Raw genomic sequence first — 72,089 nt, forward strand, 5'->3', positions numbered from 1 at the left:
GAAGGCCCACTGGCCGCAGATCCCTGACTCATCATGGGACTCCTGCACAGCAAAGACAAAACCCTCCTGAGGCTGAACCCTAAAAATCTAAGTCCAGGCATCCTCCTTGCGGTAGGGAAGGCACTCCTGCCACTGAGGCCTTATTCTAGCCCAAGCCTCCTCCTTACAGAAAGGAAAAGAACGTCCTCCTGTCGGGAGGTCACAGGGCCACCAGGCCAGCGCTGTGGCTGTTTAAACACTCAGGTAAAAACTCTCCACGAACCTTGACGTCAGGACTACTCTAGCGGGTTCCGCCCCCCTCCCCGCCCCACCCCCGCAACTTGAATCTGCACAGGCGCGGAGATGCGCTTATTGCCTTCTGGGATTGGTAGTTTTTCTGTGAGGCCTGCTCTCCAGAAAGGAGCGGAAGGGAGGGGGTCAAGGACTACAAGTCCCAGCGTTCCACGAGTTCCGTGGGAGGGAGGGCTGTGTGAGCTCCAGCTTTTAAGTAGTAGTTTGGCGGTGAGCTAACGGGGAGTCCCGGCTTGAGTCACTGGCTTGCGTGGCGTGGTGATTCCGGAAAGGGAGGAGGCTCGCTCACCAGTAGAGGAGCCTCAGGTCTCACACCCCTCCGGGACATAGCCCGTGTGTCTCATGGTGGTGGCTGCGAGGCATCTCCTGGCGAAGAAACCTGCTCTCATCTCCATGTCTTTGGACTTCTTTCTGCAGCCTCTGGATGGCGGTCCCCGGGTGCCCGTGGGGCCGGGGCAGACGGTGATAGGCCGCGGGCCTCTGCTGGGAGTAAGTGTGGGTGGTGCCCCCGGGCTCGGGCAGCCGGAGTTTGCGCGGCTGAGGCTCTATCTCCCGTCCTAGGGAACTCCACGGCTTGGCTCCGCCTGTCAAGATTTTAGTTTGAGGGCAGTACGTTTTCAGTCAGCGTTAGTCAACGCACAGACATTTCTTTTTGGTATCTGTAAAAAGTACTGAATGTGTTAACATTATCATCCTCTCCAGCTGACAAACTAGGGTCAAATCCAGGTTGAGCTAACTAAGTTTGGTTATAAGATGTAAAATGTAAACAGACCCAGATAAACAAACAAAAACCCTATTAGCTTTTAAGGGCCAGTAGTTTAGTTACTCTAAGGGTTAACGTATTGCGTGTTGACCTCAAAACTTACAATATTTACAGTACTGTGTGGCCCATTACAGAAAAGGTTGGCTAACCCAGTGAACTCCCCTAGGCTAATTTCTTATCCCCTGGCCTCGTCTGCAGGGCTGGTGGACTTTACCATAATAGTAGTAGTCCTTTCAGTAATATCAGTAATTAACCCTTAAGTAGTCTGGGTAATGAGCCAGTCATTGGTCTAAAGAGATGGTCTGTTAACCCTTTCAAAACTTTAAAGTCAGGTGCTTTTTATTAGCCTCGTTCAGATGAGAAAGTTGAGCTATAAACTGGTCATTAAAAGATGATACGAATACAAATGGCCACTAAGCTATATATTCTTTCTCCTCTTTGGGAAGATTAGGAACCAGAACTTTTGCAGATTACACTATGAAATTGTATTCGGTAGTATCCGCCATTTGGCATTGCCACAAGACATACCATTTACAAAGGCCGCTCTAGAGACCCTGGAAATCGAGTAAGAATATCACAAGGGGCTGGAGAGAAGGGTAGCAGTTAAGAACCTGTGGCTTCTTGCAGAGGACTGAGTTCAGTTCCCAGCACCTATATTGGGCCGTTCACAACCACCTGTAATTCTGCCTCTCCTGGCACTCCACACACATGCATACCCTGACCTATATAATAAAAAATAAAATCTTAAAAATCACACACCAAAAAACCCTCAGTGTTCTAAGTAAGTTTATGATCTTTTTGGTTGGCTATGTTTATATCTATTCCCCTAATTATATCTGTAACCATCCCCCACCCTACCCCACCCCCACCCCCCGCCCAGATCTCCTCTAGTGTCCACTCTGCGCACACCGTTTGCTTACAATAGCACTGTAGGCATACAGAGATGAAGGAGGCATACAGGGTCCCCGACCTGGAGGTGTTTTGTCTTGGGTTAGTGGAGCAGACCCGGGTCAGCTCATCCCAGGGTATAAGGAGTGTAGTCAGCTGGCTAGTTTCCAGCGTCCGTGTGGAACCGTTAGTCGTAGCTTTAAGGCTGTTTTGGAAATAGGAAAAGTGGTGCTTGAGGTTGCCCTTTGTATGCTGGCTCCAGGGGCGTGTGTGAGAGAAGAAACAGGTGTGCATGGCACAGCATGGACGAAGCAGAAGTTCACACGCTGCCTACCTCTTCCCCAGGGTGCTTGTGCACATCTTTACGGAATACTGTGTAGTTTGCCTTAGTTTGTTGGAGGGCACACAGGTTGGGGAGAGTTTCCTAGGAACGTGCTTCTTTTGAATGAGGCTAAACCCGCAGCATGTGCTTCTTCCTTTGGTAGTCAGATGTGGAGACTCTCCTGCTGTAGCTTGCTTCAGAGGGGCAAGAAATCCTGCCGCCAGTACAGACTACTATGGATTTGGTGAGGACAGGGGTGGATTTGGGCCTCTGTTTTATAAAAACAGGGTTGTAGATCCTGCCATGGTTTCTTAGCCCTGCTAATAAGAGATGAGCCTACCTGATGGCTGGTTTTTAGCAATAGCAAAGGCTAGAGACTCAGCAGCCAGTTTTATCTGGTCAGAAGTTAGACTTTCCTCTTTGAGCATCTTTTTTGGGTTCCTTTTCTTCTGGAAAGATGGACTGCCGTCATCTCCCACCCGAGTGCTATTTTCTGTATTCTCACTGACCTGCTTTCCTGTTTCCTTCCTCCCCTTTCCCGTTACCACATGCCTTTCCTGCTCCCACACAGACTGTCAGATTGCTGTTTCTGTCTTTCTGGAGCATGTTAGCTGCAGTGTTTTGTTTTTTTTTTTTTTTTTTTTAAAGCATTTCTTTTTATTTATTTATTATGTATACAGTGTTCTGTCCATATGTATGCCTGCAGGCCAGAAGAGGGCACTGGATCTCATTACAGATGGTTGTGAGCCACCATGTGGATGCTGGGAATTGAACTCAGGACCTCTGGAAGAGCAGCCAATGCTCTTAACCTCTGAGCCATCTCTCCAGCCCCTAGCTGAAGTGTTTTGTAATCTCTGTTTCCTGGTTGTATTTTAGACACTGATATGGTTTGCTCTAGGTGTTGCTCTCTTTGGCTTCTTGGAGAATGTGTTGGTGTGTTAGAATTTAGGTTATTTCAAATGTATTTGTTTTTAAAGACAGGGTCTCTCTCACTACATAGCCCAAGCTGCTCTTGAACTTGCAATTTTCCTGCCTCACTCCCAAGAGCTGGGGTTATGGGCATGTAGCCCTGTACCCAGCAAAAACACTTTTTTTTTTTTTTTTTGTCAAGAGATGTTAGTAATGAAATAAACCGAGTACCCACTAGAGGTCACACTATACTTTTGTATTATTCAAAATATCCCTTTCTTCCTAGTGTTAAGTCTGTTAAAAAAAGATAGATTGGGATTGGATAGTATAAAAAGGAAAGAAAACTAAGGTGGACTATTAGAGGAACCTTCTTTGTATATTGTGGTTTTATCACGACATTCCTCTGACAGAGAATCCATTTGTGGTGAAGTAACAATGAGATCTCGATACTCAAAATAAAAATAGGAACTTCGTACTCTGAGCCGCAGAGTAATTTGTATTTCTGTTATTGCTTCTGAATGGTTTTATTTAGGTATAGTCATATGTAAATGTTTTCTATATCATTTGTTTTTATTAGTAAGAGTAAGGATTTTGAACACTGTGTAGTCTGTGAGTGACTACCTAAGTTATCTCAATCCTCTGGGCTTTCAGTATCCGGATTTGTAAAGTGCATAATAGCTGCAGTAGCATTATGGTAAGTCCCAGTATGTAGCTCAGCATGGAGCTTAAGTAAATGATAAGGTGAGTCGTTAGTCACTGCTGCTGATTCTGCCCACTCAGGGACACGTCACAAAACAATGACAGAGTCTCTAAACTTTGATGTTTTTTTAAGTTAGGATACTTACTTCTTTGAAATAGCCATATTTTAAACGAGGCTTTGAAGATATTTTTCCTAGAAATTATTATGTTTTAAATTAACTGGTTTTTTTGAACTAATTACTTTTTGTGATCCTCACGTTGTTTTGGCCCTGTACGTTTAAAGTCATTAAGTGTGGAAGCACTACAGGATTTTGAAAAATGAATACTGATTGATGACAGTTTCAATGTTTTTGCAGCCTTAATGGGTTTTAATTTTAGCTATATATTGCTATAGCCTGCTTTGAGAGATACTGTTGGTCCTGCTGTATACAATGCTAGGCTTCATGTATTTGATAGTAAGTAAACTAATCATTAGACTGGTCATATGGTCATAATGTCATATAGTTGTTGCTTAAGATTTTTTTTTTATCATGTATCAGTCAGGGATAAAAAAGTTATTCTCAACTACTACATTTACAGTGAGGTGGGAAGGATGATCATTTCAGCATTTAAAACAGCAGCAGTTTTGAACTTTGGTGTGGGTTAATAGTTGTGAGTGTAAATTGACCATTGCTGACTCAAAGCAAGAAGTAATTATATTGAAGACATAGATGTTGATCTTTTCTTCACCATAAGTGTTTGACTTGGGCTGTTTCCCTCCTGCCTCCTTCTTCTTTTTTAAAAACTACCACACGCGGCCCCAGAACAGGGATGGGGTTGTTGGATGTGCGTCTGTCTAACCTTGTGGTCACACCCTTCTCATTTACCACTTAACATTTAGGACAGGCTGAATTTTTATATTTGAAATGTTCCCTAACCAGCACATCCTGAATATTTTCTTACTTGGTAGATTTTACTGGAAAAAATCCTCTCTAGGTTTTATTGTGGGAATTGGGATGTTTGGGGATATGTAGCTCCCAGGTAGTCATTTACTCTTTCATGACTTTGGAAAGTCCCCTCTTCTCTTCATTGTTTCGTTATCTGTTAAATGAGGGCAGTTGTTTGACATGTAGTTATTGAGTTAATAATATATTTAATGTCTAGCTACTAATTTCATAGCTGTTGCTAAGGGTTTTGTTTATCTTTTAAGGAGGTAGCTAAATTTGACATGTTTCCCCCTTGTAGATAACAGACAAAAGAGTATCCAGAAGACATGCCATTCTAGAGGTGGTGGGTAGTCAGCTTCGAATCAAACCAGTGAGTATATTGATTCATTTTAACCCTTTGCCTCTTGCCCTTCTACCATCTGATTAGAGATGCCTGTTTATTCTAAGGTTTGGAAATAGGGAATTTATATCAGAACCTATTTGTCTCATACTTGCAAGGTAAATTTCTAAATAGTAAACTGTATTTCTCATAGTACAGAGCTGAATTTGAATGGTTAGTTTTAATGGAAAATGATTGCCTGTGTGTAAACTGTAATTTTGTTCATTACTAGATTAGCCAAGTAATTCCCAAAAATACCTGTAACATGGGTAAGGAAGAACACTTCCTCTGTAAGAACCTGAGCTCTCATCCCTAGTGCACATGTGAAAAGCTATGTGTGGTAGTTTGAAAGAAAAAGGCTCCTAAAGGAGTGGCATTAGGAGATGTGCCCTTGTTAGAGGAAGTGTGTCACTGTAGAGGCAGGCTTTGAGCTCTCACATATGCTCAAGATACTATCCAGTGTCTCAGTCTACTTCCTGTTGCCTGCATATCAACATGTAGCAACTTTTTCTCAAGCACCATATCTGCCTGCACACTGCCATGCTCCCTGCCATGATGATAATGGAACCTGTAAGCCAACCCCAATTAAATGCTTTCCTTTATAAGGGTTCACTGCAAGATCACTTGTCATAGATGAGGACACTAAAATAAAAGATGAAGCAAACGGTCAGCCGATAGATAGTGGAGGAAACTCCAAGCTTTCACTTCCTCTCAGACAGAGAAGCTAGAGATATCTGAATGGCATGTCTCTTCACAGCAGTAGAAACCCTAACTAAGATATCATGTGTGTGTGTGTAACCATAGTGGTAAAGGGAGCTGAGAGTTTACCTGCAGCTTGCTGGCCAGCTGGCCTAGCTAAAAAATGGTGAGTTCTAGGTTCAGTGAGAGACTCTGTCTCAAGAGAATAGAGAAGAAAGTGACAGGACACCTGAGATCCTCCTCCTGCCTCCAAGGGACACGTGCAGAGTTCCTCACCCCCAAACCAAAGAATGCCTGTAACTATGTAATGTGTGGTTTTATGGGAACAAATGAGGTAGTAAGTAAATTCACTTCAGTGTTAGAGGATTTTTATCAACACTTTTCTGTGGTTCTTTGTATAGAAGTGAATATTTGTAAATTGTAGAATGTATTCTGTTTCATTGTTTTATAGGTAATTTTCACTTAAAGCATTTTCTGTAGGCTGGACTTTTAATCCTCTGCTCCATAGCCTGAGCATCAGTGTTTTGCAGGGGTGATCCTGAGACTATGTAACTATTCTCTTTCAGTTGCAAACTCCTTCTATAGGAGAATGGGTTGTGTGTATGAGGATTCACTTTGGAGTATTTTATTTGTGGTAAAATAAATATTATGGAACTAAATCCGCTGATTTATGACATTTAAGCCAATTTATATTTTTACGTCCATCCTTGCTTGTGCTCTACTTCTGAGCTGTATATACCCTCGCCCTGTGGTTTCTGTATTACTGTCTGTTGTATAAGTCATTACTTGAACTGATGTTTCAATGATAGCCTTTTAAATTAAGTACTTGGGAAACTTTTAAGTAGAACTGAATTTACTCCACCTCAACCCTGAATAAATAACATTTTAAAGCTTTGTATGCTGTTCTCATGTTGTGCTGAGTGCCTTGACAATGTGTCAGTGTCATAGTCAGCACCCCTGGAGCTCAGCAGTAGTGCATCTCTGGATCTTCACTTTCTTATTTTCCTTAGTTGAGATCATTTATATTTTTGGTTGTGAGCCTAGCCTTTAATGGCTGAGCCATCTCTCCAGCCCTAGGTGAGATCACTTAAGCTCACTGACTATGGGGAGTTGGACTACTTTGTGTCTTTGGTATTTACTGTAATGCCTAGACTGCATCAGGTTCTTAGTACAGTTGAATGTATGAGTCAGTACTGTGATGAGAAGTATAATATGGAATTTCTGGAAGTGGGTATATTGCGGGTTTTTGTAAAAGTACTTGTTTTTTAATGCCCAATTTCTAATACCCTTCTAATGAACTACCATGGCTCAAAATAAAAAAGTTTGTTGTTACTGAAGCATCTTTAGGGAAGGAGCCAGGGTTATTTTGATTCCTGTTTCTGCAGAATGTTGTTTAGACTTACTTCATTCAGAAAAGGAAGGGTGGATGATGACATATCTGGCCCCAAGTGAAAGCTATGTGACAACACTCAACATTCTGCAAGGTTTCGATCTGTTATCCTGTAATCCAGGGACATGACAGGAGGAATGCACACTATACTTTAGTTTTGGATTGCTAGATCCTTTGAGTTGTCTTGATGATTAGATTTCTTTTTTTTTAATTAACTCTTAGACTTTTCTAGATTGTATTGTTAATATTCAAATCCTACTGATAGTATCATGTGCAGAGAAATAAACCAATATGATTTTTACAACATATGTATGTTATGGGATATTTGAATGCACTGTGACACTCTGAGACTGTTAATAAGGTTAAACCTTGAATCAAGGGGCAGAGTCCACAACTAGCTGACTGCAATTAGCCATAGAGATTTTTGAGGGCCCAGATAGAGAGGCACAGGAAGAGACAGGGAAAAGCTTGAAGAGATTCATGGCCCTTTTGATTTGGGAAGGTGGAGAGAGAGGGTCAGCTAGAGGTTTTGTGGCTGCTTTCTTGATCTATCAGGTTTGTACCCCAGTATCTGATTCCTGACTTTTTATTAATAATAGAAGAATTTAGGTAAATGCTTCACCTAAATTTCCCCCTTTTTGTCTAAATAAAAAGGGAAGGTTTTAACTTTAACATAGTAAAACTATATACCTATAAAAACAATTATCAGGTAAGAATTACATTTACAATTTCCAATCTATTCATATTTGGCAAGTTTGGAAAAATTACTCTATTATCTATCCAATCTTGATGAGTCCAAAGTTTTATACCTAAACCACTTTCTATCATAACTTGTATTATCATCCTAAAAATACCTTTTTAGACCTTGAAACATTTTCTTAGATAAACAACTTAAACTTTTATGTCTCTCAACCTTATAAATTTTACATCTCTTTTATAAGTTTCTTTTCTGATATGTAATTATAGAATCAGCCTTTTCAGAACTCAAAGCGGTTGCTCATTGAAATCCTGAATATGTATCTATGGTATGGTATACATACTTTAATTTTCCAAACTCTGCAAAATGAACCGCATCCATTTGCCAAATTTCATTTCTTTGAGTACCTTTTGGGTTTGGTAATGGAGTTTGGTTATACAAAGAACAACCAGGACATTTTTTTATAATTTCCTTGGCTTGTTGCCAAGTAGAAAAATATTTCTTCAAACCTTTGCTATTAACATGGTTTTTCTTATGAAATTCTGAGACTTCTAGCACATTTCCTACCAGTAGCTAATCAATTTAATCATTACTTGTGCTGGAGGGCCTGGTAGACCTGTATAGGAGATGATATGTATTATATACAAGGAATCATTTCTATTTCCAATTACTTGTTGTAGTTTGCAAATAACAGAGTTAATTGTGAATCATCTGGAATAAATTCAGTGGTTTCAATATGTAAAACAACTCTTTTTACACATTGAGTCAGTAGCTATGTTAAGAGGTTCTGGAAAAGTCTAATAATACCATAAGAATATTATATAATTCTGATGTTTGAACAGAATCATAAGGGCATTGAGCCACGTTACTTATTTTTCCTGACTTATAACCTGCCTTTCCTGATTTATTTGCATTAGTATTAAATGTAAGGGCTTCAGAAAGTGGTGTTCCTCATACAATGTTAGGAAGAATCCAATTAGTTCTCTTTACAAACTGAAGTCTTTTGCTTTTGGGATATTTGTTGCTAATCTTTCCCCCCAAATTACTTCAAACTCTTTGCCAATGTTCATTTTTTGCCCATAATGAGGAAATTTGAGCATTAGTAAAAAGGTACCACGATTCTATCTGGTATAATCCTGTTAATTGATGGAGTTTCAATTTTCCTCTCAGAATCAATTCTGAAACCCTTTCTACATAGGTCTTTAATTTTTTACTCTGTTTGTATACTAAAAATATCCATTTTAATATATCATCTTCTCTCTGCATAAGAATTCCTGTGGGAGAATGCATAGAAGGTAAAATAACCAGAATACTATCAAGCTCTGGATCCAAACAATCCACATGTGCATCCTGTAGTTTCTTTTCTACCAAAGCCAATTCTCTCTCATCCTTAGTTGATAGTTTTCTTGAACTGTTTGGGTCCTTATCACCTTGTAAGGTTTAAAATAAGTTACTTAGTTCTTGAGTTATTTATACAATTGTGGGCTGTAGCCAGTTAATATCTTCCAGCAGTTTTTGAAAATCATTAAAAGTTCGTAATTGTTTTCTCCTGATTTTTACTTTCTGTGGTTGAATTTTCTGTAAACCTATCTTATATCCTAGGTAATTAATAGAATCCCCTCGTTGTATTTCTTCAGAAGTAATTTGTAATCCCCAACAAGGCAAAATTCTCTTTACTTCATCAAACACTTTACCTAAAGTATATGTATCTGAATCAGCCAGTAAGATATCATCCATATAATGTTAAATTATAGGTTGAGGAAATTGTTTATTAATTCTAAAGTCTGTTGTACAAAATATTGATACAAGGTGGGGCTGTTTAACATCTCCTGTGGAAGAATTTTTCACTGATATCTTTTAACAGGCTGAGAATTATTATAAGTAGGCAGTGTGAAGGCAAATTTTTCTCTATCCTGTTCTTGTAAAGATATAGTAAAAAAAAAAAAAAAAAGCAGTCATTGAAATCAGTCACTATAATAGACCTAATTTAGGTAATAAAGAAGACAAGGGAATTCCAGATTATAAAGAACCCATTGGCTGGATCACCTTGTTAATAGCTATCAAATCTGTTACCATTCTCCATTTTCTAGATTTCTTTTTAATGACACACACACACACACACACACACACACACACACACATATATATATATATGTCATTATATATATGAGAATTTCAAGGACTGGCCAATTCTTCAATATGTGGAACATTTAGCTGCATCTGTACCAGCTGTTCTTGTACCTATAATTTTTCTGATGTCAAAGGCCATCTTGCCACCCAGACAGGGTTGTCAGTTAACCATTTTAAAGGTAGGGCTGTTGGTACCTTTGAAAGATCAATAGCTGTTGTGTCCTGATTATATACAACCTGAATGGTCAGTGACTGTTCTTGATAATACCTTTCAATATTTTCCTCAGAAGCATTCTTTATTTTATAGTTTGTTTCTGAGATTGGAGGAATGTTAATCTGGAAAATATATTTTTACTCTTTTCTTGGTATGGCTTTTGGAAATTTGTTATTGTATTTAACAACTTACAGTGTCAAGGTTCTAGAAAAGGCATGATTTATATAGTTAGCAACTTTTTTTTTTTTTTTTTTGGTTTTTTGAGACAGGGTTTCTTTGTGTAGCTTTGCGCCTCTCCTGGGACTCACTTGGTAGTCCAGGCTGGCCTTGAACTCACAGAGATCCGCCTGGCTCTGCCTCCCGAGTGCTGGGATTAAAGGCGTGCGCCACCACCGCCCGGCCAAGATTTATTTATTTATTATGTACACAGTATTCTGCCTGCATATATGGCTGCAGGCCACAAGAGGGCACCAGATCTCATTACGGATGGTTATAAGCCACCATGTGGTTGCTGGGTATTGAACTCAGGACCTTTGGAAGAGCAGTCAGTACTCTTAACCGCTGAGCCATCTCTCCAGCCCATATAGTTAGCAACTTTTGAACGGGAATTAGAATCAGAGATCTTTTAACTATTTGGAGTAATTTTTCTCTATTTTATTATTTATGATTCATAATTTTTTAACTATTGAGTATTTTTCTTAAAAAATTTTTTTTGTGTGTGTTAAAACTGCTGATTTACCTTAAGGAGTTTTAGTGATTAAGTTGAATGAAATTTTAGATTAGGAACAACCTTAGATTCCTATATATGTAAGTTTGATTTAGGACAGAGATGGTATTGTGTATGGGGCAGGAGATGCCTGTGGCTCTTAGATCTTTTCCACTCCTCTTCTGCATAAAGCCATGAGGGTGGGGGGTTGATAAGGACATCCATTTAGGGCTGAGTGTCCAACGTCTCCCACTTTTCCATATTGTCCAGCTGTGGATCTCTTTGTTAATGACTGTCTATTTCAAAGAAGCTTCTCCAATGAGGGTTGAGTGATGCTCCACTCTATGGCTATAGCAATGTCATTAGGAGTCATTTTATCGTTATGTTTCTTTAGCACAATGATACTCAACCTTCCTATTGCTGCGACTCTTTAATACAGTTTCTCATGTTGTGGTGACTCCCAGTCATAAAATTATTTTGTTGCTACTTTATAACTGTAATTTTGCTACTGTTATGAATCATAATGTAAATATCTGATTTGCAGGATATCTGTTAGGCAACCCCCAAAGGGGTCACAATCCACAAGTTGAAAACCACTGTTTTAGCAGAATAATAGTAGTAGGTGTTCACTTAGGCCCATGATCTATTTAATCTTAGGTTCTTGTCTACTTTAGCAGTGTCAGGTATGGGCTTCATCTCATGGAGTGGGCTGGGCCTTAAGTCCAATTTTAAAAAGTGGTTGGTTACTCCTATGACATCTGTGCCACTGTCCATTCACTTTATTCTTCTAAGGCAGTTCTCTCTCTACACAGCTTCTATTTTGCTCTCTTACTCAGCTCCTTTCTTGCCTGATTTCTCTCTACATTTTTCTGCTGTTCCCTCTAAGTGCTATCTTAATTCCTTCATCTTGTTCCACTCCATCTAGGTTCTCATCCATCTAGTTCTTTCCCTTCTTAGCTCCTTTCCCATCTTCTTTCTCATCTAGTTCTTCCTCATTTTGTTCTTCCCTACCTGGCTCTTCCTCATCTTCCATCTCATTCTTCTAGTTCTCTCTTCTAGGCTTCCAACCTAGTTCTCCTCAAGTCTCTGAGGTTTACAGTTATACCTGTGCAATAACAATGTTCTGGCTAAGGCAAGGTCACCAGACTTGAATTCCCTCAGGATCAAAAGAAGGGGCATTAAGATCCACACAAAAGAGCAGTAGCTGTCAGCCATCAGCTGCAACCCAAAAGGGAAGTGACTAATGGGGAAATTAATCAACTAAGGGCTAAATTCGGTTAATATCTAAGCAAAGGGGATTTTAGGTGCTCAAACTATGTTCTTAGAAGTAGTTAGTTAAAATGTTAAGGATCTATAAGTCACTAAGTCATGGGTGAAAATAAAACTGCCGCCTTTTTTCCTTTGGTTCCTTACTGTCCAAGCTGTCTCGGCTGCCGATGTTTTCTGGCAGGGTGGGGAAAATGTAGCTAGGTAACCTGTGTCACAGCTTGATATACCTGTAAGTAGAAACCCTTTAGTTCTAAGTTAATTGTTAAAGGTAGATCTAAAACTAGAGATAAGACTTTGGAAAGGGGAAGGTTAAATAAGCTTAATTAGCACATCTGCCAGGCCTTCTCAAACAGATAGTCTGGATGCTTACATCTGTTCTTAGAAAGTCTGGGGAGTATCTCAGATAAGATACTTTCATCCAGAGAAGGTCCTGGCTGGATGTTGCTAATGACGAAAGTTACAGAAGGGTCTGAAACTGGGGGTCTGGCTGCGTTGCTGCTTTAGCACGTTGGGAGATGTGTCCAAATACTTTAATTGTGCCCAGTGGATGCTCAAACACACTGTTCTAGGAATGGAAAAGCTACAATAGCACATGAGAAATTCATAGCAGGAAACAGCTGATATTCAAAAGCCAATATCACCAAGTCTTCTTAAGCCCTGGCTTTATCCCCTGGAAGGCCCTTGGCTTCTTCCAGGTATTAGCTTTTGCCATAGTCAGCTGAATTCCTACTTCATATTTCTGTGACTTCCAGCAAGGGTCCAGTATTGATGGTGTAGCAGAAGCCAGAGGCCTTGAACCAGACCAATGACTCATTACAATGAACATTTGCAAGTAAAGCTGTTTGGGTGAAAAGGTATACTACGTGACACATTGCAGCTTCCAGTGCCACTACGACTAATGAATATGTGATGGGGAGGGGAAAGACAGAATGGTACATGTCCAGTGGAACTGGAGACGTGACAGCTGTGATGGGAGTGAGTGAGAGAAGGCTGTGCCCAGAGGAGCAGGTTGTGCCCAGAGGGGTTGGTGAGATGTTTTTTATTTTATTTTGGTGGGAAGGTTACAAGGGCAGAGGGCAGATATGAAATAACTGGGAAATAAGTGGGATTGGGGTGCATGATGTGAAATTCCCAAAGAATCAATAAAAAATTTTGTTAGAAACTTTGATTGTATATAATTTCATATATATGTTAACAGTAAATAATATGTATTTAGGCTTAACTTAAGGATTGATCAGTATATGTCCTTGGAGTATCATGTTTATCCTGGAGTCCACTGTCTAAATAGCTTAAGAAAAAGATTACCAAGGACCATTAATTCACTTTTTTTGTGGGTAGATTTAATAACTGCCTGAGGATATGATGTTTTAAACCAAGCTTTCTTAATTCCTTGGGATATTTATTGCATAAATAATGATAGTCTCCATCTCAGACAGTCATATGTATATGTACAACTACACACACACACACACACACACACACACACACACACTCACACACACACACACACATAAATGGCTGGTCAATAAAAAATGCTGAGTGATTAAGTTGGTATGCTAGGGAACTGGTTGATTTCTCCAGGAAAAAGTAATTTAGCATAATGTAATAGAGGAAGAGGTCACAGGGAGAGTTGTTCAGAATCTATTGATTTGTTTGCATTACTGTAGATTGCATTATCATGTAGTAAGGCTTCTTTATTTCAAAAACCTAATAGTAAAATAAAAAATTGGCTATTTGACTTACAGAAATAGCCAATTTTACCTTGATTACATTTAAGGTTTTTTTTTTTTTATTACATTTTGTGTTTGGGGAGGCATGTGTATAGAGAGCAGAGGACAACTTGCTGAAGTTGGTTCTCTCCTTTCTCCATTGGGTCCTGGGGATCAAGTTATATCTTTAAATGTGGTGGCAGGCACCCTTACCTGCTAAGACTGCTGACCAGCTCATATTTGCAAATTTTGAAGTGCCTTTCAGTAGGTATTTTAAAAATTCCTTTTGAGGAAACTAATTATCTCTGCTAATATGGAGGCAGTCAGTGGAAAAATATAATCTAAAATAATTAATGCACCAATAGTTTTGTCTTTGATATATGTTAATTATTTGTGATTTCAATCTAAATGATATTCATGGAAGGAGTTATTTAAAAGTCAAATTATTCTTCAAGACAGCTAGAAAGAAGGCAGTAATGCATGAGATATTTGATCACCATATCCTGCCTTGTGGTTTTTCACTTTTAAATTGTGTCAGAAATTATTAGGAGAAAATAAATAATAGCAAAGAAGTGCTTTTGCCAGAGGACGAGTGCATTTTGGAAAAACAGTGGAGACCCTTCTCAGACTGAGAATTATTTTTCATCTTTCTTATCCATTGAGTAGCTTATTTAACTCACCAATTGATGATTTTGCTTGTTATCTTGGATTCCTTCAGGAACGGAAGGTAGAACTCTTTTTCACGTATGAATGATTATGTTACTAGGTGCCAGGCTTACTAAACTTTCAAGTGTAATTTTATACTTAATTGTTTTGATACCAAGATTCTGGATCATGTCATATTAGTTGTAGTTCTCAACCCTGCTGTACCACTGTATTCTTTTATTGATTAGATCCATACCAATCCGTGTTTCCATCAGTCCGCAGAGGAGAGCCAGCTCTTGCCAATGAAGACACACGTATGGTGCTGGTTGAATCCTGGGGATAGCTTTTCCTTGTTACTCAACAAGTACTCTTTCCGTGTTTTCTCTCCACAAGCTGAGGTGGAAATGGAGTGTACTTTAAGGTAAGCTTGCCTGGTGAACTTAGAGTGAGTAATGGCATTTGTATCTGAGGCCCCACCCCCACAAATGCTTCAATGAAAATCGTTCTAGGTTTGAGTCATATTTGGCTGCAGTAGCCACATAATTTGTGTTTCTGGAAATCATTTGGCTTTGGAAATGGATGCTTCATGGTATTCTCTAATGTGTGCTATCCTTTACCTTTCTATTCCTAATGTTTCCACCAAACAAAACTAACTACATGTTTCCTTGAATTTTTACCTTTATTAAAAATTTTCAGGTATTCTGACTTATATCACTGCCTTACCTTATAATAATATCATAAAGTACAGAGTAGGAGGACTGAAGAAATGAGGTAGTAGGATGAATGCACAGAATCTGGTATGAAGGTAAAATTTACAAACTAGTTTCTGAGCCAGTTGCCAGGCAATGGCTGGGCTTTTTTCTGGCTCTCAATGACAGAGTTCAGACACTAGACCTGTAGAACTGATTGGATTAGTTATATAGAACTAATATTGACATATACATTAGACATTTCTTGATATCATTGAGGTTCTCATGCACTTTAGAACTACCTCAATTTTGCTTTGTCTACCACATCAAAATTCAAGATTGTTGTTGTCAGTCCTGTGTTCATCTGCTCACACTGAAAAGCCGGTTCATGATAGAGAAGAGTGCACTCAAGAGCCGTCACCCTAAAAAGTGGAAGGAGCTTTCTTCTCCCTAGAAGACCATCCTGGGGACCTAAGTACAGGGAAGGGCTTATATATAGAGAGAGAGGAGGTGCATGGGCAGTGATGGGAAGACCATTTGCTGGACAAGGTCTTAAGGCAGCATCTTCGCCATTAGCCATGGGCTTTTTCTTTGTCTTTTTCTTCCTTCCTTCCTTCCTTCCTTCCTTCCTTCCTTCCTTCCTTCCTTCCTTCCTTCCTTCCTTCCTTCCTTCCTTCCTTCCTTCCTTCCTTCTTTCTCTCTCTCTCTATCTATCTATCTATCTATCTATCTATCTATCTATCTATCTATCTATCTATCTGGAAACTAGCAATTCCTATGCCTAATAATAAGCATATTACTTTTCTGTAGGTTACCCACCCGGCAGTTCACATGCTCTGTGTTAAGTGATGGTGATGTTCCAGACACAAGATAAGGAGGGATGTATGTTTTCTGGTGTTATCTGAGGGTTGTCAGATGGTCTGGGTTTTTTTTTTTTTTTTTTTTTTTTTTTTTTTTTCCGAGACAGGGTTTCTCTGTGTAGCTTTGCACCTTTCCTGGAACTCACTTGGTAGCCCAGGCTGGCCTCAAACTCACAGAGATCCGCCTGGCTCTGCCTCCCGAGTGCTGGGATTAAAGGCGTGCGCCACCACCGCCCGGCTGGTCTGGGTTTTACAGAAAGGTTCTTTAGCAGGTAGTCATCTGGGTGTTTGTATAGGATGTAGAACAGTGGACAAAGGGAAAGGAAGTCAAAGCAGCTGCCAAACACAACTCCTGAGAGTAGCCACTGTTAAGTATGGCAATAAGCTTCATGTATTTGAACACTGAAATCTTCGTAACAATGAGTATGAGGGATTCACACTACTAATATCTCTGTTGCAGTTCAAGGAAGACAGAGAAGGTTTGAGACTTGCCTAGGGTTACATAACAGGTCCAGGTTCTAGACTCCAGCAAGCTATTTCCAGAATGATGCTCTTACAGACTACCCACTACTCTACCAGAATACCTGCCTTAGCACTCACTGCAAAAATACCTGGAGGATGGTGAAGTCAATCTGGAATAGTCATAGAATGGAAAGAAAGAGGACGGGAGGTGGAAGGAGAGAGATATCCTCATTAAAACTCTGTAGTATGATATTGAAGGAAAAATTAAAAGTATATAAAGTGTATACTATTTCTATCAAATGATGGATGCATTTATATAATGAAGTCATAAAGACATCATACTCAAGCTTTTAGGGATAGAATGGAGGGGAGAGGAACAATTTTGAGGTTGTGTACAGAGAGGGCTTTGATTGTTTTTAATTGGAGCAAATTTGACAAAGTACTCTCGTTGGGGTAGTATACATAGTATTCATATTTGTAGGTAGAGAGACAGGGTATGCTGCCTTATTGCTACACATTTAACTCCTGTAGAGTTTAAAGAAGACTAGAAAGGATCCTCTCTGTGTAGTACTTTGTTGCAGTTGTTAGAAGTCTTTTACCCTGGTAATTTTTTTTCTTCCAACTGATAGAATATTTAAGTTTTGAGACCAAATAACAAAATAGCAGCTAAAAAAAAAAAGAAAACAAAACCCCTGGTTAGTTCTCATTTTGCATTTATTTACATACTTTTTACAGCCTGTTAAGATTTTATAGTATCATTCACAGCCTACTTTTTAGGAGCATATGGCTATACATCACCTATAAGTTTTCATTTTTGACTCTTGTTTTTACTTATGTCTGAAATTATTCTACTAGAAATATCAAAGCTTACACTTCTTTTGAGAAGCCATAGAGAAATCCAAATGAGAAAAAAATATACTTGGTTTTGTATTTAAATAATTAAATAATTCACACTTCACATGGGAGCAGGGTTAATTTTGCATTCCTGATGCATCCCCAGTGTTGGGGTGCAGAGTGTATGTTGGCTCCTTGGATATCAGATTGAGTGATACTGTGATAGGAGCAGGATTTTGTTTTCATAGCTAAACTTCATTGTTGATAAGGAAGTAACAATTTTATTCCCTGGGGAGATTTTCTTAAAGATAGTCTTAAGGAAAGTACAGTAAATTTTTGTCAAGCTAACTTATTTTTTCTAAACTATTAAAGTTCTTAACACTCAGATTCCATGTAAATAGCTGCTAGTTTCAAGCACTAATTCGGAACAAAGCAATAAAATGTTGATGAAAATCTCATTATGATGTGGCAACAAATAACTTTGAAATTGGTTTGTAATTACAGAAAGAGTATGGATTTGGATGGGAGAGGAGCTTGGAAGATCTTGGGAAGTGGTTGGGGGAGGAGAACCATAATCAGACTATATTGTATGAAAAAAATCTATTTTTAATAAAAGAAAAATGAAAGGAAAAAATTTCATTTGTAATTATTTTCAAATCAGCTCATTTTTATTAGTAGCATATTTTATATTAAAGATATAAAAATAAGTTACATATTTGACATAGCTTAGAATATATTTTGAATTCTTAAGGAAACTTAAGGAAAACAATCTTAAATATAAGAATGCTACTGGAGAACTCAACATTTCCCAATCTCAAAAACAACTGTGAAGCACAGTCATCAAGACAGTATGGTCCTGGCATAAAGACAGACACAGCTCAGGGAGTTGAGGGTTCAGAAATTAGCCCTTACATTTACAGTCTTTACTTCTGACAGGGCCACCAATTAAACAGGGTGAAGTCAGTTGTCCAGACAGTACTGGAACAGTTGATAGCCACATGAAAAAAATGAAGCTAGACTTTTACTGTATATCATATAACAATCAAAATGGATCAGAGACCTAAAAATAAAGAGAGAGAGCATAGGTATGAATCTTTACCAGCTTGCTTCAGGTATGGCTTCACAAGTCTAACATCAAAGCAACAGCGGAGACAGGAGCATTAGGTAAACTGGGTTTCCTCCCATTTGAAAATATGTGTGCTTACAAGAGCACAGTCAAGAAACAAAAAGGACGAATGACAGAACTTTGTGAATCATGCACCTGTAACATATTTACATCTAGAATATATAAGCAGTTATAACTCAAAAATACAAGGCCAACCCAGTTTTAACATGTGCCACTGATTAGAATAAATATTTCCTAATAATAACATGAAAAGATAGCATCATTAGTCATTGGGAAATTTAAGTCAAATCTATAATGAGAAAGTTTTAACAATTAAAAAAAAATGCTCACTAAGCTACGAGGCAGCTATAACCAAAGACATTAGTAAATGTTGATGTTAGCATATGGAGAAACCAGAACTCTCATATATGATGTGGTGTTGTGAAACAGTACATTCTCCTTGGAATGTCCACACTCCAGTAAGTTTTTAGGCGGTGGTGGTGCTCACACCTTTAATCCCAGCACTTGGGAGGCAGAGGCAGGTGGATCTCTGTGAGCTTGAGGCCAACCTAGTCTATAGAGCGAGTTCCAGGAAAGGCGCAAAACTACACAGAGAAACTGTCTTGAAAAACCAAATATATATATAAACAGCTGTGTGTCCTGGCACTCCCCTTCCTAGGTTTATGCCCCCAAATTGAAAACATGTGTTCACACAAAAACTTACACATGGAATCCCGCAGTAACATCATTCATAATAGTCAAAGTTGAGAAACAAGTCAAATGTCCATCAGCTTTTGAGTAGTAAGCAAATATGGAATAGTCTTGGAATATAGTTCCTGCCATTTATTATGATTCCTGCCATTGAAATCCAAGTCTGCCTTTGAAAGGGATCATTCTTTATTTTATAGCTACTACAAGAACATTTCAGAACTACAAATCAGACTCTTCAGCTACACATTCTGAAATCTCTTATCTTCAGTTTTAAAGGTGTATTTATTTTCATTTTATGTGTATGAGTGTTTGCCTGGATGTATGTGTGTAAGTGCATCATATATGTGCCTCTGGCCACAGAGGCCAAAAGAGGGCACTGGACCTGGAGTAACAGATGGTTGTGAGCCATCATGTGGGTGGCCCCAGCCCATGATTTTTTTTTTTTTTGTTCTCTGTATTTAATTTTATATATATATAATTTTACAATACCATTTAGTTCTACATATCAGCCATGGGTTCCCCTATTCTCCCCCCCCACCCCCTCCCCTTACCCCCAGCCTACCCCCCATTCCCACCTCCTCCAGGACAAGTCCACCCCCGAGGACTGTGATCAACCCGATAGACTCAGTCCAGGCAGGTCCAGTCCCTTCCTCCCAGACTGAGCCAAGTGTCCCTGCATAAGCTCCAGGTTTCAAACAGCCAACTCATGCAATGAGCACAGGACTTGGTCCCACTGCCTAGTTGCCTCCCAAACTGATCAAACCAGCCCATGATTTTTAAGACTAATATATGCTGTGATAATATATGTGGCTGGAGATAAAACATTTTACTGTAGTATAAACTGTTTTTAGTTTAAGTTTGACTGAAGGAGCTCAATACCCCAGTAAGAAGTCCTCAGTAGCATAGAACTGAGCAGCCTCAAGGTTGCCACCACATGATAGAAAACAGAGTTCTGTTTTATTCTACAGGAACAGTCAAATACTTGATGAAGATGATGTGTTGAGTGAGATGCAGAAGTCCCCTGTGATTAAGCTGCCTGATGAGACAGCTGGTGCTTCACGGCTGCAAGGAAGCCCTGAACTAACCGAGGGTGCTGCCGTCGAGGCTCCGGTGAGAAACCTCAGAGGCGCCTTCCTAATGAGGTCTGTGCTTCCCAAATAGACCACTGACATCATGCGTGTTATAACGCCTGTGGCACTGACCTACATCTGTAGAGAGTGTCACACTAGGCTGACACAAACCAATAGATAATGAATTTCTTGTCAAGAATTGAACTAACTGGGTCTACAGTTGTGGGTAGCTCTGCTAATGGTAATTTTCCTCAAAGTAAATCATTTTACAACTTCACTAAGGTTGCACATCACCATTAGGAATTAGTTTATGGATGTTCTTTTAGTCCTCTTCAGGTGCACGTGGAGATGGCAATGGGCACCAGCCACACCCTGCCCAGAGGAAAAGAATCCTCCCAGCTTGGATGTTAGCAGGAAATTTAAGTGATCAAAACCTTTCAGCACCTGTTACGGGTGGAGGTAGGTTTTTGTCTTTGCTGATGTTTTCAAGGAAATGTTAAAGACAATTTAAAGGTTTTTCTGAGCAAATAGGTATCGAGTGGTGGTCGCACACAGTATGGGTTAGCCTGGGACTTTAAATTCTATTCTGTCTATTTATTTATTTTGAGACATGGTCTTAAACTTGTTATGCCACTTATGTCTCCTAAGTGCTGAGGTTACAGTTGTGGCTGCTATGCCCGTTAACCTAAGATTTACTTTTAGATGTGCATGGAATATAATTCAGAACATAAGCTGTTACTTTATGGCTCTTGTCAAACAGCATTCTATCCATTGATATCTTGTTGAGCATGTGATATTCCTCTTTTATTGTTAGATGCACTGTTTATATATATTCTCAGGTGAGCATGTTGGTGTCATATCTGAGATGAAAGGACACCACAACCAAAATATTTAAAAATAATTAAATAAAGTAACCAGGCACACAGTGTGTGTGCTACAAGATTCAAACACACATGACTCTTGTCCTGGCCCAGCTTATGTCATGAGCTTATGTCACCTCAGTGATTTATGTCTTTCTGGACATATGTCTATGCTGGACATCTGCTGTTTCTTATTCATCTATTTATTTATTATTTATTTATTTATTTATTTATTTTTCTCCCATATAGTACATCCCTATTGAAGTTTCTCTTCCCTCCTCTCCTCCCAGACCCTCCCTCTGACTTTCCTTCTCCCCCAGGTCCAGTCCTGTTTCCTTTCAGAAAAGGGCAGGGCTCCCAGAGATATCAACCAAACATGGTATATCAAGCTGCTATAAGATTAGGCACTTTTCCTCATCTTAAGGCTGGATAGATAATGTAGTAGGAGGAAAAGGGTCTCAACATTAGGCAAAAGAGTCAGACACAGTTTCCACTCCACTGTAGGAGTCTGACGAGAAGACCAAGCTATACAGTCATAACATATATGCAGAGGGCCTAGGTCAGACTCATGCAGGCTCCCTGATTGTCATTTCAGTCTCTGTGAGCCCATATGAGCCAAGGTTAGTTGATTCTGTGGGTGTTCTTGTGATGTCCTTGATCCCTCTGGCTTCTACATTCCTTCCTCCCTCTTTTCCTCAGGGTTCCCTGAGTTCCACCTAATGTTTGGCTGTATGCCCCTGCATCTGCTCCCATCAGTTGCCGGATGAAGCCTCTCTGATGACAGTTATGCTAGGTTCCAGTCTAGGAGTATAGCAGAATATCACTGGGAATCATTTCATTGACTTTTTTTCTTTTTCTTTCTTTCTTTTTTTTTTTTTTTTTTTTTTTTTGCTGGTCACGTTTGGTCCTATCCTAGTTCTTTTCTGTCTGATTTTTCTCAAAGTTTTTGTTTTTTTGAGACAGGGTTTCTTTGTGTAGCTTTGCACCTTTCCTGGAACTCACTTGGTAGCCCAGGCTGGCCTCGAACTCACAGAGATCCGCCTGCCTCTGCCTCCTGAGTACTGGGATTAAAGGCGTGTGCCACCACCGCCCGGCCTCAAAGTTTTTGTTTTAACAAATGTTAAAAGTTAAGTGCCTTTTCTGTACATCAGTAGGATTTGATGTCAAATGCCTTTCCCATACATTATTAGGATTTGATATCAAATACCTTTCCTATACATCAGTAGGATTTGATATCAAATGCCTATCCTGTACTTAATAGAATTTTGAATATCAAATCAGCCTTGCATTCTTGATAAACCCTTTGACTCCTGGGCTCTTTTGATTGTCTTTTGATTCTGGGAAATGAACTTAGGGCCTCATTTGCTGAACAAATTCTACCTCAGCAGATTTTCTCCTTTTTTATGTCACTTTTATTTGGTAAGGATTTTTAAATGATTGTTTTAAGTGGTGTTGAGCAATAATCTTATTTTAGTGTGAATTTTTTGGGGGGGGGGTTTTAATGTAATTGCTGGCCTGGTAAAATGCATTGAAAAGTGTTACTCTTTTCTGTTTCCTGAGAGAGTTTATCCTTGTGCTGCCCAATAGAGTATTGTAGCCTAGGTGGCCTAAGTGACATTTACTTTCTCACAGTTCTGGAGGCCAGAAATCCAAGATCAAGGTGTCAGCATTGTGGCTTGCTGTTAGCTGGCTTCTCTATGTATCACCTCTCTCTCTCTCTCTCTCTCTCTCTCTCTCTCTCTCTCTCTCTCTCTCTCTCTCTCTCTCTCTCGCACACACACACACACACACACACACACACACACGAATGGTTTTGAGATTTACACACATTCCATTTGTAGCCAATTTGCCAGTGTCACTATTCCTGTGCTTTGGAGACATTTTAAGTAAAATTATGGTTGCTTGAATATAAGGACTACAACATGATTGACAGTAAGTGAGACAAGGGAAAATGGTGGGATAAAAGGTGACTGCTGTCTATTACTCCTATTTTGGTGCGATGGATAGTTCTATTGATAACATAGACAGTTGTTGAATGCTTGCACAGCCTCAGGGATGGACCTGATTGGGACGGTGAGGATAAATGAGGAAAATATAAACACATGGACACACAGAAACACAGAAAATCTGGGATTGAGTAGACTGGGCTCTCTGATGGAAAAACTGCTGCACCCTAGAAGTTCAGCATGCCATGTGTGTGTGTGTGCGTGTGTGTGTGTGTGTGTGTGTGTGTATGTATGTATGTATATGCGTAGTTGAATATATATGTGTGTGTGTGTGTATATATATGTGTGTGTGTGTGTGTGTATATATGTGTGTGTGTATATATGTGTGTGTGTGTGTGTGTGTAGTTGAATATATATGTGTGTGTGTGTATATATATGTGTGTGTGTATATATATATGTGTGTGTGTGTGCATGTATGTATGTATGTATGTATGTAGTTGGACAGGACAAGGAGGCAGGTTTATTGCATACAGCTCAACAGGAGGCAGGTTCATTACATATACCTAAACAAGGAGGCAGACTTAATTAATCTCAGTAAGAACAGTCTCTGTAGGAGTGGTCTTCAGGCTATAAATATTCAGGGGAGAAAGCTGTGGTGGATGTTTTTTTCAAACATGGTCAACATCCACACTGAGACTCTCGTGGAAGGCCTTGCCACTTCCATGGGGCCAAGACATTGCAGTTCTCAGCATGTTGTGCCTGTGTCAACAACACATATTTGTTCACTCAGGGCTTCCTCTGCTCCCTACAGCCAGTGTTCCATTGGTATTTATTCCGTGAAACTGCTTTAGGTCCTTTGGGTGTCCTTCAGAATAAGGCTAAGAGACTGATGCCCATAGGCCAGATCTGGCCACTGCCCATTTTGGAGTAAACCTGTATTGGAGTACAGCCATGCTCATCTGTCCATATCTAATGGCTACTCTTTGTTATGAAGGCAGAGTTGAGTAGCTGTAGTAGACACCCTATAGCCCTCTACAGAGCTTTATAGTCTGTCTTTTTCTTAAAAAAAGGTTACTAATCTGCCTTAGAACGACAGTGACTACAAAGTGTATACATACTTACATCCTAGACAAATTCTGGTTATATTCCTAATTTACTTAGTCAAAAATATTGAGCACTAGTTTTATAAGAGGCACATTTTAAGGTCCTGAAGGCCTTCCCCGAAGGGGGAAATGGTAAGCAAGACACATAGAGTCTTTGCCCTCAAGAAGCTTTCCCTGCAGTATAGAGGACACAATTAGCCATGAGCTTTTTCCTCTTACGGTGTAAAGGCTGTTTCATCTTTTCTGATTAGATGATTATGAATTTGTTGACAAGATGGGATTCTGACTATGGTTCACCAACTATAATATATGGATAATATGTAGATAATATATGGATAATATATAGCATATAGTATACATTGTTACTGAGATTTCTTTATTTACAAAGTCTATAGAGGACATTCTCCTTCCTAGGTTTTTGGAGTTTTTACATATATCTGAAATCTGGGTTACTCTGTCAGCTTTTCTCAGAAAAAATTGTTGCTTTAATTTAAAAAATTGTAACTAATGTGTCAGGTTCCCTCTTATTTCATTTACTTCTAGTGACTCTGTGATTTCCACTTTGCAGATGCAAACAAAGCTCTGAGTTGCAGTAAAACAGTTCAAGTGGACCCATTGCGTCCGAGCTCGGTGCGCTCTGGGTTGGCGTTCTTGGCCACTGTGCTGCCTAATGCTGTTTGATTGCAATAAGTGTTTCCCAGTGGACATTACTGTAAATGTCATTTGGATTTGCAGGTCTCCAGCTCTGTCATTCTGAGCCATAATCCCTTAAGACAGGGTCTCTCACTGAATCTGGAGCTCGCTGGGTTTGGCTTCTCTGGCTGGCATCAACCCCAAGTGATCTTTGTCTTTGTCTCCCTGCTCCCTCCAACAAAGTACTGGGGTTACAGGCCCACCAAGCTCTACCCCCACTTTTTTTTCTTTTCTTTTTCTTGTGTTGGTGCTGAATATGCACACTTAGATCCTTCAGCTTGCACAGCAAATTATCTTCCCCACTGAGCCATCTCACAGCCTGTGAGTCACTTGCTAGTTTATCCTTTTTAGTCATATAGAGTATTGACCTTTGAAGATACAGGAAGTAATTTTCTTCTTGTTCTTTGTTTGTGTGTGCTTGTGTGTATGTTAGATAAGGATGTCATCCAGAGGAGTGGAAAAGAAGGAACCTGCAAAGATAAAACTCCAGTAAACAGAACATGGCATGGAAGAAAGCGATTAATTTCACTAGGAAATTCAGAAAGTCTGTCAGCAGAACAGGATCCTGGGAAAAAATGCAAAAGTTCTGATCAAGAAGGACCGGTTGTTTCATCCAAGGTGATTAAAAATATGTTGTTTATTTTCTTTGTCTGATATTTGAGACAGGAATTACATCCTTTTAGCCCTTTGGATAAGATCAAGTGATAGAAATGAATCATGTGCTAAATTTATCAAAAAACTGAGCTACCCCCTTTTTTGTGTTTATATAGATAAAAACTAGCTTGCGCTCTCTCTCTCTCTCTCTCTCTCTCTCTCTCTCTCTCTCTCTCTCTCTGTGTGTGTGTGTGTGTGTGTGTGTGTGTGTGTGTGTGTGTGTGTGCGCTTATGTATTTTTCTTTTTTTAAGAGGGTGCAGATCCCCTGGAACTAGAGTTACAGACAGTTGTGAGCTGCCATGTGGGTGCCGGTCTGGAAGAGCTTTATTGAAACTAATTTTGAATCTAGAGGGAGAGTTTGCATTGTGGACTAATATTTCAGAGTAGAGAAAGGTGGAGACCTCTTGGCTCTGGTCTTAGTTTGGCCTTTGCTCTGGTCGCCTGGTTGCTGTTGTGTGTGGACTTCATGTCACCACTGAGTGAGAATGGCGAGGAGAACAAATGATGTATCATTCTTCACAGAGCCACAGGATCACCCTGCTGTGCCTTCGAGTGATTGCAGACCTTTCATTCCTCTTCAGTTTGTCCCAGTCCTCTAGAATGGTTTGGCCCAGTTCACATTCCTTGATGTTGGATATTTAAAAAGAAACAAGGCCTGTTTATTACATGAAGTTTTTATTTTATTTTATATATATATATATATATATATATATATATTTTATTTTACAATAGCATTCAGTTCTACATATCAGCCATGGGTTCCCCTATTCTCCCTCCTCCCACGCCCTCCCCTTACCCCCAGCCCACCCTCCATTCCCACCTCCTCCAAGACAAATCCTCCCCTGAGGACTGTGATCAACTTGGTAGATTCAGTCCAGGGAGGTCCAGTCCCTTCCTCCCAGACTAAGCCAATTTTTTTTTTTTTTAAACTTGGAAGTTGTAGCACATTTCATTAACATAAGTCAGACTTAAAAAAATCAATAATTTTATTTATTCTTTGGGAACTTTGTATAATGTGTTCCCTCAGCTCCTCCCATAATCACCCTCTCCATTCTTCTACTCCTACCTACTTACCTGAGTTTTCTTCTCCGCCAAGTCCCATCAAGTCCAGTTATGTTGCACAACTAGTCTTAGGAGTGAGGCCTGCCTGGATATGTGGCTGATCTACCGGGGAGGGGGGGGGCACATCCTTGAAGGAAACTGGCCCCTCTCCCAGCCGTTATCAGATGCCAAGAGCTCCCCAGTTAGCGGGGAGATTATGCTCACCTTCTCCCTCTAGCCAGATTCTGTGTAGCCTGAGCTTGCACAGGATTTGTGCATACTGAGGCATTGTAACGGGAAACAATAGAGGTGGCCCCAGAACAGGAAGTCCAGGCATTTTTCTTCTTTTGACAGTGGTAGCTTAAGGTGACAGTTTCAGGGCTGGGAGGCCACTGGCCGAGCTCTGCGGGTCTCTTAGTCTCAGGAGGCCAGGCTGGTCCTGTCCTGGTAGAATACACACCTTCACGTCCACCTCTTCCCCTAGGGAGAGACCAGACTCCCTTAGCACCTGTCCCAGCGAGAGAAGTGGATCCAGTCTCTAAGACTCAGTGTCTTTGCTTACTAATGGCATCAAGTAATAAATCAAAACGAGATGAATTCTGGCTCATATATATTTGCCTTTAAATATTATTAAAACGCAGTTTGTCTTATATAAGCTTTTAGCCCTCATATATTTTGAACAGTGAGCATATAAATTCACTTTGCCTATTTTACAGGAAATTATTTAGTTCCAAAGAGAACCTAGTATATGTATTTTAATATACTTTATCCTGACTAAGTTTCATAATTATAAGAAAGACTTTAAGAACTATCTTCTTAGCTGATAGGAGAGAAGCAGTAAGGAGATCCCAGTTAGTCAAGGTGTTTGGAGGTTTTGATGCCATCGAGGGAGTGTAATAGATACAGGAGGGCCTGCAAGCTCCACTTGGCTAATTGTTCTTCCTGTGAGGGTCCTGAGGGAGCATTACCTCCCTCTGTTGAGTAGAAAGGAGGCCCAAACCCTCACAGTCTCTCTGCTGGGCTCTAGTGAAGTTGAGCTGGAGAACATGGCTGACGCTGAAGACCCAAGCCAGACTGGCCAGGCTCCTCCTCCATGTCTGCCCAGTTTCTGTCTCTGTCTTATCTTATCCCTAGAGAGCAGCCAGTCACTGGGATAGTACAGTGAAGAACGGGGAGACAAGCTCACCATGAGAGAAAACAAAAGCTTGGCTTGTCCGTCTAGTCTGATGTGTGGAGATGCCTTACAAGACCTCAGAGCAATTGTCCAGGACTCTAGAGCAAACATTTTCTCAAGAAAGACTGGAAAAGGAAGTGGAGAGAAGGGGCAGAAATCCCTTCTTGCCCCTTTCCTGAGCTCTGACTCATTTAGTCTATGGCCTGTGTAGTGCCTTGTGTACTCCTGTGATTTGAACATGCCCTCAAGGAGAACTACTGGTGCACCATCCTTCAGCACCTGGAGGGAACTGAAGCCCAAGGCCACACTGCTAGGAAGTGCTGACGGCCGAAGTAGATGCTTTTGTGTACAGTGGGTTTTCCTATTGTGCACATTAGACCGTGAGCGAGTTTGTGACGAGCACTCTTCTCTTCATGAAGTTAATTGTTCTTTTATAGTCCAGGATTTTGTCAGTCCTCACTGGTCTTCTGCAGTCCTTACAGGATGTATGTCTGTCCAGCTTATGGCCAAAGTGAGGGCTCTTGAATTAATCAGTGTAAAGATCTCTGCTGGGTTTTGGATGTTTTGTCTCCTCTAAAAGCCTCTACTGAAGCTCACTCTCCCTGTGCAGTAGCGTTAGTGGTGCTTGCTCAGTACTGGCGCTTGCTCAGTACTGGCGCTTGCTCAGTACTGGCGCTTGCTCAGTACTGGCTCCATACTCAGGAGCAGACTCCAGCTGCTAGGAAAGTCCACAGGAGCCAGTGGACTCTTTTTGCTCTTCTGTCACAAGAGGACACAAGTGCACATCCTGCTGTGCCTCTGTCATGTCAGAACACGTTTGTCCTCTCTTCCTTCTGCCCCATGAAGACAGAGTAGGAAATCCCACATCAGATGCCAGCAACTTACCATGGCCTCCCCAGAACTCAGAACTGAGAAAATACATTTTGTCATTGATAAATGACCTAGGCTGTGATATTTTGTTGCAGTAGCACAGAGATTAAGACAATAGTATTTCTTTTACGTAATTTAATTAGAATTGTCACAGGCAGCTCAAGGAAGCACAGCCAAAAAAAACTTTTGCAAAATCCTATCATAAAATTATTAGTTCTCTCTTGCTGTAATCAAAGTAAGCCCAACAGTTAATCACTTAGCACAACATGACTTACTATTTATTACAAATTGTATGAGTTGGCTGGGCTGAGTTGGACGCCTCTTTATGATACATTTTTGGTATTGGTGGTGGGTTCAGGCCAAACGACTTTGCTCTCATGAATGATGCCTCTACAAGGATTGGTAGGATATCTGGAAGCTGACTGGCCTCCCTCCCTCCATTTGTCATTAGGTAGTTGAGACTAAATCCCTTTACCCAACAGCCGGATTCTAAGACGGTAAAATTAAAAGCTGCCAGATCTTTAAGGCCCAGATCTTTCAGTGACTAGAACTGGTCATTTCTACTGCACTTTTTGGTCATGGAAAGTTACAAGGTCCCAGGTAGATGACAGGCCAAGTACTAAAGCACGGAGAACAAATACATCTTGAGAATCCCTTATCCAAAAGTGAAAAACAAAATAAAATACTGCAAAATCTGAAACTTTTTGCATACTGGTAAGATTCTCAACTCACTTGGGACTTTGGATAGTTTCAGATATTGATGCTCAACCATAAATCTTTACAAATACTCTAGACTCCAAAAAACTCAGAAACCCTAAGCATTTTGAATAAGGAGCAGTCAGTCAACTGATGTCCTTGGAAATTTGGATACAAGGTAGACATTCATTTAAAATTGAAGCAGCAGTGGGGGCCTGCGCAGGAGGAGGCACTGGAAATGTATTGAGCACCGAGGTCCTTTAGCTCTCTAGAGAGAGATTGGATGCGACAAAGGAAGATCTCTGAGATAAGCGAGGGAAATGGTGGTCATATTGACACGACTAAGAAGTGCAGAGACTTTAGCCACGTCAGGGTGGTGAACCATCGGACTGGAAAAGCATCTAGGATGCAAAACTTGAGTGCTGAGTGTCTAAACATGGATCTGGGGAAGGAGGGGAATAAAAGGCAGGTTCCAAGTTTCCATCTGGCCGGGCGGTGGTGGCGCACGCCTTTAATTCCAGCACTCGGGAGGCAGAGTCAGGCGGATCTCTGTGAGTTCGAGGCCAGCCTGGGCTACCAAGTGAGTTCCAGGAAAGGCGCAAAGCTACACAGAGAAACCCTGTCTCGAAAAACCAAAAAAAAAAAAAGATTGTAAAAAAAAAAAAAAAGTTTCCATCTGGGAAGGACAGATAGATAAGGTATTGGGAGAAATTATGGTAGAGAACATACAGGTGGAATTTCAGTTGTTGTGTTTTCAGTTTCAGGGGATAGACTTCCTAGGAAGCAGTATTTAGCTAGTGCTTGAACTGTCAGTCAGAGGTTGAGTATGAGGCTGGGATTTTTCCATTGTCCTCCAGGAATGTTAATGGAATTGATATAGGACTTTTAGGCAACTTATCAGCACAGGCATTCCTGCCAAGAGCATCTTGGAAACAACAAACCACCCTGCTGGATTTATGTTAGAGGGTAGTTCTTTATCCTATCCCTTACAATACATTAAAACTTCAGATGGCTGAGGGGCAGGGAAGTGCTTACTAGACAAGTTGATAAGCTATTTTAATAGTCTCAAGAGTTCATTCTGCTTTTCCTCAAAGGACCACTAGCCCCATGATCTCCAGTCTCAAACACATCTTTTTTTTACTTTGTAGGTCATCTTTCTGTTATCAGGACTCTCTAGTCTCCCATGCTTAATCCTTCACATGTCCACCAAATCTTAATAAACAGCGGGAGATGCTTAGTAAAACTGAAGCTCTCATTCTTCTACTTGCCATAGGTGGTTCACCTTCCATTTTTCCTGTTCCCTTACCCCCCCCCCAGACCTCCCCACCCCAGGCCGCTCATGAGCTTTGGAATTGGCACAGTTCAAATTTATGTATCAGCAAACTTAAAAATTACTGCGTGTAATGGATTTTGGGATCATTTATAAATAATTGAAACCAAGAATGTTAAATTCTTGGATGCCAAGGCTACTATATATTAATATTGCATGGAGTTCCATAAAGAACATTATGATTTCCAACTTTTGTGTCTCTTATTTGATTTTTTTTGGGGGGGTTGCTGTCTCAGGTCTCTCTACATAACCCTGGCTGTCCTGTAGCTTACTGTGTAGACCAGGCTGGCCTCGAATTAAAAAAGATCCGCCTGCCTTTGCCTCCCAAGTGCTGGGATTAAAGGGGTGTGCTACCATGCCCAGCTGTCTCTCTTATTTGAAATCCCCTAATTTACATATTGATACTTATGATTTTAGTGTTCCTTTCTCTCTAAATTAGCATGTTATACATGTTCCTGTGGGGAACTAAAGTTCAGTTTTTAGTGAAATAGATTCTTCTTTATGTTCCTTAGAACTACAGAGTTGAACTATGATGCTATACATTTCATTCTCTTTGGTTTTTCATTTTTAAATAGCAGAATAATACATGCTTTTTGCCCAAATAGAATATCCAGAAGCATGTTTATTAAAAATGAAAACTTCATTTGCCTCATCCTTCAGTCCCATTGTTACACTGACTTTTGTAGCATTATAAAAATCTTCATCTGGATTTTTACAGGCAAATACATACACATGCATATATAAAGATGTTATATTTATTTCCAACATGGTTTTGCTGTGTAACTCAACTTGGCTCATAACTTGATCCTTCTGCTACAACCTCCCAAGTACTGTGATGACAGGAATGTGCTACTGCACTTGGCTATGAGAATTGTTTTTAATTTAAAGTTTTTGAGAGTTTCATACTTGAGTAAGTATTACATCATTTCCACCCCTTCCCTCACTACCACTTAAATTTTTGACCCCTTCCTCTTTAATTACCATTGATAAATACATAGGCACACACACAACCTACTGAATCCACCCAGTGTTGCTTATGTGCACATGTGTTTAAGGCTTCCCCTTTAGACTGGATGACCTATCAGAGGACTCATCCCTGGAGAAAATGGAATCTCCGTCTCACAGCAGCAATTGATTGCCTGTAGCTCTTTATCTGGAAGTGGGGGGGGGGGAGGTGTTAAATTTCTTTCATTCTATGTTGGCGTGTCAAATGGTGTTCTCATTATACAGGTCTCATTTAGATCATATTGTTGAGGTTTGGTGGGTACAGCCTCCCTGTCATGTCTAGAAGACGTTGTCTCACAGCAGGTGTTGTGGTCCTCTGGCTCTCAAAAGCTTTCCACTCCCTCCTCCATGACTTCCCCTGAGGCTTCCGTATAGGAGTTGGTTTGGGCACCCCTCTGTCACTTGTTCTCTGCATTTTGACTGATGGTGGATCTCTGAAATAGTCATCATCTGCTACAAAATCTTTGATGGGGGGTGGTGAGAGAGATTACTTAAAACATTAAATGCCATCATAGAATAATACTGTTCTTTAGTTTAAAATATCCTTAGAGGGCCAGGAAGATGCCTCAGTGGGTAAGAACACTTACTCTGGAAGCATGAGAACCTAAGTTCACATCTCCAGTCTCCACTTGAAAAGCCAGGCACAGCTTCATGTGCCTATGACCCCAGTAGTGGAGGGAAGAGACAGGCAGATCTGGAGAGTTCTCTGCCCGGCCAGCCTAGCCTAAAAGTCAGACTTCGGGTTCAGGAGCTCCTGTTTTGAGCCACTAGTGTGAAGACTAAGAGAAAAAGGCATCTGACACCTTGCTCTGGCCTCTGCATATGCATATGTGGGCATGCATGCACCACCCCCAACAAATACAGAAACAAACAAACAAAACACTCCTTTTAAAAGAAGTCCTTAGCCATGCCACTGTTAGGTCAACAGCTCTCCAATATTTTATAGAAAAGATGTATTTTATTTTTTTTTTTAATCACTTTCCAATGTAGCTCTTTGTTCTGAAAGAAACTAAGAAGTTGAGTGGGATTGTTTCCATTCAAACTTCTGCTGTGGCTGGATGCTGGAACAACAGTACTGTCAGGATCCTGTGTTTGGAAGTGTGAATCACCCCTTTCCTGTGGTGCTTGTTGAAAGGCTGAGAATAGTCTGCCCTTTCCCCTCCAGGCTTTGTACACAGATACCTGAAAGGTCAGGAACTCTTAAGGCCTTGGGAAGTGTGGTGCCTCTGAGGAATCACAGCCTTCCTTCCTAAGCATGGAAAATGCCTTGTAGAGTCTAAAAATGCCACAGGAATAATAATAATCTAACAAATTTTGGGCTCTTTGTTTCACTACCAGACTTACTGACTTACCCACCACTGAACAGGGATGAAGGAAATGGGGGAGCTGTCAAGTGGGCGGTAGGTCAGGACTTCCCAGTTCCTGCCCCTGATTCCAGCTGTTGGCCTGTGCCAATTGGTCTTGATGGAAGGGGATGGGGTGTGGCAGAGAAGGTTGGAAGTAGAGTGTATGGTGTAGAGGGATGCTGCCTAGATGCCACCACCCAAGTGTAAGTCACAGGAGATAGCCAGACACCTGCTTTTCCTAGGTTATCTGCTGGTGTGCAGAGCCATGATAGACCCACATTGTGTGGAGAACGTGTTTAGCCAGGGTGAATACTGTTTCAGAGTTACAGTTTCTTTTAAAAATATCGAAACATTTAAATAATTAGTCCAAAAGAAGACATGTGAATAATATGTTAAGAAATTTGAACTATCAGCTATCTACTCGTACTAAAACCAGCTTTCGCCAGATGGTAGCTGACAGGCCCTGAGCCCTTAGAAATGGAGGTGAACATCGATGTGTGTCTGGTGTGTGCTCCTCATATCTGTGACTTGGTTAACAAGAACACTTGTGTTTAAATGAGCAATGTTTCTGCTCCACAGAATGGAGGTTTTTGAGATGAGGCTTACTTTTTGTGCTGGTGGCCAGTACAAATTAAAAAGGCATACTGGGGTGATTAGAATGTCTCCTTGGTGCCGTGTTCCTGCGCCTTGGCGCAGGGACTGTGTTGTGGATCTCCCATTTAAGGTGGGCCTCTCCACAGTTCTCTGCGCTCTGACCAGTTGTAGTTTTCCGTGAAAAGAAGCCCCTTTGATGAGAAGTGAGAGCGGCAGTAGTCTACGGGTACAGAAGATCAGTATCAGACGGCAGTTGTGTATTTTATCCATTTAACAAGATGGCAAGGCCAGCTCTCTAGGGCTTCATTGGCTAACCTGACACTTAATCAGAACTCTCAAAGGGGAGTTGCTTGCTTTCTCCGATTGGTGATAGCATACCCCCATGCAGATTTATGTGGAGACGTGAGCCAGTCGGTCATTCTGCCATATGAAAACTACCTTTATCTGGAGAGAGCTAAGTAAGTATTGCAGTCATTTTTAAGAAATTACAAGGACAGTGTTGTTGGACAGTGACATTTAAGAGCTTTTTGAGTTAGATTATGTAACAGTGAAATAGAGTATCATTATAGCTACAAATTGATATTGTGAAGTCTACAAATTGTTAAAAGTTTCTAAACTAAAAACAAAAAATGGTGTCTTTAGTAGCTTCAAAATAAGAAGTTTGAAGTTTTAAGCTTTTCGTATCATGAAACTTGTATTTTTGTCCTCTTAAACTTTAATTTGTATATATTTTTTTAAAGTTTGCTTTTTTAAAATGATGCCTTTTCTGGATTTCTTTTACAGGAAGTTCCAGAATCATTGTCTTCAATCACATTAGGTGATCCAGATCCAGATACTGTGAAGATGAGTGAACCGAACAACGCAGTTCCAATAGAGGAGCTTGACGAGGTCTCTAGACATAAAACCGTCAGCCAAGCAACAATAGATGAAGAGGGGGAGACAGGGAGTCATTCAGGCGTCCAAAGGAAGTCACCTCCTGAGACATCACAAGGATTCTATCCTGAGTCCAGCTCTGCTCCCTCCAGTCCTGATGCTTCGCACACAGTGGCTGATTCAGTTCTAGGCTGTTCAGAAGGAAGCAAGGTCCGGAGGGCGTCCTGCATGTATGGGGCTAACTGCTACAGGTAAGATGGACCCACAGGTGGCGTTTCAGCCCAGTGCTTCACTACATGCTGCTGCCTTGCAGTCCTGTGCTGTTGTGTTAAGAGCCTAGTAAACCATTGCCCTAAGGTTAGGTGCTTTACCGCGTTTCTACTGGGTTGCACTTTCCCACCGTGCATTCTGGTAAATCCTGCCAGAAGCTTTTAAGATGCAATGGGGAGTTAAATGTTTTATGTGTAGACATGCTGACTAATGCAAGTACCTGGATACTGGGGACTCCAGACTTAAAAACTGAATCACACAGACTTAAATACCTGCTTATTTAATGTCTTAATTTTAAAAAGATACTTTCAGAAATTTATTATACCTGTCTACTAAGATAATTTTAGATTGTGTTTAGGCATTGTATGATATATATATTCACATTTTTCTATAAAATAGAAAATTTTCTACTTTGAAAATTAGAAAATGAAATTTTTATGAATTCACATTTCATGCATTTAAGTTATAATCTTAGTTTTAGACATGGTTTTGTAACAGCCTGTGTTAATTGGTCTGTTTCCACTGTTAGCCATTCCACTTGTCAAGCTGTATCTGTGAAGTGCGTCCTCATGCCATGTGCACAGAGTACGTACACCACATATTCTGTTCATTTCACACTCTCGTTATTGCTCTCTAAAATACATTGTTATTTTTGCATTAGAGTAGCTATATTTTTCAGTTTCACCAGTCCTGAGTTTTAAATTTATATATAATATTGTCTGTGGAATGTCCTTAAGTCTAGAACACAATGTAAAAGTCTACAGCAAAACAAAAACCATCTATTACTTTGGATTTGGAAAGACCCTGTTGTGTCTGCATTAGTTGGTGAGGGCAGCCATAACAAAACACCACAGACTGGCTTGCTTTGGTAACAAAATTCCCCTTCTCTCAATTCTGGACATTAGAAATGCAGCCATAACAAAACACCACAGACTGGCTTCTCTTCTTGCCCTGAAGGTGGTTGTTTTCTCGGTGTCTTTTCTCCGTATGTCACTTCCCTGGTGTCCCTTCCTCACTGAGGACACCAATAATTTTGTGTCAGGGCCCCAGCATTATGACCTCACTTAACCTTAATTATCTCTCTCCTAGGTATATTGGAGATTAGTGCTGTAAAACATAGGAGTTTTGAGGGGACATAATTCAATGAATAGCAGTATTCAATGCTGTCATTTCCTTTTGTTAAAAGGAGTAAATGTGGGCTGGAGAGATGGCTCAGAGGTTAAGAGCACTGCTTGCTCTTCCAAAGGTCCTGAGTTCAATTCCCAGCAACCACATGGTGGCTCACAACCATCTGTAATGAGATCTGGTGCCCTCTTCTGGCCTGAAGGGATATGTGCAGATTGAACACTGTATACATAATAAATAAGTAAATAAATCTTTAAAAAAAGGAGTAAATGTTTTATCAAATAATAATTCATTCACTTATACTTTATAATAACATGTTAGTTTTAATCACTCTTAGCTTTAGGCAGTAACTAACTTTATTAATTTTGAAATAAAGGATGTCTGACCAATGTTTAAATCAAAAAAAATTGTATTTGTAACAAAGAGAAAGAAGTAATTTTATTGAAATGTTTATATTTATAAAGAAAGGGGAAGAATAGCCTGTTGAGTTTGAGATAAACCCACATATCTACACACATACATGTCTATAAAATCATTACAAAAGTCTAGCTTTTCTTCAGCCTCTTGAACCTCTCCCCTCTCCCTTCTCTCAAATGGATAATGTCCCAAGTCTCTATAGTTTCTAAGTTTGCATTCCTCTTTGTTTTGTATTTTAATTTTTAAAAATTAATGTACAAAGTAATGGGTTTTATTATAATATTTTCACATATTTGTTATTACAATTTATTTAATTTATTCTCCTCTGATGTCCTCTATGTTCTTTTTTTGTTTTTGTTTTTTTGAGACAGGGGCTCCCTATATATAGTATAGTTCTGGCTGTCTTGGAACTTGCTATGTAGACCAGGCTGGCCTTGAACTCATAGAGATCCTCCTACCTGTCCTGACTTCCCTCAGTGATGTAGTGTAACCTAACAGTTATGAGTGGAAACAAACCTTTTTCCCCCAAGTTGCTTTTGGTTATGGTGTTTTATCACAGCAATAGAAATCTAATGAAGACAATGGGAAGAGGCACTTGCCACCAAACCTGATGACCTGAGTTGGATCCCTAAAACATGTAGTCCAAGGAGAGAATGAACTCCCACAAGTTGTTCTCTGACCTCCACATGTGTGCCATGGCTTAAACACACACACACACACACACACACACACACACACACACACACACACAAATAAATGCAAAGATTATTTTTTAAAAAGCTATTAAAGTATGTTATTTGTAATATGTGAAAAGGTATATTACAGTTACTTTAAATAAATAAACGTACTTTTCTGATTTTTCACTTTAAATTTCTGCCAGGGTAAAGCCACCACACAAAGAGATGGCTATCAAACTCTAATAATAATTTAAGAGTAGAAAAGAAGCCTGAACCAAAGAGCTTGAAAATTGCTTTTAGAAGACATGATAGTGTACTTTGTGTAGTCAAATGAGTTTAAAGATTAGAAAGGAAACATGGGTCTATCTAGAATATTGGTAATGTTCTTATCTTAGCATAGGATATAGAAATTTACAAAGGCTATGGATGCTTATATTGTTGTATTCCTACATAAACCATATAATGTTTACAAATTGTTTTTGTACACAGGACTTGTCATGTCACACTAGAAATTGATTGTCCCCTGGGAGTCTTTGGATGATTAGATATCACTGCTCTAGAGGCAGTGGGACATGGGAGAATAACGCCAATAAATGAGGTGGATTATAATCTCATGCAATAGCCAACTTTATTCAGAGTCGCAGACAGTTTATAGTCTGAGGGTTAAGAAAGGTTACATGAGTAAAGTTCTCATGAGTTCAAGCTGTACAGGATTACAAGGACAGGCCACACGTGGGAACATGTTTTCCCACACAGGCATATAAAGGACAGTTTAAACATTTAATTGAAATAAGAGCAGCAAGCAATAATGAGTGATCTGAAGTGCACTTACTCCTATCTGCTATACCTGGGGGGAGCAAGGAAATACATTCCAAGAACAATCTGTGTTTTGACGAAACTGAAGTCACAAGACTCTTGTCTTGTTTCCTTGGAGTTCTCTCACAAGCACCCAGAATTCTCTTCACACAGCTTTATTCCTGGACTGTTTTCCAACAACTCTGTCAGGTTGGTCAACAACACGGCATGGGGATGTTCTCAGTGTTTCTATCATCAACACAGGTGTTTGGTTCCCTTCTGGAATAATCGGGTCTTCTTGGTCTCACTCTGTAGCCACTATAAACCCATAACTTCCTGTTATTGTTTTTCTTCTGATGGGATGTTTATCACTCACAGGAAGAATCCTCTCCATTTTCAACATTTCAGCCACCCTGGTGATAGTGATTATGGAGATGTACAAGTCACAGATGAAGGTGTAACTGGTGACAGGCCCGAGTGTCCCTATGGGGCATCTTGTTACAGGTAAGGGAACTGAGCCATGTGGCTGCACTCGTCCCTAAGTGCTTCTGCGCCATGTGAAATCGGGTGACTGGAGCAGCTCTCCATCTTAGCATAGTTTTCATTAAATTTATGGGGAACACAGATTTTCTTTCAGATAATTCTAAATTGTTATCAGTCTTCCAAGTACCTGAAGTTTTTCTGTATTTCTGTCTAAAATATAATCAGCTTAATTTATAAGACATCCCAATACATACTCTATGAAGACTCTGAGATGTGATATGTAAGTCTATTGGGGATGTTATCTCTATTTCTGTCTGATTCCTCAGCTCCCGCTAATCCACCCCTCTTGTCAATGCCCGGAACTCAGTGGCAGCTGAAGAACATGAGAGCCTCCCCTCTGCATGTCCACACTGTCACCCTCCCCTCTGTCAGGCAGAGTAGACCTCTCCATACCACAATCTTTACCAGAATGTCTCCCCAACCAAGCAGCAAGCATATTACATTGACAGAAAGGATTCTTGGTATTTTGAAACCTTGTTTAATGTGTGAATAGACTTGAATTTAACCAGATTACAGAAGAAAGTAATCCCAAACCTAAAGAGCTTTAATGCAGACAGCCATTTTGTTTTTTTAGGAAACTGAGTACATATTACTGACTGAATCTACTGGCCACTGTAAGTTGTTGCACATGGCCTGTTTTTATTGAACATACCAAGGGTACTTAAGTTTCTAGTCTGCAAATGCTCCAAGCTAGTTTCTCTGTTGATTTGATCATGTGTTGTGGTGTTACTCAGATTTTCTACATTCTCACTGATTTTATTCTGTTTTTGTTACTGAGTTCAGTACTCAATAACTTCAGAATTTTTAAAGCTCTTAACTTGTATGTTTGTCTTTTTTCTTTAACCCTGCTAGCATTTTCTGTCTTAAAAAACTTTTTCTCACTGGAAAAGTTATAAAATGGGTAAGTGAGAGCTGTCTGCCTCTTCCACATTGGTGGTTTAGGTACTTTTCACAGCTGCTGTGACTGGGTTATTTTCCCAACTTCTTTTTCTGCATGTTCACTTTTGGTGTGTAGAAAGCTGCTCATTTGATTTTGATTTTATACCCTGCTACTTTGCTGGACCTTCCCACTGTAAGTCTTGTGGTGGAGGTGCAGTAGGGTCTCTTAAAGAGAGGACCATATCACTAACAAAGAGGCTAGTTTGGCTTCTTCCTCTCCTGTTTGTATCCCTTTTATTTCTTTGCCTTTTTGCTCTGAGATTTCACACGTTATAATGAGTAAGAGAGTTGAGAGTGAGCAGCCTTTCTTATTTCTTCAGTTGTCAGAGGCCAGCTCCGACCTGTTGAAGGGTTCTTGCAGGGAGGAGTGTGAGGAATGAAGAAGTATTAGATAGAAATAAATAAAGGCCTAGACAAAGAGAAAGACAGAGAAACAGGATAGCTTCGGGAGGGCCCTGGGTCAATACCCAGCTGCCCCGAGTTTAATCATGATGGGCTTTTTATGCATCAGCAAGGGGAGGAGCTTCCCCCAAGGTCGAAGTATAAAGTACCAACAAGTGTAGACCCTTCAAAACCCCTGGTAACCACACCCTTGGCCAAATCATCCCATTATGCAGCCCTGCTGAGTAAAGCAAGCTCAGACTCTCCGACCTGGAGTAAGGCCTTACTAGGGAGCCTCTGTGGGCCCCACTCAGTCAGCATGATGTTTTCTTGGGGTCACAGCGGACTCAATGCTGAGTGGATTTCATTTAACCAGACATGGATCTTGGAGCCCATGAAGCAATGCAGGTGCTGGGGAAGCTGTCTTCTGGGTCGTGGATCATGTCCCAGTGATGGGGCAGGGCAGGGGAGGGGGACCCCTCATCGGAAGGTTCCTGTTTGAATCTGTGGCTTTTGTAGTCATGGATGCTGTCCTGTTCAGGAACCCTCTAGAAAAATCCATGCTGAACCACACTGGGTGTTGACCTTCAGCATTGGTCAAGCTACCAGGGAAGGAGTTCGAAGAGAGCCCTGTGAAGATAGCCAGGTCGGAGAGGAAATGGAAGTGCTTTCCATCCAGCCATCGAGTAGAGAGACCCAGGGAAGGGAAGATGGGGGAAGAGACCAGATGCAGGAGTGATTGTGGAGCCGCAGTGCTGGCCACTGCACCCCATCTTAGGCCACTGCATCTTCTTCTTCCCTTTGAAAGTTACAGTCCGCTTCACCCTTAGCCAGCAAGCCAGCCACACCAGCCAGCCTAAGCTTTTGGTTCAGTTCCTTCACTTGTTTTTAAATCCCAACGTTTAGGTACTTGGCATTTCTAAACCAGACTTTGAAAGACACTCAAGTAATAAACAACTAAGACCATATTTGACTTTTCAATGATCTTGCTCAACTATTATTAAGGGGGGAAGACCCCTTGGTACCTGAAACAAACATGTTCACAGGAAAAAGGAAAAAAAAAAAAAAAAAAAAAAAACACTTCAAGTTTCAAATGACCCCAGATAATGATAAAATAATAAGTGATCCATGTAGAAAATAATACTTACCAGCTGGGGTTGTAGTTCAGTGGTTAGAGCACTTGTCTGGCATGTTCAAGTCCCTGGGTTTGATTTCCAGCACTTGTGAAGAAAAGAAAAGGAAGGGAGGGAGGGAGAGAGGAGGGAGGAAGTGGACAGAAAGGGAGGGGAAGGGAGGGGAGAGAAGATGAAGGAACATTTGTCAGTAGCCTATTCTTTCATTTTTGTAGGTTTGAAATTTTTTAAATAAAAACTAACAAAACTCCTGAGCTGCCCAGTAATCTTTTTCAGTAATCTTTTTCCTAGATGGAGGAGGGAGATCTTTGGTGTTCATGCCTTTTTATCCGTTCCTTCTTCCCTGATGCTCAGCACTGACAAGAACTGAGTTTACGAGTCAGTCGCCTGCTCCAGCGTGTTCAGTAGGGAAGGTGCCGACGCTTTGCTGTTTGCGGCTCTGGGGGCACATGTCAGGTGTCTTGTTCGTTTTTCTCAGGCTCAAAGTTTCCGCTCCAGCAGAAGGTCAGGTGTAGGTTAATTACCCCGCCGTCTTAGGTAGATCGTTCCCAGCCCCAGCCTGTTGAGTTAGGACTCTAATTAGCTGTACAGTTGCCCTCTTGCACTGTCTAATGCTCACCCCCAGGAGAAGTTGAGGAAAAGGGGCACGAGCATCAAGGACTGCACAGACGCCTGGCCCGGGGCTGGCCTGGGAGGAGTCTGGCTGATGCTGGAACTGTGCCTGGCAGTGCCTCTCCACCCACGAAGCTGCAGTCTCCACCGCGTGTGGGCTCTGTTGTTAGCCCTTCCTCAGACTTGTGAGAACACTGACGCTTAGCCTGTGCGAGGGTGTTTGGGCCAGGATTCTGATCGGTGTTCCTCGTGTTAATCCCTACCCTCCTTTCAATAGTGACATTCCCGTCGATAGAACTGTTACTTTTCTTAAGGGTCAGTAGAAGATGTTTTATGGAGGGAGGTTTGTTTTGGGGGGTGGGGGGGGTGGGCTCAAGACAGGGTTTCTTTGTGTAGTTTTGGTGCCTGTCCTGGAACTCACTCTGTAGACCAAGCTGGCCTCGAACTCACAGAGATCCACCTGGCTTGCCTCCCGGGTGCTGGGATTCACGCTAGGATTAAAGTGTGTGCCACCACCGCCTGGCAGGAGGGAGTTTTTAAAAAAATCAATTTTAAATTGCTCTTGAGTGAGCAGGGAGCTCTACCGTATTTGTTTGTTTGTTTGAAATTTGTGTTGTTCGATATGCTAGTCAAGTTAGCTATAATTTAACTAAATTAACTAAAATCAAATAAAACTCATTACAACTTACATGCAATGACATTGTATTTTTCTAAATCTTATTACTTAACTTGAAGTTATGTTTTTATAATGACTTCCAATTGCCTGGAATAAGGAAAATACTTGGAGCAGATATGAAATATTAGGTAATGCTGAGAACCAGGAAACCACTGTTTATATGAGATGGTTCCATATAATTAGAAATTATTTGTTTTATCTAGTAGTTTCAGAGGCACAGAAGAGGAAAATCATAGTCCTTTAAAGATATAATTTTATTGTGGAACATTTTAACGAAGTGCACAGGTTTTAGCTGATAAAAAAGAACATTTTTACATTGGTGCTGTAATTTGTAAGTGGAAGATTTAGTCACTGATTATTATGAAGCTCCTAAATCCAGTTCATTAAGTTGTCTGCCTTCTCTGTGCTGCGTTTCTCGAGTTCAGAAGTACTAACCTGGCAGGGATGCACACTCAGTCACTCCTGCAGCGAGAAGGCGAACACTGCTGGGCAGAGCGGCACATGCCTGGCCGTCAGGCGGTGATGAAGATGATGATGGAGGCAGAGGAGGGGTGGAAAGGCGGGAAGGAGGGGCAGGGGCAGGGGACAGATCCTTCCATAAGGTGCTGCGTGGCCCTCACTTTATTTCTGGGTTACTGAGCACGCACTTTACCATCCTAGCACTTTTCAGTCTTTGGGGAACCCTGGCCTATTTTTGCCTCCTTTTCTTTTTCAGGAAGAACCCCCAGCACAAGATGGAATACAGACACAGTGCACTTCCAGGTAAGTAACTATACTTCGGTAAACTCAGAAGAAACCTGTGAGTAATTCTCCCATTAAACCAGTTATTTAGAAAATACTGTTGCTTTTGTGAATTATTGTTGCTGATTTGAATTATTTCTCCTAGGTTATTTTTAATGAGTTTTTAGTTCATTTTTTCAAAATGAACTTTCAGAAGCTGAGTATGATAGCTCATAACCTAGAATTCCAACACTTGGGAGGCTGAGGCAGGAGGATTGCCTGAAGTCTAAGGCCAGTTTGGGCAGCATAACAGTTTCCTGTCCAAATAAAGGAAAAAATTGTAAGCTTATATATAGCAAATGCTTTTCCCAGTCATAACCCAGCAGTATATGATGTTCCTGTGTCTTTTAGGCATCTTTTGTTTTTAAGTATGTGAGAACAAAATAGAAACTGGTGTGAGCAGTGATGAAAGCGTACTGACTTCCGTAACAGAAGAGCCCGAGGGCGGCCTGGTTTGCACAGTGCTTATTGTGTTGGCTGGTTATTACGTTCAGCATGTTCCTCATTTCCTTTCATCATTCTGTCGTAGAGGACTGTTCCTTCTCCAGGTATTTCCTCTCAACTAGAGGAATTTTTACACCCTTATTAAGCTGGGACAGTAGAATCAGTGCTGACATCTGAGGAAAGAATGAACAACTTCTGATTCATGATTCTTAGAAGGGCTGAATTTCCCTCCTTGAACTAGCCTAGACCAAATCTTCCCTTTGAGCCAATCACCGTAGCTGGTTATTATTCTGAACCAGAGCGTGAACCTTCTCCAGTACCACTGGGACTGTGGGCATCCTGTTAGAGTGTAAACGTGTAGCTGTCCAGTTGACCATTATTTTACCTGGTTTCGAGCTCTTTAAGAATTTTCCTAGGGGGGAAAAAAAGAATTTTCCTTTCAATAAACCTCAGTTTCTTTGGGTCATGTATATATAGGAAAGACTACGTCAGCAGATAGTGTCTGTGCCCATGAGGAGGGGGAGAAGAGCATGTGCTGTCAGGACTGTGTGTCTATGTGTGTAAACCAGCTTGTGACCAAACCATGAAGATAACTCGCAAGGAGAAAAACCCACCAAGAACCTCTTTGTTGACCGCTCAAGTGTGTTAGTGCTCTAGACATAAACGGACAGCTTTGTCTTGGCTAGCAGGCTCTGGGGCATGACAGAATCTCTTTACTGGGTTGGATTTAATGATTTTCCAGCAATAATGTAATATTTATTTAACTATTTTATTGGCAGATTATGCCAATATATTGTCCCATATAAAGACATTTGTGGGGCTGGAGAGATGGCTCAGAGGTTAAGAGCACTGGCTGGTCTTCCAGAGGTCCTGAGTTCAATTCCCAGCAACCACATGGTGGCTCACCACCATCTATAATGAGATCTGGTGCCCTCTTCTGGTGTGTACGCATACATGCAGCCAGAACACTGAATACATAATAAACAAATAAATAAAATCTTTTAAAAAAAGACATTTGTGTATCTTTACAGAAATAGGAGCTATTTACCTAAAAGCTGTCAATATGCATCATATAGCATAGTTTAAAATGTCTGAATAGTCTTTGAAAAGTTTGTTGGGATTTTTGGAAGTGTTTTCTAAATGAAGAATATAGTTTAGAACTGTGAACTTAAAATATTTTTTGAGATTAATATAATTACAACATTCAACAGTGAATGTTTAAAGAATTTTTTTGTATTGGACAGCCACCTTTTCTTATTAACAACACAAAAGCACACACATTTAGACCGCTGTTTAACTGGGTATCACTGCCCACTGTTTCAGTTACTTGCAGCCAGTATTTGTCTGAAGGCAGCAAATAGAAAAGTCCCGAAATAAGTAACTCATAAGCTTTAACTACTGTTGTTTTATTTATTCCATTTCATTATTGTTGCTATTAGTCTCTTACTGTGCCCAGTGACAAATCAGGCTTTATCATAGGACGTGTGTGTGTGTGTGTGTGTGTGTGTGAGAGAGAGAGAGAGAGAGAGAGAGAGAGAGAGAGAGAGAGAGAGAGAGAGAGAGAGAGAGAGAGAGAACTGGCTTCAAGCTCCCCTGGAGATCTTAGGACAGCTGTAAGAAGGGAGCAACTCTGAACTCTTGGGAATCTCTGTGTGCTGATGTAATCAGAACACCTTTTCCTCCTCTGCAACTTGTGGGTCTGAATACTTTAAATATTAAGTTAAAGGTTAGAGTCTCATAGTTCCTAATTCAGAGATATCTAAGACAGAATTCTGACAGTTGTTTTTCTTATCTCCCAAATGTTTAACGTTTATCATTATCCAGCTCCTAAGCTCATATATGTATTTCTTCACACACTCATTTTTTCACGTGTCATGTGTCTTCTGTGTGAGGAAGGTCACAGGGATATGAGAAGTACCACAAAGCTAAGAGATCTTGAAAGAATCAATAGGACTTGCCCACTGATGTGCCATGGAATGAAGGCCAGCATGAGGGAAAGGAAACAGCCATGGCCTTGGATGGTAGTGCAGGTGATCAGGAGAATGAAGATGGCATTCCACATAGTAGAAGTAAGGAGGAAGAACTAGGTCCATTTTTGTTTCTTTTTTAAAAAAAAATTAAACATATTGCATTTGAGGTGGACACTCCTGACCACATAAGATGATACAGTATAGCATAGTATCAGCATTAAAGCAACCGCTTAAACTCTGGGATTTAGTTTCTCTGTTGTAGCCCTCCTGAAATGCTGGGTCCAGAGTTTTTCTACGTGTTGCTGCTAAAGGGTTGCATTGCTTGTGTATTGTTCTGTTGCCATCGGCTGCGTTTCTTCTGTATCTAGCCAATGTGATGTCTTACCAGCTTTCCACACATTTTCAGAGTGCTAGAGGTTTAGCACAAGACAGTGAATGCACGAGAAATCAGTGCCAGGGAAACTTTGTCGTATTGCCGCTGCCCTACCTTTTGATGGCATGTCAAAGCAGTTATCGCCAACATTCACATATGACTTTCGGAGTTGTTCTTTCAAGCCCCTCACTATGAGGTATGCATCCTTCTAGGCAACTGATGCTATTTCAAGAACTCACAGTGATTACTGAGAGCTGCTGTAAAGTTTCTGAACTTCTGGAGTGGTGTGCACACACTGATATGTTCCCTCGTTCTCCCAAGAAATGGAACCCCAAGATCTAGAAAGAAAGTGATTCAAGAAGAGCAACAGGGCTCACCTGCGATTCAAGCTGCTGCTTAGACGGGAAGGGCTGAGAGGATGAAGGAGGGTGGGCTGTCAGCTGGTGCAGTGGGGTGATGAAGTGCAACAGGAGTTTACAAGTGTGAAAGCCCACTGCCGTCTTGGTACATTAAAAAGAACCAACTAAGCACTCAGGAGGCAGAGACAGGCAGACCTCTTTGAGTTCGAGGCCAGCCTGGTCTACAAAGTGAGTTTCAGGACAGCCAGGGCTGTTGACAGACCCTATCTTGAAAAATCAAAAAAAAAGAAAAAAAAAAAAAAAGGAAGGAAGGAAGGAAGGAAGGAAGGAAGGAAGGAAGGAAGGAAGGAAGGAAGGAAGGAAGGAAGAAAGAAAGAAAGAAAGAAAGAAAGAAAGAAAGAAAGAAAGAAAGAAAAAGTCAGTCTTTAGTTGTAAAATGAAACATTATTAAAAATATTATTATAGCATATAGTAAATTTTCCTTCTCTAGAGGTATTTGTTCCAAATAATATTTATGGGAAAGAAGAAGGAAGATAAAACCTGAAGAATTAAGCTGTTAATCTGCTATGAAGCATGCGTAGCAGCATTGGAATGATTCTCCTTGGAAACTCACCCCGTGGTTTGTGCTAGGCAGGAGCTCTGCCACTGAGCTGTGTCCCCAGCCCCAGAATTGGTCTGCTACTCGTACAATTCTTATTATGTCGTGCTATTCTTACAGCTTCCTCTGCAGAATTAGAGTAATTAGAGAATTAGAGAAGGCCAACATTTTCCTGCAGGCTTAGAGGCCGACATGGCCGCATCCTAATACGGCCTGGTGAACAATGGGAAGTCAAACTTGTAGTTTATTGCTTTTTCTAAAAGGTGTTTCACCATCACGGTAGTGAAGTGTTTTCCATCAGTTGGTAAAAATAAACGGCAGCTTATTTCTGCTTTCTGTCTTCAAGTAGTCAAGCTGCCAGTACATTTTTACAGTTCACACTGTTTCACTGATTTGTAGAGATAGTGAAGATTCCTATTTTGGCTTTAAAATGATTATAGAGTTATGGAGGATCTTTGAAATAATTTAATTACTTTATAGATTTAAAAAATACTTAATTCCATTAGATGAAGTAAAGTTCATCAGAGAATTAGTCCCTACTTTGAGAGATCATTCAGAGTCTGAAAGAGTAAGAACAAAGTTGGGGAGTCTGTTAGGAAACCTTTCCCTACAGCAGTTTGGAGTCCAAGATCAGAGGAAAGGCAGATGGGCCTGGGACAGTCTGGAGAGAATCCAGGCCTGACAGGACCTTCCTAAGCTCCTGCTGCTTGGGGATTGCCCTCTGTCACCGAGGTTTCCAGAGAAAAGGCTTCCCAGTTGGTTCTTAGTTTCCAAGCATCTACTCACAAGTGACACGTACTGCCACCACTTGACCTTTGGCTGAGTTAGTGGGGATGGGAGAGTAATCCTATCAGCAAGGGGCAGGACATAGCATAGCTGGGGTGAAGGTCTGGACAGCATGGTCTTACTAGGGACCATTGCTTTGACTCTCACAGGCCAGGCTAGTCACAGGATCTCACACTGTGGAGAGTTAGAATAATAAGAAACAAATAATCACTTCTGTACCTGTTCTAAAACTTAAAGTAGTAGGCTATATAGTAATTAGTTCTTGCTGCAGGGAGACATTTTACTATGGACATCCCTCACCCCAGCTTGAGTAGTGACTGATGTGTTGTTTGCAATGTTCTGCTTTTCAGTCAGAGTGGCTCTAGATGAAGATAGTGATGATGTTGGGCAGCCCAGTGAGAAGGACCCAAATGACAGCTTTGCCGAGGATGATGAGGACGAGGAAGAAGGATATGAGCCGACAGATGAGGATTCAGACTGGCAGCCAGGAGAGGATGATGAGGAGAAGGAAGATGTGGAAGAGCTTTTGAAAGAAGCAAAAAGGTTTATGAAGAGGAAAAAGTAACTTTCTACAATAATATAAAACTCAGATTTGCTTTTTCTTTATGGGAAACTTCCAGAAACTGAGTAGTTGTAATTACTTGTAATAGTTCTCTGCACTTGAAACATTGAAACACCAGCCATCAGTGAAATTGGTGGACTTTATCTGATTGCCTGTTTGGGTGCCTGTTTAATTCATCTGTCAGTGGAAGCAGGTCATGGGGTTAGGCAGGGACTGATATTTTTCATACACTTTTCATACTGCCAATAAAAGCCATAGGTTGTACACACCTTTGACCTTTGTAGTGTACTATGCAAGCTTATCCAGGCGACTGCAGAGCAGTGGGAGGCATAGCCCTCCACTGCTGTTTAGAGTCCCTCCCGAAGCTCGACTTGAACAAAATCACAGCCATGCAGTGTCTGGTATTTTTCTAATTCATTAGATGTGGCTTGTGATTTCATTCATGCTTTTGTCCTTTGAATCCGTAGCTTTGTGATTCATTCACTGCTTTTGTCCTTTGAATCCTGGGGAAATTATGAACCAACCGATGCTGGAAATGATCCTGTTATCCCATAGGGAAGCGATGCTCACCTTGCAGGGAAATGCTTTCTGCACATCCCACAACTTCAGCTGTTCTCACATCATGCCCCTTCTTGACTACCTCACTTGCACTGTGTAGCTTCACACTTAGGCTGCAGAAAGGCTTCTAGCCATAGTTTTCTCAGAGAGTCTCCTCAGCTTGGCTGAGAGGGGAAAGTTCCCTGCCATGGTTAGGGTTCTGGCCTCTGAAGAAGCCCCTGCTCCAAGTTAATGAGGTACATCTCCTCACTCCTGCCCTTGAACCAAGCTCTCAGTAACTCTTCATTTTAGGCAGCTTAGTTTCTAGGAGCTCAGTTTCCACTGTGAGCAGAGTCTGCACACAGAGCCGGGGTGTATCAACCATGAAGCAGCAAGCTGGAAGCACCGTGCCATGCTTTAAGAGGAAATAAAATGTGCGTCTTAGAAGAACAGAAGGTGTTGAGTATGGTTTCTTAGTATATATGAGTCTCTCCATGTAATTGTACAATGTTAAATTTTACTTAAACTAAAGGACAAAATAAACATTTCTCTATACTCTTATTAGTTACTTTGATTTATTTGCAAACTTGTTTTTCCCTTCTGCCTTAGGTTCTCTAGAAGACCACAACTGATAGGAATATGCTGTAGGGGGATTTATAAGATTGGCTGACATGGTGAGGGCTGGGTAGTCCACATGGCTGCCTTTGCCCTGGAGAGGCAGAGGACCAGAAGCTGCCCAGTACATGCGGCTGGGTGAAGTCCTCAGCAGCCCCGTTCCAGCGCTGGTAGCCTAGAGGATTCCAGAGAGCTGCTGATCCTTGTTGCACTTTAGAAGGCCAAAGAATGGAGATCAGAGTGTTGATAAAGGATGGGCTGCAGCAGAGGGGGAGTGGGTTGACATGCTCACAACAGGAAGTGAAGATGGGTGACAGAAGCCGCATTCCTTGCCCCATAGCCTTAGATCTGTACCTTTGGGTGGCAGCCGCCTGGAGCGGGAATGGCGGAGAGGGGAGGGGTGAGGATGGGGACTCTGGGAGATACCTTCACAGACCTTCCCAGAGACACATGCCTTAACTAATCCTAGGTCCAATCAAGTTGACCAACCAAGATTAACACTCATACCTTCTGTTATCTCTATTCTTGAGGGCCTTGGATATAGCCTTATTTTTGTCTCCATACCATGGGTACTGGATTATAGACATGTACCATCACACTTGATTTATGCAGTGCTGGGAGTTGAATCCTGGGTCCTATGCAAATACCCTATAAGCTGAGCCACATCCCCAGCTCAAAAGCAATATTGCTTGCTTATCTGTCTGTCTGCCTGCCTGTCTGTTTATTTTGAGACAGAGTCTTTCTGTGTAACCCTGGCTGTCCTGGAACTCATTATGTAGACCAGGTTGGCCTTGAACTCACAGAGATGGTCCTGCCTCTGCCTCCGAATGTATCATCACGCCCAGCTTAAAAACCTGTTTTTAAAAAGTAATTGTCTTAGCCAGGCCATGGTGGTACATTCCTTTAATCACAGCACTTAGGAGGCAAAGGCAGGTAGATCTCTGAGTTCAAGGCCAGCCTTGTCTTCAAAGGGAGTTTTGGGACAGCTAGGGCTATTACATAGAGAAACCTTGTCTTGAAAAACCAAAAGAAAAGAAAGAAAAAAAAAAAGATTATCCTAAACATCAGTTGAGAACCAATGCTGTCCAACGCAGTGTTCAGTGAATTTAAACTTGTCCCAGCCTTGATCATAGAGTTATTTCCTGTGTCTCACTTAGGTTTAATTTTTGCAGCAAATGTGTTTAGTTGATCTTTTGAGAGGAGGAGGGTTTTCTAGGACCTAGGGAAGCTGGAGACAAGAATATGGGGGATACTTGGTTATTTAGTACATTGTCATTTGGTTCCAGATGGCTTTCTTTATACAAGACTTTTTGTAAAGATGGTAGTGATTGCAAATATTCATTGTAACAGAAACATAGCAACTGTGAGCATAGAATGGTAATGCAAAGCTAAGAACAAATGGATGGTACCTTTCTTTACATTAATCTGCAGAGTTCAGTTTGCACAGTGAAGGGGAACCACACACCCACAAGCTGCATCCAGCCCTTCCTTATGGTGTTCTCCTTGTTGGTTAGGAGTCTCGTTGGGGAGGGAATCTTTCTGCTAGTCCTCCCAACCTGTACAGTTCCACCTCTAAACACGAGAAAGAGAAGTGGTAATAATTGTGGTGGTTGACGTTAACATTTGCCGTCCTGATGTAATTACATAATACATATTATCTTACTTCATTAGTGCTGAGTTGTGTTCTAGACCTTGCCTTTGTCTTACACTAGCAGTACAGCGAGAACACAGCGGTGTTTGTGATGTGTGCACAAGCTTCTTGGGATACTGTGGTGATATTGTGTTCCCCAAAATACTGTGCACCCTAATAAACTTATCTGGGGTCAGAGAACAGAACAGCCACTAGATACAGAGGCCAGAAAATGGTGGCACACACACCTTTAATCCTATCACTTGGGAGGCAGAGATCCATCCGGATCTCTATGAGTTTAAAGCCACACTGGAAACCGCCACGCATGGTGACTCATGCCTTTAATCCCAGGAAGTGATGGCAGAAAGGTATATAAGGCATGAAAACCAGGAACTAGGTTGGTTAAGCTTTTCGGCTTTTGAGCAGCAGTTCAGCTGAGATCTATTTGGATGAGGACTCAGAGGCTTCCAGTCTGAGGAAACAGGATCAGCTGAGGAACTGTCGAGGTGAGGAAGCTGTGGCTTGTTCTGCTTCTCTGATCTTCCAGCATTCACCCCAATACCCAGCTCCAGGTTTGTTTTTATTAACAAGACCTTTTAAGATTCGTGCTACAGGATACTTGTTCACTTCCTCAGGAATTAGTCTAAATGCCTAATGCCTTCATGAGCCACCCAGTATCAGTATCTCTGCATCCACCACCTGACACTCCTGATCCCCTCCTCACACTCAGCTTTTCTGTAACGCGACTTCTTTCCACAGTGTGTAATTTAGGTTTTCTTTTCTCCTTTAGGATGTAAGCTCCATCAGGACAGAGGTTTTTGTGTGGTGATATTTTATTTGTACTGAAATGTTATTTTAATTTTATGTTAATAAATAAAGTTGCCCTGGGGTCAGAGCTATTAGAGCCATAGTAAGAGCGTGGTGGTTAGAAGAACTAGGTAGATTTCTGTGTGTTCAGGGATACAGCCAGTATTGGAGACATACACCTTTAAGACCTGGAGGGCGGTACTTACAGGCAGTGATGAGGCAGTCATGTGGTTGGGTTTACAACCAATGAGAAGGCAGAACAGAAAGATTATTTAAACAGGGACACAGGAAGTACCTCCCTCTCTCGGGGAAGCTAGGAGCACTGCAGGAGGTAAGATTTTATCTCTGAGCTCTGACCTCTCGGCTTTCTCTTTTACATTGGCTCTGTGTTTCTTATTTTAAAAAGACGATTGGTTACATCTACATCTGGCGCCCAACGTGACAAGAATCCATTAAAAACTGCTTGGGGCCGGCTCCCTAGCCGGAGCAGCCGGCTCCCTAGCCCCGGCCCAGGTCTGCTTGGGCTCAGGCTGGACTGTGAGCTGCTTGCTTAAAGCCAGTGCTACAAACAGCTCAGGCCTGCCCTGCTAAACAGGGCCCCTGCCTGTAAAGCCAAGCCTTGACTCGGCTCAAGAGGGAACAAGTGGCTGGCTTTAAGCTTTAGCCGGCTTCCCCTTCGCTTTCACTTTCACTTTCGCTTTCGCTTTCGCTTTCTCTCTTGCTTTCTCTCTGTCTCTCTGTTTCTCTCTCTCTCTCTCTCTCTCTGGATTCACACCTAGGACACTAGGTGGCTCTTTTGAAATTCGCTCGGATTTCTACTGTTCTACGCAGATTTGGTAAGTCATAAAGGAAACTATTTAAAAGACAAATTTTTTCCACATTAAAAAAAATGGGTTTTCTGTGTACATTGGAAGAAAATTGGGTTTTTGAAATTTTAGGCAGTCTGACAATGGAACAACTATATGAAAAGATGAGTATTATGGGAATTATGCAGTTTATCACCATGCTTATTCTCATTTTACTATTTAAAAAGATAGTCGATTTAAGTGCCAGGATAACAGCTTTAGAAAAACCTGTTAATTTTAACAGTGAAGTTGGTTCAAGTTCGGATCATAAGGTTACAGAAAGAAAGCCTGTTTTCACACAGTCATCCTTAATTTATCCTGTAACCGTACAGCAGATGCCTGATCAAATGGCTACACAAAATATCTGGGCTCCAATTGAACTGATGGATTTTAAAAGGTTTAAGGAGGCAATAGTATCTTATGGCATGCATTCCCCATATGTAAAGCAAATGTTAAACTCTTGGTCAACATATAATAGGATTATACCACAGGACTGGCGGGACCTTGCACAAGCTGTTCTGGAACCCAGCCAGAGAATTCAATTTCTAACGTGGTTTAAGGAGGAAGCTAGAAACGTAGAAACACAATGGAGGGATAAAGGAATACAAGTTTGTCAGGATCAGCTTATTGGAGAAGGCCAATATGCTTCAATACAAACACAATGTTTATATGATGTTCAAACCATAATTTTATGTCGAATGGCAGCCTTGAATGCATGGGACAGAGTTGATGAACCAGGAAAAAAACCTGAGTCATTCACAAAGGTTATGCAAGGCCCAAAAGAATCTTTCACAGATTTTTTAGAAAGACTGGCTTCAGCAGTAAACAGAATGGTCTCAGGATCAGAAGCTAGTAAGGCAATAATTGAAGCTTTGGCATTTGAGAATGCGAATGCAGCATGCAAAAGAATAATCAGGCCGTTAAGGGCAAGATCTGCACCTTTGGAAGATTGGATTAGAGAAACAATTAATGTTGAGGCTGATGAGCATGATGATACGTGGGTAGGAGAAGTAATTTCAAAAGGTTTGAGGAGTGTTAGATGTTTTGGGTGTGGAAAGCAAGGACATTTTAAAAGGGACTGTAAACAGGTCATTCCTAGAAGCAATGTTTCTTCAAGGAACAATGGCAACAGAATACCCCTTCCTTCTGGAGTATGCAGAAGGTGTGGTAAGGGAAAACACTGGACCAACGAATGTAGATCAACAAAGGACAGACAGGGTAATCCTTTGCCTCAGTTTTCGGGAAACTCCCGGAGGGGCCTCATGCAGGCCCCCATAGCAAAACCAGTTCAAACCTTTCCTGCAGCTGTAGAGGAAATCCCTGCTCTGAGCGATTAAATAACCAAATGACTATTGGAATAAATCATGCTGGTCAGGATGATGAAAAAGAGAGAATAGAAAATTCAGGAGAAAACATAAAGAAAAATTTTTGGCAAACTTCTATTAATGAACAGAGACCAAAATTAACGATAAAAATAAATGGTGTTTTGTTGTCTGGTCTGGTAGACACAGGTGCGGACATTACCATAATTGCACCAGAATTTTGGCATCCAGCTTGGCCTCTTCAAGAGGTAAACGTTCAACTGTTAGGAATTGGGACATTATCTGGAGTGAAACAGTGCAAGATGGCTGGAATGTATAGGTCCAGAAGGACAGAGAGGAAAATTAAAACCATATGTCGCTAACATAGCTATGAACCTGTGGGGTCGAGACTTGTTGCAACAATGGAATACTCAGATTAAAATCCCTCCAGTCTCAGAAACAAATCATAAACTAGCACATGTTTCTGAGAGAAATATTAGAAGGCATTATTTTGAGTGGTCACCAGCCATCCATATTATACAAGAACAGGGCACAACAACTGATAATCTTCCAAAAATACCAACAGCTCTACCTTTAAAATGGTTAACAGACAAGCCTGTATGGGTTCAGCAATGGCCTTTAACAACAGAGAAACTCCAGGCTTTAGAAGAGCTGGTAGAAGAACAGTTAAATGCTCAGCATATTGAACAGTCATCCAGCCCTTGGAATTCTCCTGTATTTGTTATTAAAAAGAAATCTGGTAAATGGAGAATGGTAACAGACCTTAGAGCAATTAACAAAGTAATTCAGCCGATGGGCTCTCTACAATCTGGAATTCCTTTGCCTACTCTGTTACCAAAAGGATGGCCTCTCATAGTTATTGATTTAAAAGACTGTTTCTTTTCAATACCCTTACAAGAAAAAGACAAAGAAAGATTTGCTTTCACAGTGCCTACTTATAATAATTCTCAACCGGTTAAAAGATTTCAATGGAGGGTCCTCCCACAAGGAATGTTAAATAGCCCAACTCTGTGCCAATATTTTGTACAACAGCCATTGGAAGTGATACGTAAAAAATTTCCTAAATCTATAATTTATCATTATATGGATGATATATTACTAGCTGACTCAAATGCAGAAACTTTAGAAAGAATGTTTGAAGAAGTAAAGAAAATTTTGCCTTGCTGGGGATTACAAATTGCTCCTGAAAAAATACAAAGAGGGCATTCTATTAATTATTTAGGATATAAAATAGAGCTACAAAAAATTAGACCCCAAAAGGTGCAAATTAGGAGAGATAGACTACAGACTCTTAATGACTTTCAAAGATTATTTGGAGATATTTCTCATCTACGAACTATTGTTGGGGTAAAAAATGATGAACTGACTAATTTGTTCAAAACCTTAGAAGGTGACAAGGACTTAAATAGTCCAAGAGAATTATCACCTGAAGCTGAGAAAGAATTGGCCTTGGTAGAAAAGAAAGTACATGAAGGGCACGTGGATCGTATTGATCCAAAGCTGGATTGCATTTTGGTTATTTTACCTTCTAGGCATTCCCCTACTGGAATATTAATGCAGAGGGAAGATATTATATTGGAATGGATATTTTTACCAAATAAACCAAATAAAAAATTAAAAACTTATGGGGAAAAAATCTCTGACTTGATTTGGAAAGGAAAATTGAGACTTCGTCAATTAGCAGGAATAGACCCAGCAGAAATTGTCGTACCTTTAACTAAGGAGGACATTGAAAAATTATGGACAGAAAGTGAACCTTGGCAAAGAGCTTGCAGTAATTTTTTGGGAGAAATTAACAGCAAATATCCCAAAAGCAACAGAATTGATTTTATAAAGAGAGCTGATTGGATCTTGCCTCGAATTGTACGGCAAAAACCCATATCTGGAGTTTGTACATTTTATACAGATGCCAACAAACAAGGAAAGGCAGGTTACAAATCAGAAAATTTAAGTAAAGTGGTACAAAGTCCTTATAATTCAGTGCAAAAATCAGAATTGTATGCTATTCTGTTGGTATTAATGGATTTTTCAGAACCTCTCAACATAGTAACTGACTCTCAGTATGCTGAAAGAGTGGTATTACATATTTTGACTGCAGAATTTATCCCTGATGCTTCAGAATTAACTTCACTATTTATTCAATTACAAGATACAATCAGGAAAAGGAGTCATCCTTTATATATAACTCACATCCGATCTCATACTGGTCTGCCAGGCCCTCTAGCACAAGGCAATGATGAGATTGATAAATTATTGATAGGAAATGTGCTGGAGGCCTCAGAATTTCATAAAAAACATCATGTCAATAGTAAAGGTTTAAAAAAGGATTTTCCCATAACCTGGCAACAAGCCAAAGAAATAGTAAAGAAATGTCCTACTTGTTCCTTCTATAATCAAACACCATTACCAGCAGGATGTAACCCAAAGGGTACTCAGAGGAATGAAATCTGGCAGATGGACGTGTTTCACTTTGCAGAATTTGGAAAATTGAAATATGTACACCACACCATTGATACTTATTCAGGATTTCAATGGGCAACTGCTTTGAGTTCTGAAAAAGCTGATTCTGTAATCACTCATTTGCTAGAAGTTATGGCCATCATGGGTATACCTGCACAAATTAAAACTGACAATGCTCCATCATATGTCTCTGTTAAAATGAAACAGTTTTTTGCTTATTACAATATAAAGCATATTACAGGTATACCACATAATCCTACAGGTCAAGCAGTTATAGAAAGGTCAAACAGAACTCTAAAGGATATGCTAAATAAACAGAAAGGAGTAACAAAAACCCCCAGAAATAGACTGCATAATGCTCTATTAACTTTGAATTTTCTGAATGCCAATGAGAAAGGAACAACAGCTGCAGAGAGACATTGGGTAATAGAAAAAACTACAGAATTAAATCAGCCTATATACTTTAAGGATGTGCTGACCTCAGAATGGAAACCAGGGTATGTATTACGTTGGGGACGAGGTTTTGCTTTTGTTTCTACAGGAGAAGATAAGCTGTGGGTACCATCAAAATTGATAAAGGTTCGATTTGAACAAGAGAAACCTCTTAATTAGAGGAGGTGATAGTTCATCAATCAGCATGAACATCCAATTTAAACTAACTTGTACCTGTAACACATGTCTTTTCATTTAATCAGATAATAACTTGCCAAAAAGGAACATCCCCAAAATTAATCTTGGGGGAAGGTTTTTGTTTTTGTCTTTTAGGAGAATGAAGGTTAAGGAATCTGAAGGACACAAGACAAATGAGACAACTGAAGAAAAGGGACAAATCATCTATCCCAGGAAACAGAGTATATGGGAGTATATGGCATATGGGTATATATTATCTAAAAAAATTTTATGTCTTCTTAAATGTTTGTTTCTGCTTTTCTCTAAAGATTTAACACTATTCGTTTTCTAATAGTCCCAGTTCAATTAAAATTTAAAGCTGACTTTGGAGTTGGAGAATGGCTCTCTCCTTCTTTAAACTCAAGCATGTTGTTAAAAGGAAAATGCAAACTCCCTGTATCAGGCCAGAAAGAGCCATTTTCTGCTATGGGACAGGACAAAAGCCAAATTAATTAAGGGACTATTCTATTACTAATCTCAACTCTTTGATTCTATTCTGATTCTTTAAACTTTTCTTAAAGTATAAATTTTATATCAAAATTTACAAGATTAATATATATATACATTTTAAACTTTGTTAAGATATGAATGGTCATATAGAGTACTATCTAATTCTAGAAAAAAGGCTTCAATTAGCTGCATATATATGTCTTTGTGTTCGAGTCTCTTATCAGTTTTCTGCAGGAAATCATGGCCAGGCCTAACATCAACTGAAGTCTCCAGGAAGAAAATGGGGCCCCACAACAACAACAACAATTCCACGTGGACAATAATAATATCACTAAGCTGACAAACATCATCTACAGATCAGCTTTGAACTACAAGGTGCTCAGAGCAATTTTGAGATGACTAGCTGAGATGATCCAGTCTCAAAGACTACTTGAATAAGGACTTGAGATAAACCCTGAACTTTGGCTTTATACATAGACTGGATAATAATGAAGGATATAGTTATCTTTCCTAGAATTTGACAATTAACCTAAAAAATTTTCTTTCAGGATAAAGATAACTTCGCCCATACCCAGCAGGAAGCAATTTTAAGAATATGACACCCACATTGCCAAAGAGGTGGTGTGGGGCGGGTTCTTTTTGGTTCTTTTTAATGGGTTTTGGGTCTGGGATAATTTTCATTGTTTAGGGGGGTTGGTTACAAGTTGTTGTCAAGGGTTAGGAAAAAGGCTAAGCAAAGGAGATTAGATTTAAGGTTCTTGTTAAAAAAAAAAAGAAAGAAAGAAAGAAAAGAAAAGAAAAAGACAATTACTAGTTTTAAATACTTTACATTATTACCAACTATTAGGATATAAAGAAATGAAAGTTAGTAGTTAGACATTACAATAGAAATTGTAGTCATATTAGATATGTTTTAAAAATTGAGCAGATGTATTTTAGACAGGTCATCTTCAAACCCTTCAGAGATCTACAGAATATGGCATTTAAAATGTTTTAATAACTTAGAAATTTTTCTTTTTTGAGACATGTCGGCTCCTGGCAGTACCAATCTACTTCAGAGAAAATATGGGCATTGAAGAAACTGCATATGGAGTTAATTTTCATTGTGGCAAAAGTTAGCCACTGGACAACAAAGTATCCTCAAATCAACAGAAAAAATGGACAGACAGAACATGAAACAAAGGACTACCGATTCCTGCCAAAACAAGTGTGGTTATGGCTTTATCAGACGGCATCTTCTGAGGCCAGGACAATATGGCACCATCCCTGAAGTGGCCTTCACAATCTGGAAAAGGTACAGTGCCCTTTTCTTTGAAGGCAGCTGAACAGGCAGTGGGCCGATGGCTTCTGTTGTGCAATGGAACAGCAACTAAAGCTCACGCCTCTCAATAGTAGACTGGCATTTAATAGAGGGATGTGGAGAAGAAGGGGATGCTGAGATGAAGCCATATATACACAGCCAAGAAGAATGGACAGCTGAATTCAAAAACCATCAACAATTTCCAGAATTTAAAATCCTGAATCATGACATGACACTAGTGGAATTCAGGTGTTTCTGGTACATGGACTGCTCTCACCCAGTGTGAGGTTGAACTGTTGACCTTGTGTACAACCTACTTCACAAATGAGTCTGTCAGATACGCTAAGCCTATAGACTGAAGATGATGCCCCAACACTGCAGAGAAACCTCAGGTGACTGTCCAGGCAGCTGGCTGTTTCTGTCGACTCACAAAATTTTTGGAAGTTGCTTTTGTGCACTTCCTGTTTTTATTTTTGTTAGCTAATATTATTTCCTTCTTGGGTCTCTGAGGGAGTTGAAGATTAGTTAGTTATAGTTGAAGATTAATTAGGATAGAAAGTGAATTAGATACATTTTGGACTTACTAAAATAGGATAGATAAGGGAATTATTTTCTCTGATTTGTCAAATACAAATGGACTAGACATCGTTTAGGTATTTGTTACTTGTATATATTGTATATAGTTATTGTACTTTTGTATATAGTTTTTCTTTTGTTAGTTATAACCTTTTGCCTTTTTTCTTTTTATTAAAATAGAAAAGGGGAAATGTGGTGATATTTTATTTGTACTGAAATGTTATTTTAATTTTATGTTAATAAATAAAGTTGCCCTGGGGTCAGAGCTATTAGAGCCATAGTAAGAGCGTGGTGGTTAGAAGAGCTAGGTAGATTTCTGTGTGTTCAGGGATACAGCCAGTATTGGAGACATACACCTTTGAGACCTGGAGGGCGGTACTTACAGGCAGTGATGAGGCAGTCATGTGGTTGGGTTTACAACCAATGAGAAGGCAGAACAGAAAGATTATTTAAACAGGGACACAGGAAGTACCTCCCTCTCTCGGGGAAGCTAGGAGCACTGCAGGAGGTAAGATTTTATCTCTGAGCTCTGACCTCTCGGCTTTCTCTTTTACATTGGCTCTGTGTTTCTTATTTTAAAAAGACGATTGGTTACATCTACAGTTTTTGTCTACTTCCTCCACTGCTGCTAGTGTTTAAGAGTAGAATGCAGAAGATAATGGTGTGTGGTGTGCTATTTGTGGAGTGGACTTGTAGTTATTGAGACATTAAGGGCCGTGTCAGAAAGAATAGTGTGGTGTGGACAGAAGCAGGATTGTAGGGTTTCTAGGGTACAGTGGTGGAGAGAAAACCATGGCACTGATTCCAGTACTAGAAAAGCTCAGAGATAATGAAAGCAGAGGGTGTTTGTCTCGTTGCATTGTGATAATGAGAACATGGACTGGTGGAAAGGAAGATTTTAAAAGATGTGATTGTCAGGGAGTGAATATTTGTACAGTAGTTAGTATTTGAATTTTAAATTTATTTATTTTAACTTTTAAAATTAAAATATAGTTACATAATTGTGATGGTTTGAATGAGAATGGCCCCCATAGCCTCGTATGTTTTTTGTGTTTGTTTGGTTTTGAAACAGGGTTCCTCTGTGTAGCTTTGGAGCCTTTCCTGGAACTCAGGCTGGCCTCAAACTCACAAAGATCCGCTTGCCTCTGCCTCCCAAGTGCTGGGATTAAAGGCGTGCACCACCACTGCCCAGTAGCTCATATGTTTGAATACTTGGTCCCTAGTTGGTGGAACTGTTGGGAAGGATTAGAAGGTGTGGTCTTGTTGGAGGAGATATGTCCCTGGCGATGGGCTTTGAGGCTTCAAAAACCTCCTGTCATCCCCAGGGTACTTTCTGTTTCCTGTCTGCAGATATGGATGTGGGTTCTCAGCTGCTGCTTCAGTGCCCTGCCTGGTCCCATGTTCTCTGCCCATGGTGATGAACTCTTACCCTCTGGAACTTAAGTCCAAATAAACCCTTCTTTCCATAAGCAGCTTTGGTCATTGTGGTGGTTTGAATAGGAATGGCCTCCATAGTCTCATGTATTTGAATGCTTGATCCATAGAGAGTGGCGCTATTAGGAGGTGTGGCCTTGTTGGAGTAGGTGTGGCCTTGTTGGAGGAAGTATGTCACTGTGGAGGCGGGCTTTGAGGTCTCATACATGCTCAAGCTAGGCCTAGTGGGCGTCTCCTTCTGCCGCCTGTGGATCATGATGTAGAACTCTCAGCTCCTTCTCCAGCACCATTTCTGCCTGTGTGCCACCATGCTTCTCTCCATGATGATATTGGCTTAAACCTATGAAACTGTAAACCAGTCCTAATTAAATGCTTTCCTTTATAAGAGTTGCTGTGATCATGGTGTCTCTTCACAGCAAGAGAAACCCTAACTAACACAGTCATGGTGTTTTTACCACAGCAACAGAAAAATACCTAATATAGTGATTTTCTCTCTCCCCTCCCTGTAACCCTTTGTACTGCCCCCCACTCTCATATTCATGGCTTCTATTTCTTTGTTATTATGCATATATCTTAATTTACATTTATTAAAACTGATTTTCAACTCGATTGTACATTAGAATTCCTTCTGAAAATCTTTTAAAAGGTAAGTGCTGGGCTGCATCACAGACCTGCTGGGTCAGAATTCCTCAGATGAGCAGCAGTACTGGTGCCAAACAAGTAGAATTTCACAGGGTAGTCTGCTGTGGATATGAGCGGCTGCGGGACTGGTGGGGGAGAGAGATTAGTCCTGACCGTGGGCCAGGCAGGACTGGAGAAAACTCCAGCTACAGTAGTCTGACGTCAAGGATGAGATGCTGTTGAAGTAGAACGGCAGCCAGTGTGAGCCTCTTCTGTGGGTCACCAGAGAGCAGCCCAGCCTGCACAGGGAGGACCAGACATCTCCAAGGAAAATGATACCAAAGCTTAGGATTAGCCCAGGAGACATTCATTTTCATGATAGAGGAAGATAGGTATAGTAGCAAACACTCTTTGAAATCAAACTATAAACTCAAGGCTTCCATCAGCATCCTGTATTAACCTTGCATTTTAAACTCCGTTAGGTGTGAGCTCAGCCTCTCACACTACCAGCCATGGCCAGAGAACTCAGAGGTGGGGGAGAATCAGATCTGTGGAGTCCGTGAAGAAGGCCTGCAGAAACCAACACCTGGAGGACAAGAAAAATACACCCAACTGCCTTTGCTTCATCTGCTGCTGCTGTGATCAGATGCTAAGGACAGAAGAACTTAGGAGGATGAAGGTTTGCTCTGGCTCACATTCAGAGTACACAGTCTGTCATCGTGGAGAAGTTGAGGCAGCAGGAACTGATCTCATTGTATCCTCAGTGACTGCAGAAGCAGAAGCGATGGATGCTTGGTAGTGCTCATCTTACTTTCTCCACTTATACGTAGCAGGGTCCTCTGCCCGGAGATGGAAGGGAGGGAAGGAGAAGGGAATTCTAGATTCTCTTAAATTGGTAACATTAATCACCACACTAACAAATGTGAAATTTTCATCTGAATAAAATCATCTTTGTGGGGAAAATATCAGATGGAAATTGGAAGTTAAAAATAATTACAACATTGTGGGATACACAAATATATGCTTGGTGAATATTTTGTTTTAAATGTGAAAAATAAACGAACTAGTTGTTTTACCCCCAAACCAGACAGAAGTATCCATATAAAACCAGGAAAAACAGGACGGACTGAAGATCTTAAGATGAAGGACTAAAAAAAGCAATAGACTTGATTAATAAAACAAAAAATAGTCTTTGAAATGATCAATAATGTTGACAACTCTTCACAAGAGAAAGACAGGAATTAGAGGTGGAAAGGGTTACCACTGCAAATATGGACGTTTGACATTTCGTAAAGGGATATGTATAATTTTCCTTCAATTTGTGGATCTACATGAATATGACTTTTAGAAAAGTACAATTATTAAAATTTGCTTCTTGAGAGATTTTAAAATCTTAATAGATCAAGGACTAGGAAGTATTCAGAGGTCAGCTCCTGGCTCACTGAATCTCTAGCTTTGCATGTAAAGCCCATCAAACCTTAATTCATAAAATAGCTTTCCTGTTAGAAATCTTAAGATGTGGGAAAATGTGGGGTCTCACGATTCTTTAAGTCATCTGAAGACAGCCCTGAAAAACTTAGAAGCTGATCCCATTGTGAGCATAGCAAGTCCTGATGACTGGCTGGTACCTAGCACTGCAGTGAGACCCCCGGACCTGGCAGGATCTAGGCTGCATATTGGAGGGACTTCAGTGCCAGTAATGGATCCAGGTACTCCATCATGTAACGGGTTTTTAGACAAAGCCTGGATTCCAGCAGCACCAACAAGCATGCTTAGGCACCTGTCCCCTTATGCCAATTACAGAATTACAACAAAAAACAGATTTATTCAGTGTGGCCACAGAGGGAGGAGGGACAAAGGAATCCAGGAGCACCAAGTGCAGACATGAGAGAAACCGTTCTTGATTACCACCCTTTTAGATATATGCACTTACAATTTTCAGTGATAAGTGCTAATTGGCCAGGTCTTTCTAGAAGTCAATTTAGCCATAGCTATTAATATCAAAATATTTGACTCAGCTCTTCCTATTTTAGGAAACTGTCCTATAGACACATCTGAGCCTCACTATAGAGATGAATACACCAGGATACATGGCTCCATGTGTACTAAGAAAGGGGGGCTGGAGAGATGACAGCGATTAAGAGCACTGGCTGCTCTTCCAGGTCCTGGGTTCAATTCCCAGCAACCACATGGTGGCTTACAACCATCTGTAATAGGATCTGATTCCTCTTCTGGTGTGCAAGTGTACATGCAGAGCACTCATGCATAAAATATAAATAAATACATTTTTTTAAAAGAGAAAAGGAAAACATGCAAGCAATGAAGTAATACAAAAGGAAGCGACTGTCGGGCAGTGGTGGCACACACCTTTAATCCTAGCACTTGGGAGGCAAAGGCAGGAGGATCTGAGTGAGTTCAAGGCAAGCCTGGTCTACAAAGCAAGTTCCAGGACAGCCAGGACTGTTACAAAGAGAAATCCTGTCTCAAAAAACAAACAAAAACTTGAAGAAATAAAAAAAGTGACCTAAAACACCCTTCAGTGGGGATAAGTTATGTATAAAAATGATAGTGCTAATTCATGGCTCTAAGGTAAATAATGAGCCCAGTATAATTATATGCAAAGCAACTGTGTGCATATGTATTTACATATAAACAGAAAATGATAGAGTGTATACATAACTGTTGTAGTACTATCCTCCAAATAAGGATGGCCATAGGGAGGGTCCTAGAGGTGGACTGTCAGATTCAGCATACATACTAGTATTTTGCCTGAATAATATCTAAGATGGGTTTAAAGTAACATTTGTGCCACAAATATATGTTTCTAGGCATTCCATTTGATTCTGGGAGTGAAAAAGACAGCGTGCAATCATGAAGCCCTCAGGGGCCCTGAGAACTGTTATTTCTGGTGCCCCAGGGACGTTTCTATCAACAAACTGTTTTGCTAAGTAGTAACCCTAACCCTAACCCTCAGCCATTGCCTGTGGGGTTCTGCTAAAACATAAAACAAAAACTGTTTAACCGCTAGAATTTTAGGAGATTTTATGGATTCCAGTCATATTCTTTGTTAAAGGTTAAACAGTGAATGCCCTGGCCCACATCTGATGCCTGGACTTTCCTCATATTCCCCAAATTCCAGGAACTTTCAGCATAGCCTTGTAAGGCAATGTGGGGTGGGGAGTTGGTGGGATCTGGGGGTGGAGAGAGATGAGGTGAAAGGGTGAGCGTACTGAGTTATGCATCTTTACCCAGAAGGCACTGCACCTTCTGGAGATTTGCTGATATTCTGTGGTGATCCATCCCCACAATGACACTGAAAGATCTGGATTCTCCTGGATGTCTGGGGGCATGGAGTGTGCCGCAGCAGCATTGATGTCGCTGGGTCATTAGTAGACATGGGGGCTGCTCGTCTGTCGAGTATGGCTGGGAGGATGCAAGCTGGGTAAATGCAAGATTGAAGAGCTTGCACTGGTTCTGACCCCACACCACAGCCTCCCCCCAGTGTCTAGGCAGGGAGTAGGGAATAGTCTCTAATTGTACCAATACCAGTTTAATGAAAGGTTATCTTTGGAACTCATCTCCTTGGCTTTAAAAGACAAGTTATTTGTTCCAAAACTGAGATTAAGCAAAACATATACCAAGCATCCTTGATTACCTGTTGGAGAAATTTGCCTCTTTCAACTGTGTTGAAAGGTAAGTGCTAATGGACAGGAGATGCTTAGATATTTAGATACTTAGATATTTAGTTGCATGGTAGGTCTAATTAGGAGCCATAGATCCTGCCTGACGATCTTCAGAGATTCAGTACTTGTTTTTAAATAGTGGCTGACATCTCAAGATGGTGCTGATCACTATGTCTAAATATTAACCATGCCACCTGGAAGAGATGGTACTTTCGTGGCTTAGCTGTTTTCCATTCTGTATAAAACAGCTTCTGGCAATTAGCAATCTGGATTCCCCAGCCAGGGTACATGTTTGTGGCTGAGGTAAAGTTGACACGGGGGATCTGACTAACTCTACGCCATGGTCTGGCTATTTACTGAGACAATGTCTAGGAATTTATAGGATCATGCAGGCACTTTGTCAATATTCCCCCTGAATTCCAAAAGCATAGAGGGACTCCGTAAGGCAAAGTTCCTTGGATCTTCAGAGCCCTGTGTGCAGTGTGCTGCGCCAAGGTGCTTAGCTTGTTACAGATTTATGTACGGCTGGAAGCGACAGCTCTTGGAGCGGAGTTTTAGATGAAGCACATATTGCAAGAAAGGGAAAACTTGACTCTGAAGGCGGGAAGCAGAGCAAAGGCTGCACAAGGTACACTTGGTGGCAGGCTGAGCCTTTCCTGGGGGATGTCTTTGGTGCTTCCGAATAGGCAGAAGTGGGACTGGCTACAGCGACACAGGCTGGAGACAGGACCGTGAACCCCGCTGTCCCATCCCTTCTCAGACCGGCTGCTTCCCTTCTGTTGTATGAACTTGGCTCTGCACAAGTCAACTCTGGGCTTGTTCCAAACCCTCCTAAACTCATGTCTGTGCAGGGTGAGTCGCTGTCTCCTGCCAGCCTGGGAACTGCTGCTGTTCAACCCGGCTGTATGTAAAAATGCAGTAACTAATCTCTTAGGCCCCGAGCCAGATTGGAGCACTGAGGCTGGAGTTTCTCTGAGTAGATAACTGAAAGGGAGGGTGAAATGGAGTTCCAAGCAGTGGAGAGGAATGGCTGTAGGAATAGTTAGTATATATGGCACGCATGTGAGAATTCATTTCTTGTAGCCGGGTGGCAGTGGCGCACGCCTTTAATCCCAGCACTCAGGAGGCAGAGCCAGGCATATAGCTGTGAGTTCCAGGCCAGCCTGGTCTACAGAATGAGTACAGCCAGGGCTACACAGAGAAACTTTGTTTCAAAAAATTAATATATATATACATATAAAATATATATATAATTAAAATATATATATTAAATATATATAATTAAAAATATATATTTTAAATATATATAATTAAAAAATATATATATATTTTAAAAAGGAAACGAGATACATTAAAAACAAACACAAAACCAGCCTTCTCTGTCCTCTGAGATGGCAGCACAGAAACGTGATGCAGCTTACCATCAATGCAGGGTGACAGCATTCCATCACCCTGGAACCAGGCTTCATGACATTCAGTTTGGAAGATGCATAGAATAGGGAGGAGAACAGAGCGGGATGTGATGGATAATATTTATTGTCCACTTGACAGGATCTAGAATTACTGAGGAGGTCAGCCTCTAGGCCCCCCTGTGAGGGGTTATCTTAATCAGAGTAACTGAGGTGAGAAGGAAGACTCACCCTAAGTGTGGGCAGCACCATCACCTAGGCTAGTGTTCTAGAACAGAAGAAGGAAAATCACACTAAACCCCAGACGCTTTCTGCTTCTTGACTGAAGATGCAGTATGGCTCAGTACCTCAATTTCCTGCTGCCGTGGCTTCTCCGTCCTAACAGACTGAACCCTGTGCTGTGCGATGCTGTTCCTGTGGTGATGTGAGCAAACGTCTTCCCCGATAGGGAATCCACACTGGACCAAAGTAGCGACACCAGCGAAGTCCAGCCTGGAACCATGAGTTTATTGAGATTGCTTACCGTAGTGTAGGTGAGGGTTTCTTATAGGATCTGGACGACTCAAAGGCAGCTGTGTCCCAAACCAGTTCAGGCCTAAAGATTAGTCCCTCTCCCTTGTTTGGGCGATGTGTTCTGGGACACGCTTGTATAGAAATTATAAGGGGTTGTTGAAGGGCGTGCCTTACTTCCATTGTTTACAGCAGATGTGAGCGCAGCCTGATGGAAGTGGGACATGGGTCGCACTGTAAGAGAAGCTGTGTCCACATCGTCTGTGCAGCTGAGGGTTTAGGTTGTTAGAGGAGGGATGCATGCATGGCCAAACCAAGTGGAGTCCCAGCTTCCGGAGCCCTCGCCGATGGCTACCTCAGGGCTGCAGGATTTGTTGTTTCCCCTGCTGCATTTCAGTCTTGACTCGGCGTAACCATTCCTTGCTGTGCCCATTCTTCCCCCTGGGAGTGGCAGTTTACTCGGTGCTTTTGTATCGGGACTGTGCAACTTGTCCTTTGATGTTAAACACGTGCAAGATCACTTTGTGTCTCAGAAAAGACCTTGGGCTGCTACTCGCTGTTGCAGTTCTTAAAGGCTATGGGGACTTTTGGAATTAGACTGAATGCATTCTGCTTTTTTATGAGATGGCCATGAGCCTATGAAGACAAGGGGTGAACAGTTATGACTTCAGAGTGATAATCTGGGGCATCAAGTTGACAAGGGATGAACCTGGGATGGTCAGCATTGATGGGCCACTTGACAGGCTCTAGAATCTCTAGGAGACAAGCCTCTGAGCATACTCTGGAGTTATTATCTTGATACGGGCGGTTAAAGTGGGAAGACCTGCCCTGAACAAGAGAGGTACCATTCCCTCGGCAGGAGGTCTGCACTGCACACACACACAAAAAAAGCTAGCTAAGCACATTTACAGCTCTCTGCTCCCTGGCTGTGAATCACTGTGACCTAACTGTCTCGAGCTCCTGTACCGTGACTCCTCTGCTAGGATGGACATGACTTCTCTGCTGGGATGGACTCAACCCTAAAAACTGGAGCCAAAATAAGCCCTTTCTTCCTAAGTTGTTTTAATAAGATGTTTTGTTGTAACAACTTACAGAATAACTAAGGGGGCAGGTAGTTCTGGGGGGACAGTTCAGAGAGGCAGGTAAATTTGGGGGGGACAGTGCTGTGGGATATTCTGTATGTTAAATGTGTTGCTCTGGCCAGGCGGTGGTGGCTCACGCCTTTAATCCCAGCACTTGGGAGGCAGAGCCAGGCGGATCTCTGTGAGTTCGAGGCCAGCCTGGACTACCAAGTGAGTTCCAGGAAAGGCGCAAAGCTACAAAGAGAAACCCTGTCTTGAAAAACCAAAAAAAAAAAAAAAAAAAAAAAAAATGTGTTGCTCTGATTGGTTAACAAATACAACACTGAAGTATAGGTGGGACAAGCAGAGAGGAGAATTCCGGGAAGTGGAAGGCTGAGGCAGAGAGACGCTGCCAGCCGCCGCCATGAGAAGATGTTAAGATACTGGCTTAGATTAATAGAAATAGGTTAATTTAAGCTATAAGAATAGTCAACAAGAAGCCTGCCACGGCCATACAGTTTGTAAGCAATATAAGTCTCTGTGTTTACTTGGTTGGGTCTGAGCGGCTGCGGGACTGGCAGGTGAGAGAGATTTGTCCTGACCGTGGGCCAGGCAGGAAAACTCTAGCTACAGGACAGTTCAGAGTAAAACAGTACTGTTGTAGAAAGATTCCTGTCACTTGTAGGAGTCAGGTCTGGTGTCACACTGACTGCCTCCTTGTGGCCCTGTTAGCAACCAAAACCCAGTGGCTACCAGGATATTGTGTTTATCTTCTCTCAGTGAGCCTAGACTGCTGAGAGTGGGAGTCTGTTCCTGGTCCAGGAAATGTAGGGACAAGTGGCAGAAATGACAATGGAAGGGGTGCAAGGGGGCGCCTGGAGGTCACTCCTTTCCTAAAATGTCCCCAGCAGATTGCCGTGTCTAACTGTAGCCTTTCCCAGGAAATTATCATTCTGCAGGATAGTTAGAAGTGGGTGTAAAGGCAGAAATTTGCAGAGTGCTAGTCAGCTGGACTCTCATTTTGAGGCATGCCATTGGTTATCATACATGAGTGTGGAATGTGACTCTTTAACATCAAGAAGGAAGAGTAAGGATTAGTGAGGGGGTTTGCTGACCTTTGAGGAGTTCCAGTTGAGGGGCCTGACCCAACAGGGAACTGATGGTTGCTTACGCTCCCTGTGTCACCAATGGTCTAGTTTTCCTGACGGTGAGGGCTGTCTTTATTCTCACACAATGCTTAGCCCAGTGCTGTGTACAGAGTCTATTCATAGCCAACAAAACCCAGGTCCCTCTTAACTAAGGGATAGATTATCTGCAACACAGGGAACACTGTAAACATTTCCATCAAAGCTACCTGTGACACCCAAATTACCCAGTGTTAAAAACCAGCTCCAATGGGAGATATCGAATAACGTGCATGCGTGGTGGTGGTGGTGGTGGTGGTGGTGGTGGTGGTGGTGGTGGTGGAATGTGTTCTCAAGTACACCTTCGGTGTGGAAGAGAGCAGCAGCAGACCTCAGCCCTTCATAGGTGTTAGGTGTGTGCTTGGCTATTTCATTTCTAAGTTTCAAAGCTTTTAGCTTTTGCTTTCAAAGTTTTATCGTGTTTATGGAATTCAAGCTAGTATGGAAAAGTCAATTTCTTCTCTATATTTATCACTGTATCTGAGAAAATATTAAAAGTGGCTGAAAATGTGATTGATCATGCCATAAGTGATTTATTAAATTTATTAAAGGCTGGCTCATATTCCTGGACTTTCCCCTATAACTCAGTAGCTTTCGGTCAGATGTAACCTCAGGAAGGTCTTTGTTTCATTGTGGTGACCGAAGATGTGTCGGGCAAGAGCAGTAAGGACATCGTCACTCAGCTTCGCCTTGCCTGAAGCAGTGCCACAGGCTGTCCCTCTAATGACCTCCTGTATAAAGCATCTTCAAAAACGACCTAAGAGGGCCGGCGAGACGGCTCAACAGGTAAAGAAACATGCCGCCAAGTTGACAGCGTGAGTTTGATTCTTCAGCTCCACATGGTAGAACCAACTCCTGAAAGTTGTCCTCTGACTGCTGCATATGGCATGTACATGAGCATGCACACGCGCACACACACCTGCGCGTGCGCACAAGCATACATGAATAAACTAAAAACTGTGAAAAATACAGAAGACTATTTGTTACAGAATCATACAACAGAATACTAAGGAAGCTATAACATAATAGTTAAAGAAAGAACATTGACATTTTATAATAATCTAGTGATTTCGTTTCAGTTAAATCAGAGAAATGGCACAAACAGCGTGTGAACCACGCACAGCTGCTGCCGCCATCGACCCACGCGGGTAACTCCCCTTTGTGGAGCCTATTCCCACTTTACAGTAGACAGTCCGACTCACCAGTTACAAGGGAAAGAATAGCAGCAGTGAGAGTCTACGGAGGGAGTCATGTGACCATGACCGCTCCCACACGTGTTCCATAGCAGTCGGCATGGCGCGCCTAAACTTATGAGGTTTGTGAGGTTTGGTTTTCATCTTGTCCTTTGACTTTGCTGTGAGGCCCCACTGAAGTCACCGCCATCCAGAGCTGGCACCTTGCTTGCTAGGTTTGCTCCCGAGAAGAGCAAGCTGCCATAGAATGGCAAGATGGGTGTCCACTTGGCAATCATTCCTTCAGCTATAAATGAAGTGTTTTGAAAGGAGAAATTCCAACTGGAGACATGGAGACCCCATTATGCTAATTGTAGCTGATTTCCTGCATCAAATGTCTTCCTGCCTCTGTTCCTGGCAGTGAGTGATGGACAGCTAATTCAATCAAATTCAAGCACTGTTTGCTTTTCTTGACCTTTACCGAGAAACAAATTTTTGAGTGCCGGACATAAATGGAGTGTTTAATGTGGGGAGAATAATGTGTACATCACTCTTGGTAGCCGGGCGATCTGATTAGGTGTGCCATCTATATCCCACTCCAGAGTTCCGAGATGGGGGGTGGGTGGTCTCATCTGAGCCAGGCATGCTGGTCTCTGGTTAAGGAGCCCTCTAGCTAACCACTGCTCCCAAGTGATTCCCAAGCCCATTTATTTGAAACATTCCAGTTGGTTACAGTTTTCTTTGTGCTGGTTGAGTTGAACAAATTCATTACCTTTGGGGTTTTTGTTTTGTTTTGTGTTTTGGTTTTGGGGTTTTTTTTCCCCCTGCTTCCATGTATGCTCTCCACGCCCTCTCCTGGGAAGATTGGGTAGTGCAGCAGCTGATCTCCATCCCCTCTGAGGTGTGGACTGCAGGCCACTTTGCATCAATTGTTGCAAGGACAAGGACAGAGGACCGACCATGTGTCCAGCATACGCTTGGTACCTGCTGTGGTGAACACATCCACTCTGCAGCCTTTTACTTGTACATCCCAAGGCATCTATGTGACCCTTCTTTCACTTACCGTGCGGTCTTTCAAATTCTGACATATTTTCTAAAACCCTCCATAGAAAATTGCCTGGGAGAAAATTTCCTTCCCACATCAGGATTAGTTGGCCATTCCCAAACTGGCTGGGGGCATTTTCTCCATCTGGTTGTCATGTATTGTGACATCTCTTCAGTCCTCTCCTGACAGTGGTGAGCTCAGTCTGTGGGTGGCAGCCTCCTCTGGGAACAGAGCCCAGGAAAAGTAGTCATGAGGTTCAAGGGCCTGTGTTCAGAGTGCAGGTGTGCACGTGACTCGTGTGCAGTAAGCCTAATGCAAATAACTTTGAAAATATGTATTTAATAACAACAAATTAATTATATTCTGTTAACAATCTGTAAAATTATTGTAGTCAAAGAGTTTTCTTCAAAATAAAAAAATTAAAGCTTAAGTATATAGATATGCACAATTTACCAAAATTACATATTCTGAGTTTCAACATTAGTATAATATTTATTCTTTCTGCAAATTCTTGTGCTTTAGTCATTTTCTTAGCCATGTCTGTTTTTTTTACACTGTAACACAGTGTTCTACTGAAGAATACATGTTTAAAAACGTAGCCTTATGTTTACATCTTTATGGTTGCCATGTATGGGAAATCAACCTGAAATCATTTTACTTTTCTTTGAAGAACACAAAGTTGTTAGTGGGCAAAATGTCTGCCATAGATGCTGAAGTATCCAGTGAACTTAGAGTAAACTTTGCCAAATAGAGCTATCCCCAAATA

The 72,089-nt window shown here is 41.1% G+C and overlaps 1 protein-coding gene across 2 annotated transcripts; it reads left to right on the plus strand.

The window, feature by feature from the left end:
• Window positions 1-445: 445 nt before the first annotated feature.
• Aplf (aprataxin and PNKP like factor) lies at window positions 446-49,091 on the plus strand. Of its 2 annotated transcripts, XM_016003053.3 has the most exons (10): window positions 446-780; window positions 5,097-5,168; window positions 14,885-15,057; window positions 20,266-20,407; window positions 20,694-20,826; window positions 25,403-25,587; window positions 34,464-34,804; window positions 38,216-38,341; window positions 42,837-42,883; window positions 47,782-49,091. In XM_016003053.3, the coding sequence occupies exons 1-10, from the start codon at window positions 634-636 to the stop codon at window positions 47,994-47,996; spliced, it is 1,581 nt and encodes a 526-aa protein (XP_015858539.1). In that variant the 5' UTR covers window positions 446-633; the 3' UTR covers window positions 47,997-49,091. The 2 variants fall into 2 exon arrangements, with proteins under 2 accessions (XP_015858539.1, XP_042129507.1); XM_042273573.2 differs by lacking the exon at window positions 5,097-5,168 and having other exon boundaries at window positions 489-780.
• The last annotated feature ends 22,998 nt before the right edge of the window (window positions 49,092-72,089 follow it).

Source organism: Peromyscus maniculatus, chromosome 3, assembly GCF_049852395.1.
Source record: "Peromyscus maniculatus bairdii isolate BWxNUB_F1_BW_parent chromosome 3, HU_Pman_BW_mat_3.1, whole genome shotgun sequence".
In the NCBI taxonomy this organism is placed as follows: Eukaryota; Metazoa; Chordata; class Mammalia; order Rodentia; family Cricetidae; genus Peromyscus; species Peromyscus maniculatus.

What these genes read in the sequence shown, in the direction of transcription:
- Aplf (XM_016003053.3), top strand. Translation starts at nt 634, where the DNA reads ATGGTGGTGGCTGCGAGGCATCTCCTGGCGAAGAAACCTGCTCTCATC. An exon ending in GTGCTGCCGTCGAGGCTCCG is followed by an intron (nt 20,408 to 20,693) that starts GTGAGAAACCTC and finishes ATGTTCTTTTAG; the next exon opens with TCCTCTTCAGGTGCACGTGG. An exon ending in TATGGGGCTAACTGCTACAG is followed by an intron (nt 34,805 to 38,215) that starts GTAAGATGGACC and finishes TATCACTCACAG; the next exon opens with GAAGAATCCTCTCCATTTTC.